Source organism: Amphibalanus amphitrite, unplaced genomic scaffold, assembly GCF_019059575.1.
Source record: "Amphibalanus amphitrite isolate SeventyFive unplaced genomic scaffold, NRLGWU_Aamphi_draft 002154F_arrow, whole genome shotgun sequence".
Taxonomy (NCBI): domain Eukaryota; kingdom Metazoa; phylum Arthropoda; class Thecostraca; order Balanomorpha; family Balanidae; genus Amphibalanus; species Amphibalanus amphitrite.
In genome coordinates this window covers 1-55,228 of record NW_024883647.1, presented here as the reverse complement: position 1 = coordinate 55,228, position 55,228 = coordinate 1, and the positions used below count along the sequence as shown (strand labels likewise).

The 55,228-nt window shown below is 47.8% G+C and overlaps 1 protein-coding gene across 2 annotated transcripts; it reads right to left on the bottom strand.

Annotated features, from left to right (window-relative positions):
* Positions 1 to 28,323: 28,323 nt before the first annotated feature.
* On the bottom strand, positions 28,324 to 40,487 carry LOC122376472 (acidic fibroblast growth factor intracellular-binding protein-like). 2 transcript variants are annotated; one of them, XM_043356352.1, is made up of 9 exons: positions 40,434 to 40,487; positions 39,008 to 39,141; positions 37,783 to 37,978; positions 35,809 to 35,928; positions 34,649 to 34,756; positions 33,181 to 33,387; positions 32,740 to 32,885; positions 29,395 to 29,509; positions 28,324 to 28,934 (listed from the first exon to the last, which is right to left on the bottom strand). In XM_043356352.1, exons 2-9 carry the CDS (start codon positions 39,093 to 39,095, stop codon positions 28,856 to 28,858), a joined length of 1,059 nt encoding a protein of 352 aa, XP_043212287.1. In that variant the 5' UTR covers positions 39,096 to 39,141; positions 40,434 to 40,487; the 3' UTR covers positions 28,324 to 28,855. The 2 variants fall into 2 exon arrangements, with proteins under 2 accessions (XP_043212287.1, XP_043212288.1); XM_043356353.1 differs by lacking the exon at positions 40,434 to 40,487 and adding an exon at positions 40,305 to 40,377.
* Between the last annotated feature and the right edge of the window lie 14,741 nt (positions 40,488 to 55,228).

Sequence of the window (55,228 nt, the reverse complement as noted above, 5' to 3'; positions counted from 1 at the left end):
CAGAATATACGGGCTATGTCGCATTATGATGAATTTGGAATCGTGTGACCTATTTTCTAGACTTTAAATCATACAAGATTAAGTTAGGTAAATCATCATCATAATTACAACACTAAACCGCTCCTCACCTCATGAACCACTTTCGTATCATTAAAAGAAATTTCAACTTGATGACGTATGGCATTGCTTCGCTAGGGTATGACAAGATTGATTACGCTACCAATATTCAATTGCGGAATTCCGATTATCTAAGGGGAAAAATCCCGCTTCGACTCGCCTTGTTTCTTCTTTTTATAATAGCCGTTTTCACGACGGGTATCCGGCGAATGCACCTAATTTGAACAAAATTGCACCACATCTCTTTTACAATAAATATCTTCGTATCATGAATTTATTTCAGTGTTTTAATCGAAAATGATGTCTGATGATTTGAAAAAATGAAGTACATAAGCGTCTGTACAGCCGAAACTGATAACTTTTAAGAAACGCACTGGGAAACTAGTTTGACCAAATATGCGCCAAATCTGCACCTAGTCTGCACCTAATGAGTACCAGATGGCCGTCGTGAAAACGGCTTTTAAAGGCACAGCTATTCAACATTGCACTGTTTCACTGCTTCATTGATCACATTTACTTACTTTCCTTGCAAGTGCTTAATCTATATTCAAATTTCATAGTCGGATGAATCTCTAGATTCTCCTTCATCGAGACACTCTTCTTTTATGGGCTCCGGAAAGTCGCTCGGCTTGCTACTTGTCGAGACAAAGTAGCGACGCAGGTGTCCTCGGTTCCCTGAACTGCACACTAGTGTTTCGAACGGGCAGCTGCGGTTGATAGCTACCTTCCAGATGCCTCTTAGTGAGGGCTTCAGTCTCGCGCTTATAAGCGGTGACATGTAAATGTCTGGTGCCTGGGGAACCCACGCGTCTGTTGCATCTTGAATGAAGTGTTATCAAATCGCGCATAAGTGTGAGCTATTAGGCATGAACATGCCGAGGAGCACATTAAACGTCTTAATGAGGTAACGATAGTGTGATTTTGTTTTCAAATTGCAATTGATGTTGTATTTTTGTGATAATGACAACTCAAGGCAACATCTCTTATTTTTATTCAACCCATATTCATAACTTAGGTACATTTTAAGTACACATTACAGTCAGTTTTACCACAATAACTCCACCGCTAAGCTGCATGAATATTGAAGTAAAATGTTGAAAGCACGAAGGATGTTGAGATTAGTCCAACTTTAGCTAGAAACACGGCCGACATTATGCGAGCCACTTTGAGCGTCGGAAGTTTCCATACCCAAAGTTCAAGATCACTCGAGCGTCCAGGAGCAGCACCGTGTCGGCATGTGGCGAGGCGGATGCAGCCATGGACCGACCGGAACGTGTCAGAATTTCCTGGCCTTAGCAAAATCTCCCGAACATTGGCGTGAATGAGCTGGATATTCCGGTGATTGCACTGTAAACGTAGGTTGTGCAGGAGCGTAAGGTTGAGAAACGCCGGCAGTCTCGCCAGAGACGGCGATCGATCACTCCAGGCAGCTAGCGGGCATTCTGTCTTTTCTCCGCCGGCCGGGCTCAGCCCCAACTGCCGCCACAAAACGGAATAAGCGGTGGAAGTGCGGCGGTATGGCCGCCGGCGCGAGGAAACGGGCCCGCGGCCAGCCGGCAAATCACGACCGCCGCCGCGCTTATGGGCTCGCCTGTATCACACGGCCAAGGCTCCAGAGTCCGCACGGCACGGACGAAAGCGCCTCACGGGGTAGGCTGTACCGCAAAGCACGGCTGCAGTCGCCTCACGAGGTAGGCTGTACCGCAAAGCACGGCTGCCGTCGCCTCATGAGGTAGGCTGTACCGCAATGCACGGCTGCAGTCGCCTTACGAGGTAGGCTGTACCGCAATGCTCGGCCGCGGCCGCCTGACACCTAGACTGTGCCGCATGGCTTCTCACAGCAACGCAGGCCGCCGTGCGGTAAGCAGGTGAGTGTTGATGAAATGAACCCCGGTAGATTCCATTTCTGCACCGCCGTGTTCTGTCGAGTCGTGCGTCCAAAGCAAACATAATCGTCTGAACTCGGCTGGCCCGGCAGCGCGGAACAAAACACGTCAACACGTCCCCGATATTATGGAGTGACGGGACGGACGGAGCGGCCGCCCAGCGTCGCGAGCGACGCAGCAGCGGTGGACGATGAATGGAGAGGTCGCACGTCGCCGGCAGCCGGGCGGGCTGCCTGCGCCACATTTGTCTCCGCGGCAGAATCCGCGGCGAAAAATGGCCTCGGCGCGCCGCATTAGAGAATGGGTTTCGAATGGGCGTCCGATCCACAGACTGGGCCCTGGCGGTGCGGTGTAGCGGCGCCTGGAGACGGTGAGAAATGACGACGCTCGCGTGTGAGTGGATCGATGATGTCGACAGATCTGGCTTGGTCAAAACCAGAAAGCTTTGCAAAGTGCAAAACGATTTGTCTGGGTAACATTGTATATAAGTAAAGTAAACTATAACAGGAAGCACCTGGGCTTTTGCATTATTTGCTCCAGTAATTCATTTACTGAGAAACAAAACATATCTAATGAATTCCTTGATTTTCAGGCGATTGAAATAATGAGAAAATATGCAGCCACTTAGAAACCAATGGTAGAGTTCAGCACTGTTGATCACAGAAAAAGGCAGTATTAAATCTGAATAACGCAAAAGTCATATCAAGGTTTTGATATTGAAATTATCACTGTTGTATCTGTCAGAAATAGGTACTTACCTCACAGTTTTTTTTTTACAGTTTTCAAGTTAACAGCACAGCTCTTTTACAGTTTTTCGCACGGCATGTAAACCGAACAGTAGGCATTATATTTTCATTCATTTTATTTCACTAAGTATCAACATAATTTAGATTAATATTAGATAAAACTTCTGTGACACAACTATAATACTATTATAGCAACCATCACACTGAAGAGAAGCGAAAAACTAGGTACCTACTGTACTTTATGAAAAAATTAGGTTATCTACTGTACTGTACTGGATACAAAAACCAATCAAATACCTTGAAAGACCACCTTTCAGCCTACCAATCCCTGATCTCTCCAGCCACACAAGCGCCCTTCAGCGCCGGTCATTCTGGACTGCGTCCACGCTCCGTCTGGTCCCGTCTGGTCCCAGCGGTGGTCCCGTCTGGTCCCAGCGGCGGTCCCGTCTGGTCCCTGCGGCGGTCACTGGACCCCGGACGGCAGTCTCCGGACAGAGACGGCACCGCTATCGCGCTCTGGAGCGTCGCTAGCCGCCCACCCAACTGGCGGTCATGCAGATTAGGGCTATTCAGTGGCACCGCCGCGGCCGCCGCTGGCGCTGGCTCATCAGATCGTCCGTCCTCCCCCCCCCCCCCCCAGCAGCAGGAACATGGCCAGGCTCGGAATTCCCCTGGAGACAAGATAGGCGCGGTGGTCACGATGTAAGAACAAAAAGGAGATATTGACGGGAAATGCTGCTCACGTGAACGCGCCAATTACGACTCTATGAATGGAACGTGCACGATCATCGGTGGGCACGATAAAAAAGGAGCTGTTAGGGAATTGGTGGGTGCCATACTCAGTTTAACTCAATAAATGTTTTGTCGAATATCCTTGTACGCTCACTGAATTCCTATTGGTATCATTTTATCTGTTTTATGTTGTATTTGTATTTTACATTCAATATGTCTCTATCGCAGTTTAACCACCTCCAGTATTAGACCAGTAAAAACATACATTATGTTTGCATTATCTTTTCTCGGGATTCAACTCTAATGTATTCAGATTCGCTTCAACATCGTGCTATTGTGTACTGAAACGCACTGTGCATTGATCGTGCTACTAATCCGCCGTTTTTAGTTTGCTTTCAGAGTCAGCAGGAGTGAGGACCCGCCAGCAGAACGATATCCATTATCCACCCCGGCAGAGTCGACCAGGGTCGTATTGGAAGTTCGGGAGGACCTGTTGAGCGCGAGGACATATCGCCCTGCGACATCAGTTGACGGTTTGTCCGCCTGCCGCGCAGCACGTACTGAATAGCAATGGACTGGCGCTCTCATCAGCAGGCGCAGCCCACGTGCCACCTGCAGCGAGGTAAAGGAACACTACACGGGGCAAAATGACAAAATCATAAATCACTCAGGTAATTCAATAAAAACACATCGGTATGATAGATGTCTAATACACATGGCTTTGGTGGATGTGGCAGCGACTTTGGTAGAAAAGTCCACACCATGGATCTACAGATGGATCCATGGAGCGATGGATAGAGTCTATGGATATATCGGCAACTATATGATGCGTGTCCCAGCCGCAACAGTTGTCAAAAAGTTGTGATGGATGAACCCAGTGCAGTAACTGATGCCATTCTTGGTATGGCCCTAGAGCTCTGTTCCCCCGCTTCTTTCCTACTCGGACGAGTCTTACTGTGATAGGTAAATACTCGCGTAGGATGGTCTTACACTAACATTCTACACATTATGAGCACTGTGATCTCCTTATCGGATTTAATTTTTCTGGAGGTCCACGATTCTGGGCTATTTTCATTTCCTTGGTATTGCACCATATTTTGCCAGGGTTTGTTCAACTTATGCCATTCAAGAGCGGGGCTAGTGTAAATGTCAGTATGATGGTAAATGTTAGCCCATATCTGTCTAGTTTCCCTCATTTCGTCAATATATGAAGGTAATGGAAGTTGCAAATGTAATCTGCCATGTACAAGGGCACTACGAAGTACGAAAGACGGACTTCTGACATGATACTTATCATTAAGCCTAAAACAAACTTCTATTTTCACAAGATTCAAGTGTAGCTCAAATATTTCCTGAATAGCAAGGGGAAGTAGGTACCCAGTTAAATGAAAGAGGTCTCAACTAAAAAATCCCACCTGAAAGCGCTGAATGCTTCCTTAAGTGAATGAATTATTGGTGGTTGTGGGACTATAAGAGAGGAGACTTTTAATTTTGACATATGTAGCTTCACGCACGTAACAACGTAGTATTTTACAACTTGGAATATACTATTCATATGCATTCTTAGGCGTAGCATATAAATAAGTTATCAAACGTTACAAAGCATTAATGTTTATGACATGGTTTTGGGCAATTCCACGACAAATCACCTATTTTTTTTCCAATTGTTCACCATGACCTCTCCGATTTTGCTCAAATTTGGCATGTAAGTTGACCTATGGGCACTACTTCGTCCCAGGAAATTTTTAGTCTCTAGGTCACAGGAGTCATGAGATATGGGTCATGCAAATTTTTAGGTTTTCCGGAACACTGAAATATAAAGTATTTTTTATCTCTGCAACGGTTCACCGGATCAAAAAAAGTTATATATGAAATAAGAAGCGCAAAGGCTGGTGCGTCTAGCAAAAATGTGAACGAAACCCCAGGGTCATTTTTTGACCCTTTGACCTCGTGACCTTTTCTTGACCCCGTGACCTTTCAAATTTGTCCTATTTTAAAAATTCTGATTTTTTCTATCAGAGATGTCTTATCCATGCTCTTAATAGTGGTATGTGATTTGGTTGGTATATCGGACCCGTTGACCTCAAACTGAGGTCAACAATGTGGTCATGACCTGACATGAAAATGACATCTGACGAGAACGTCGAGAATCATAGGCAATATGGGTGTCATATGAAAGCTTACTTCACGGAGAATACATTGGTGGTGTTTTTGAGTAGGTATGGGCCGGGTCAAGGTCACATTAGGTCAGTGACCTAACACAGCATTGTGTTCTTTGAAGGTGGCGTATTTTATTTGTTTGGTAAGCCCAGTGATCAGCACACAATAAGAAGGAAACAAAACGTCATAAAACACCGTCTGCCTTTATTCAAAAAGCACAGATAAAATGCATTCACCCATATACACACACTCGCACAAACACACACACATACATACACCTTGTTCGAGGAAGATCTTTCAAACAAACCTCAGTAACACACGTGGTGTGAAGAACGAGTCTCAGAAGACTAGGAGAGCTTGAAGGCTGCTATGGTGTGGGAGTCGAGCGGTACAAAGCGGTGAAACGTCCTGGTACCTACTACCTACCCTTCACCGTGCGGGCACTTGTGAACCGTTCTCTTTCATTTTCGTCTTCGTTCCTGCTATTTGCGTTGCCGAAACGAAGAAGAGATTCATTTTATCGGTAAGGTGGTCCTCACAGTATTACCAATACCATCGCATGCGCTTTTGCCATGCGAGGTGGCAAAAAATCCACTCACATTGAACACCGAAATCCTCGGCATGATGACATATATTTGCAAAATTGTATTTGTTCTTGTACTGGGACGCTGCTCCGTCAGAGAAGTAGTGTATTTTTTAGTCTTGGGCATTCATTTCCAATGTGGGGAATAACCACTGCCTGAAATGCCGCTTCAGCTCCCGCGTCAGCTCCCGCAACGCAAATAGCAGAAACGAAGACAAAAATGAAAGAACGCTTCACAAGTGCCCGCATGGTGAAGGGTACCAGGACGTTTCACCGCTTTGTACTGCTCGACTCCAATACCATAGCAGCCTTCAAGCTGTCCCGAGTCTTCTGAGACTCGTTCTTCACAGCGCGTGTGTCACTGGGGTTTGTTTGAAAGAACTTCCTCGAACAAGGTGTATGAATGTGTGTTTTTGCGAGTGTGTTTATATGGGTATGTGTGCATTTTATCTCTGCTTTTTGAATAAAAAAAGACGTTTTATGACGTTTTGTTTCCTTTCTATTGTATGCTGATCACTGGACTTACCAAACAAATAAAATACGCCACCTTCAAAGAACACAATGCTGTGTTAGGTCACTGACCTTATGTGACCTTGACCCGGCCCATACCTACTCAAAAACACCACCAATGTATTCTCCGTGAAGTTAGCTTTCATATGACACCCATATTGCCTATGATTCATGACGTTCTCGGCAGATGTCATTTTCATGTCAGGTCATGACCACATTGTTGACCTCAGTTTGAGGTCAACAGGTCCGATATACCAACCAAATCACATACCACTATTAAGAGCATGGATAAGACATCTCTGATAGAAAAAATCAGAATTTTTAAAATAGGACAAATTTGAAAGGTCACGGGGTCAAGAAAAGGTCACAAGGTCACAAGGTCAAAAAATGACCCTGAGGTTTCGCTCACATTTTTGCTAGACGCACCAGCCTGTGCGCTTATTATTTCATATATAACTTTTTTTGATACGGTGAACCGTTGCAGAGATAAAAAATACTTTATATTTCAATATTTCGGGAAACCTAAAAATTTGCATGACCCATATCTCATGACCCCTGCGACCTAGAGACTAAAAATTCACTGGGACGTAGTAGTGCCCATAGGTCAACTTGCATGCCAAATTTGAGCAAAATCGGAGAGGTCATGGTGAACATGCCTAGGTGATCTGTCATGGAATTGCCCTTTTAGCAGTTGGCTATCAGTCACTACAACACACTAATTGAAATCCCGTAGATGTCAAACATATCATCAACAATTCTATGCAGTATTTCGACTTCACAAGCCGGAACCACCGGCACCGCTCCACCACGTCGCCTCTCTTCTCACAAGGTGACGCCGTGCCAATTAACATCTGAAGCACCCCGGCCACCGATGAAGTGTCCCCTCTGGGCACCGTCCTTCCCCGCAATCACCCGCATCAATAGGCCGGCCGTGTCTTCAATCTCGTGCCGCCGCTCGTTCGCGTCAATTGCTGCTAATTTGATTTCGCGCCACAACAATTAGGGGGGTGTAGCGATGTCCCGTTACGGTGCAGGCTAGTTCCATATGCATGAGGCCGCCGCTTTGGTGAGGGAGGAAGAGGGATGAATGTGGGAGACGGGAGACTGTTCACACCCGGAACATGCAGATAGGTGATTGGGAGAGAGAGAGAGAGAGAGAGAGAGAGAGAGAGAGAGAGAGAGAGAGAGAGAGAGAGAGAGAGAGAGAGAGAGAGAGAGAGAGAGAGAGAGAGAGAGAGAGAGAGAGAGAGAGAGAGAGAGAGAGAGAGAGAGACTGGACGGGAAAGAGGGAGGGAGAGATACACGCAGGGACAGACAGACAGATAGACAGATAGATAGATAGAGTGGAAATGATAAATGAGATAACTGTGAGCCAACAGATAAATGAGAGCAAAGAAAAAATAAAAATAGAAATACAAAAGAAAAGGTAAGAAGCAAAAGACCATGCGTTCATCGAAAGAGAGGAAAGGAAAGGATGAAAGGGCTAGGTGATGACGGTAACTTGAACAGCAAAACGTTACAGCATCCTGGTCAGTAACTACGAATAAAGACTGTATTAATGCCTGAAAATGGAACGGCTCGAGAAATGAAAACAAACGGAACTGTTGTTTTGCAGTTAATCTCACTTGCGCCAGATTTTCTGCACTCCGCTGTTGTTTGTGGAAGCCCATCTAGTGCCATTTGATCGAAATAAATCTTTTTGCAATATGTTGCTTTGTGTAGAAGTTTTACCGTTTTTTGGCTTATTTCAAACGATGCTTAAACAGAAGGTGGTGGAGACAGGCTGCGACACGGGCCACGGGCGGCCGCCACGTTAAATCCCCAAGAGGTCTCAGAAAAAAAAACAGCCTCTTCAATGTTGCTTTTTAAAAGGTACTATAGTAATTGTGGAATCAAGTTGTGTACAGTTCTATTGAAAAACATCTGGAAAATAATGCTTTAAAAGTAAGGCATGCGCATGTGATAGCACGTTAGTCTTGGGAAAAACACTGCAGGAAGTGAGCTAGAAACGATAGAGAAGCGCATTCGCATTTATTTGTCACTAACCGGGCTGCACTAATAATGTGGTCTACGTGCGTCCTTATCTAACGCGCGCCGAATCATTAGCCCTATAATCAATTGGTTGTCAGCACAATAGCCAGTTCAGCGATCTCGAGCGGGCCTCTGGCGGTTCTGCGACCCACTGACCGAAGAGGGTTCATTTGTTAGCCTGTCTCGGCCACGACCGGCAGCCATTCTGCCGCCTGATCGTGCTTAATTAGTTCGGACCGGGTCCGTCGCAGCCGTCGGGCGTCGGCGGCGACGGTGCATCAGTGGCGCACGAGCGCACGTGCCAGTAACAGCCGGGGCACGCGCACTGTGCAGAGTATTGGGAATCAATCTAATGTAATGTAAGATATCAGCGGACATTTTCAGCTCAAATCAGAAGACAACGTGAGTGCTATGCCATGTGGCTTTTGAATGGTGCTTATGGTTAAAGTCAGCACAATAATGAAACGAGTTTGTGCGTTGCAGGATGTATATACAATTGGGTAAAATCAAAGCGTATTATGAGAGGGATCTGCCTCTGAACCTCAGGTCGTGTAACATACGTGTGCACTGAGCAGATAAGGACTTCTAGCACGCATATAGAGAAGAACTCAAATATCTTCGAATGAAGCAGTTGCTGACCAAAGGCAGAAAGAAACTCCAGCCCGAAATTGTCGGTCTGAGCACTTTCGCCATTGGGGGAGACCGAGCAATTACACTTGGCTCGCGCCGCTAAACCGAGCTGAGCCCACTGGGCTGTGCGATATGAAAAAGTCCAAATAGCCTGGCCTTCTGGCAAGAGAGCAATACACGGGAGAAAAATAAAATCGTCAACGGAACGGTAAGCTGGAAAGAGCTGATGAAATAGTGACCAACAGTGTCCGTAACATATTGGCTACTGACCAGAATCATCACTTCAGTTGACATCTGACGCTGGTTAACTCAACGTAACATTTGATTGATGCAAACAGCACTTTTCTAACATTAACATTTCTGTATGTTGAGGTGACACTACAGGAAACACTAAAGGACATGATGTGGAGTTTGCTACGAGACAGAATAGTACAATTTCGCTCGTTTATCAATGCCTCCTCTAACATTGCACCAGACAGATACAGACATTTCCGTCCGTGTATCGTTCATTCTTGATCGATCATGAAGCTGAATGCTTTGGGTATTGGGTTCCCGTCAAGAGAGTCCGGTTCGAAACAGAGATGATGAGCTGTGTTCGTAGAAGCTTTGTTTGAGCTGTAGCGTTAAGTAAATCGTTTACCCGAATTTCGTCTTGACGGTATTAGCGGGCGGACCAATAACACGTCCTGGTGGCGTTCAGTTGAAACATCGAACTATGCTCTATGTATACCAAGAAGGGATTACTTCGTAATTTCGTTTTGGCTCTGAGTACAAATATGTGTTGGATATGATGTGAATTGTAGTTGCAGATGTTCAAATAATTTGTTTCTCCAGGATGTGTCAATCTGTAAAGGGTCAGCGAGAACATTTAAGTTCTGCATCAAGACGGATTGTTATGCGAAAGTGTAGGTATTTAACATTGTAAGCATTGGGAAGAATTTATTTATATCTTTGTACGTCGTCCACTCTAGATGTTTTGAGACTGCCCTCGTATAAGCCATATTAATGGGTCTAGATAACTGTCTAGTTTATTTAGTTCAGTTTAGTTTATTCCATCAAGCATCCACAGGCACATACCCAATGACGAATGAAGTCATAATATAAAACAATGTCATTCTCATATGTCCTTACCAAGTTACCACAGTTGTTATAAACGCATGTGCGTAATTTGGTTCTTCTACGTTACGAGAGACGGCTAGGGCATCACCCTGAACACGTCAAGTCACACGTGACTTGTCACAGTGACCAGTGTACAGTATGTCTAAAAAGAATGTACCGTCGCCACTACGTGGCGCTGGTGTCGCGAGCCGGTAGTTGGCTGAATCCGCACCAGACCACACATTCCCAAGCGCTAGGTGACAGCTGCGCAGCGGCCGGTAGTAGCGTAAGCCCGAACCTTCGTGACACGACCCCGTGGGGGGGGGGGGGGAAGAGGGAGGGGAGCGGGCGGGGCAGCGCGTGCAGGGAGGGGTGCTCCGGCAAGCTGGCAGTTGTCGCGGCCAAAGGTCAAGGGGTCACACACCAAGCGAACGGACGCTGATGTGGGTTCGTGGGGATCGTGAACTTGTGTGTGGTAGGTGCGCCTTGCGATGCACGGGTGATACGCCATGGGTCTAAACCAAATGATTCGGGGGAGAGCTGAAGAAAAATACGTGGTCAACTACGGCGAATAATGGTGCTGAAAAATGGAAAGTATGGGTCAATGCAAGCCTTCATGACTATCAACTTTTCTGAGGACGCAAAGGCCAGCATTGAATAACGATATCCGGATCGAAATTAGCAATGATTTATAATTACATGCCGAAGTAATAGCGCTGCAAAACCCACCTAGTAAATTGTCAAGTCGGATTCATACCGACTTGAATTAAACTATCCTAAATCAAATTGTATATAAGATCTCTATGCTTTGACCAGCTTCGTGACCTGACGGGCTGTGACCTGACCTTGACCCGAGGTTAACACCTTAACTTGATCTCACCCGAAGAAAAAGTATACCATTCGACACGCCTGAGCTAGACAAACACGATGCTGCTAAAATCGCGGATCTGCGATCATGTTTAACGAAGTTATTTACCAAAAACCGAACCTGTGCCTTGGGCCACTTGACCTAACCTCAGAAGTCATCGGCTGATCCTAGTCCTTAAAATCGGAGACCAATCGCTGCATTTCGTAACGACGCGCACGATCGTTTCTTTCGTGAGGCTCTAGCTCATTAAGGGGCGAATCGGCAAAGGGGGTTGTTCCCTCACTTCCAACCCCCCAACGCCCCTTCGGTATTCAGAAAACCTGAAGGTCCGGTGAGGGTTAAAACGTTGCTCCTGAACGAGGAAGAAATGTAAAAGTCAAAGCTCTATAGACGTACTGTAAAAGTGGCCATAATAAATAAATTGGTTAGAGATACGATGCTTTTTAAACGACTTCCTCATATAAAATCGGGTGCTGGGACCAATCTTATAAACGCTTTAGAATGGACAGGGCGTCACTGGCTAAAGTTTGGGTGCAGAAAACGGCTATTAAATGCAAAATGGTTTCATGCATTTCAGTCAATTGTATATTGACGTCCCAGTGGCCGAGCTAAAAAAAGTTTGGTAGTGTTTTGCATCTTTTACGCCCAAAGAAACTACACCATCTATTGAAGTGGGCGGGCTTATTTGAATAGGAGGGCGCATTATGCGTCAATCGTGTGCTTTCGTTTGTTTTGGACTGTATTTTACGACATCCACTGCTGGTATCACTATTAATATTATCAAATGCCGTGAATACGACAGCATTCCATTTATAAGATTGGGCCAATGGAGTCGCGCCCTGCGAGCTCGGTTTTCCGCTCGGCCGCTACGGGCCGAGGAAGTCGGTCTTCGCCTGAGGGCAGGACGGAGGTCAGCGAGGGAGCGCGGGGTCAGCCAGGTATCGCCCAGTGCCGAGCGGATGCCGCTCCCTCCCCTCTCTTCCCCTCTTCTCCCCTCCCCACCTCGGTATAGATGGGGAGGGACCGAACTGCCAATGACATGCGAGCGGTCAAGGCCGCTCGCGCGGCAGCGACCCTGGCGGCCGGGTGCCGCAACTGGGATTCTGCCAAGTTACCGATTCGCCTCCTGTGGGAGAGCCAAACCAGGGGACATACTTTTTAGACATACTGTACAGTCCACAGCAGAAGTAATGTGCGGTTTCAGTCATGGGTATGTTCTGCTTCTTAAGCTTAGGAACGATTAACCAGACTACAATGAAACTTTGAATGTAGCTTATATGTATCGTCACCCTTGCAGCTGCAACTTTAGCTATTGACATCTTCTTTTCGATCACTCCGCATTAACCCTCGCCCGCACATGGGGGGGGGGGGGGTGGTGGTTGCCACACCCCCCCCCCCCAGGCAGTCTTTCTGCTCTGCACTCAACATATTTAGAGCTAGAAGGCTGATTTTTCGTATAGCTGCTCGTCTATCCTTTCTTGATGTCCACTGAGAATTTCAAGCTTCTGTGATTTTTGGTTTCGGAGATATGACCTTGTTTTTCAGGTCATGTCATGACCCAAATGGCCAATTCTCAACATCTTGCGTTTGCCATGGGCCTTGTGAGCTTTTGACACCCTGATTTCGGCCTTTTTTGCCAGTCTTACCTCCCACCTATCATGGAACATGTTGTTCGACGATGTACAGGGGTCAAGGTCAGGGTCAAGGTCAACCTAGGTCATCTAAGATAATTGCGTTTTAGGCAAGCTGAATTTACTTTTTGTAAAGTTTTTTGACTGCATTTTTGGTAAAAGCTTCTCAGATCATGATTTCATGTGATATGGACCCAAAAACAATCGGTGCACACATCAGTATACACACAGACACTCACAGATATACAAACACATATAATTGACCTTGACCTAACTTGACCTGAAATGACCTCAGCAGCAAAATTCTGGTCGGATAGTGTGACAAAGAGGTTCTAGCTGGCTTGGCACCAGAAAACAGCATCGTCATCGGTATTTGATAAGCAGCGCACTTGATATCCAACGGTGACCCAAAACAGCAACATTTTTTAGTTTGACCTGACCTGGAAGGTCAATGACTGACCTGAGAAGGTAAAACTGGGTATCATTGGATTCGTCTCTTCCCAAAGAATCTTTTTGGTCTTTACTGCTAAGCTCTATCTCCAACAGGAACGAAATGGCGCGGGGGGGTGGCAACCCCCCCCCCCCCCCATGTGCGTTCTAGGATGGGAAAATGGCATGTGCCGGCGAGGGTTAAACAATCGCCAGTCAAAGCCAACCGTTGAGATTGGTAAAACCCTACATTACTTTAGCGGTGGGCTATACATACATCAGAGAGTGTTATGGTAAATACTAAATAGTAAAGACAGCTCGGGTGGTCTCTATGCAATACAGTTTTGTGTTTAGCTCGGTAAAAACGCCTCTAAACATTGACTCTCTAGTGACCTGTGACGAAAGCTGTATTTATTTTTACGATCCAGAGACCAAGAGACAGACCGTTCAATGGAAGCACTCTGACACACCAGACTTGAGAAAGCCCGGCAGAGCAGTTCCACTGGAAAGCTAAAAATGATCCCGTTCTTTGACAGCAAAGGCATCATTCTTATCAACCGCGTTCTGCCACGCGACACAGGTCAGTTGAGCAAATAACCATGTCGTAAAAAGTGCCCTTGTAAGCAATTTACTTCACGGTGAGACACTTTAACACAATACTACAAGGCGAAAAAACAATACAGGTGACATGGGATGGTGGAACATCTATTCATCGCTCAAGGTATAAGCTTGAAAGAATATTCGAAAGACAAGTTTTTGTATGGTTCCTAACGCTTATTTGTGTTTAACTAAACTGTTTCTAAATTAGTCAGCAGCCTAGTCCATCCTAGTGATGTCAATTACAGAAAACCGGAATACCGATACCAAACCAAATACCAACCAAAACCGTGGGGAAATACCGAAACCGAACCAACTTTGAAAAATGAGGGGAATACCAACTTTTTACCAATTTCTTAGCCTCTTATACATAAGTAAGGGTTCATAATACCAACAAAATACCAAACACATTAGGATTGAAATACCAAATACCAAGTTGGTATCGGTTTGGTATCGGTATACCAAAAAGTTGGTATCCGATTGACATCTCTAGTCCATCCTCTCGTCCAATATAATGCCACACTGATCTGTTGGGACTGGTGTGGCGCCGGCCGGTCGACGTTGTGCAATGAACTGTCTGCAGTCGAATTAAGCCATGATGATCACTTAGCGGGCCGTCAGCGGTCGCTGCCGAGGCGGCAATGACCGGGCGCTGACCGTGGACTGACCTGCTGAGCCTGCCGAACAAGCTGGTACCCCCCCCCCCCCCCACTGAGCTGGTTGAACCAGCTGGTACCCCCCACTGAGCTGGCTGAGCCAGCTGGTGGCCTCCTACTGAGCCTGCCGAACAAGCTGGTACCCCCCCCCCCCCCCACTGAGCTGGCTGAACCAGCTGGTACCCCCACTGAACTGGCTGAACCAGCTGGTGACCTACTGAGCCTGCTGAGCCAGCTGGTACCCCCCGCTGAGTCGGCAGAACCAGCTGGTGCTTCCCTGCTGAGTTGTATGTGATGTTGTATGTGATGGTGCTTCCCTGATGAGCCGAATTTCAGGAGTCAGCAATAGTCTGCCGCGCAAGTACTATGCTTGTTGATACGCTTCAATATTGATATCTTCTGAGAAGCTTCTTGCGGTGGGACGTCGATATAAATTAGGCACAATTACACCGTACATTGACATGCTCATCTTCCCTTTATCCACGCACGGTCAGTGCTCGTGCGCGTAGTAAGCTAAGCTGAAGCCTTAGTATTGAACACTGCTAAAGGACCGGTTCTTGACTAGCAATTATTATAGATTTTAGTTGAACGTTCATCCTGAGACTAACTGAGCGTTCTTTCTAAGCCAGCCTTTTCGAACGGTCTGGATTTGCTGGAACAGGCAACACCTGACGGACTCTCAGATGAATCAATAACGAGTTGAATGAGGCCTGAAAAAGTCAAAAGTCTGTTCAGGAAGTTGTTCGGCAACGCTAAAAACCGTATTAATTGAGTTTATTGAGTCATATGCCCTCGCCTATCTACGTACTCACATTGCACATAACTTGTTTGCTTGCACACTTGATGATATCGTACTTGCATATCGCGGTATCGGACTGAATAAATGAGTTTATAAATCTGTGCTTGAAATCTCATCCATTCAATTAGTGTGTCAAAATGTTCACAACACCACTACACTACCTACACAGTTTACAGCGTATGTACAGTGTACACTTCAAATTGTCACCCAAAGCCCGGAAGCCGATGAGAGGCATTACTTTTCAATGTGTTTCCGCTCATTCTTGGTGGGTCCTAACTCTTCCTAAGTGCACCCAAGAGACCCCCGTGCCGTTGACCTTAGAGAGCACATCACCTGGATTACTCGCGCTCAATCTTGGTCCGCGGCGGCGGACACGATGGATCATCAAGAACAAATTATTGAGAACCGTGTCTCAGAATTCAGAGCCGCATAACGGATAGAGGTCAGCATTGATATGACGGTGGTCACTGTCGACTATTTCTCCGATATTTTCACGCCTATTTTGACCTGCATGTTGCAACAATGTTACGACCCCGAGAGGCCGTCATTTCACTGATTTTGCTCTCCAGCTAACTTCGTAATGTTTCCACGTTCATTCTCTGTGCTGCTGATGACTAATTTTGTCGCTTAATCACACCGGTTCACCCACCGGCGCACCCGATCGTCTGGTGGTGATGTCTGGAAAATGCGAATGGATGAAATGAAATATAGATGGTCGAACATGGCTGGGCCGACGGGCCGCCCCCGAACTGCCATCAAACCCTCGCGGCGATCCGAACGGGCGAATTAGGTGCAAACGACAGCATCGAGCGACGTCAGCTGCGCGGGAGTGGTGTCATTTCTCTCCGGATGATGGCCGGTCTTATTTCCACTGAGGGCGACTATCGGCATATGGCCCGACTTACGATGCCGGCCCGATCACCCTTGGGCCTCGTCGACTTGGCTCGTTCGACAGGGCCATCGTCATCCTGACGGCGGCACGATGACGGCTGTTACTGGGAAGGTGCTGATGGGGGGGAGGGGGCGCTGATGGATGGATATGGGAGTTGTATGTACTTACGGTATGCTAGTTTGTTTGGGCGAATGAAATATGCAATGTGTAGAGCATGGTGCCTTACATTCATTGACTCCAGTGTGCATGTGTGTAGTTAAACAGACCTGGGGGATATGCGTGTTAGTATATAAACTTTTCAAGTCTTTGAAATATTTAAATCACTTCAAGTATGCAAGCACTTTAAAGTAATTTTACCTGCATACTAAGGCATAACCAATGACAGACGGGCCCTAATGGCGTCATATTTCCGTCCAATCAGGGAGCTCAGCTCTCTTACAAGCGTTTGTTTCACTTGCAAAGTCAGTCCCGGGATTCTGGCAGCATTGGGTCGCATTTACATGGAGGAAGCCTTGGAACGCGTTCAGAATCATTGTTCGGCTGAGCACGCGACGCTTCATTGCTCGGCGCTTACCGGTGAGAATGAGTGCATTAACGGGACAAATAACGCATTTAGATGCTGACCAACCACGGCCGAGGCTGAAACAGAAATATAACCCTGCTTATGACTGTTTCTGAATAAGGAAACAAGCCCCTTTTGTTTATTAGGCATATATGAAAAAAACACAAGTGGCTGAATATTCGTGAAATGTAAGAATGCTGTCAAAATTAATTCCACAAAATACACTGACGTTTTCTTCTACAACTGGCAGCTGCCTACCTACATATATCTGATTGTGCCTTAGTGTCACACATTTTCGAGCACGCGCAACTGGGTGTCTCTCTCACCGACCAATGTGAGATTGAGGGTACCGGTGCAGGAAATGTCACTTTCCGGACCACACATTTGCTAATGAGAGATGCTAGAGATGGTCGGCCGACCGCCATTGAACGACCCATTAACCCGCGACCGCCTGGGGGGGGGGGTCGGATCCGACCCCCCCTCCGTTTTTCTTGAATAACTCATGAACCACTTTCGCTATCTACTTGAAACTTTGCATACCTTCTTCCCCATCAATTTGACGTCTCCTGTGCAATTTTTAAGAAAAAAAAATTCAAAAATTTTGGAGAAATATCGATTTTAGTGATGTAACTACATGGCGTTTTTAGTCAAAAAGTGGTAAATGTTTAAAAAATCGCCAAAAATCAAGGTTTGAAGCAAATTGCAAATTAAAGACATCAAAAGATGCAGCTCAACAAGTTCTTTAAAATGGCTATCTCGGATTTTCCATAAAATGCGTTTTTCACCCCTAAAAATTCAAAAAACTATATTTTTTGGAAAACAGCTAATAAAATCCAAAATTTTGGGAATTTCCAAAAAAGCGGAATATATGTTGTAGAGTTCTATTAGAACATTAGATGCCCCAAATTTCAACTTTCTATCTTGATTTTTGACCCCCAAATTGTAAAAAATAGCTCCAACATGCATAGGGCATGGTGACGTCATAAGCATTTTCGTGAATTAGAGGCACTTCTGAACATCGCATGTAAAAACAAATGGCACCACTAGACTCCTTGGACAAAGCTCGTCTAGAAAAGTGTATTTTTATGTCAAAAATAAAAAGTTGAAAAATTGACTTTTTTTCTTAGCCCTCGTTTAGTTATGTATGGTATAAACGATTTTTTATGCTTTCAATGCACACTTATCACCAGCACAGTGACTTGGGGTCACATACAACCATTACCATCGGATTTGGCGTGAAAAATAAGCCATAAAACATGTGTCGCACGCCCATGTAGCAGAAAGTGAAAATCGTGACCTTTCGTGACCTGACCTGACCTTGACCTGTACCTAGTATGACCCCTATACGCACATGGTACCTTCACTAGGCCTTTGAGGTCATTTTTGGTGAGTTTCGAGCAGCAGCTATCGATTCCGCTGTCCGTAAGCCGATTCATGCAAAACCCGTGAATTTGACCTTTGACCTGACCTTGACCCGAAAGTTGACCTCAATCTTAATATCTTAAGAGTGCTTTGGGAAGGTCTCGTAGAGACCTTTCGAACGCCGCCTCGCGGGGCTCGATACGACCATTGGTTCTCGAGATAACAGGGGGGGGTCGGATCCGACCCCCCCCCCAGGCTGTCGTGGGTACGGAAATAGCCCAGGCGGTGCCGGGTTAAGATGAGGCACACGAGCGTGTAAGATCGCGCCTCGAGTTAATGAAGTAGTTAATGTCGTCTGTTTGAGGGTGGTTGACTGTGCTGAGTGCTCAAACTATGACATCATTGGGTGCTGACTGAGGTAGGACACACGCGTTGAACTAATTTCAAAGACATTGACTGCACGTCTACTTAGTTGGGAAATTATCTTACTTCAGCCTACGTGATACCTTCGCTGATTTAGCAACATAATATCAATATCATAGCGAGTGATAGTACAACATTGAATATATATGTTATTAGCATGGCCTTCTGTTAATGTAGCAGCGTCAATGTAATTTTAGACTATTGCATTAACCGAAACTGTTGTCAGTATTGTATGAAAAAGTAGTACCTAACCAATTTTCATCATAACATACTTTTCACAATATTCTTTTCCGGAACACTACACACCGCGCAATACACTGAGTAGTTTTCAGTTCACCATCGCCTCTGCAAGACAGTCCAATTTCTCTGAGAAGCTCTCCAAAGCAGGCCAGACAACTCGTTTGTCCCTGGCCTCCGCACAATTAATTTCCATCGCGCGGTCGAAAAACGCCGGCCATCATCACTCATGCAATGTGTCGGCCCACTCATCTCAATAATGGCATCGGCCCTGGTCGCGCGGCACATCCATCAGTGCAGGTCGCGCCGTCGGCACCCGCGGGCCCAAAGGACTCGCCGGCAGAGGAAGCCACTCCCATCGGCTCCCTGTGCGACCCGACCCGACCCGACCGTCCAGATCCACTCCACCACCCATACCACGCCCATCCGCTCTCCACACCGTGCCCCGCCCACAGAGAACCACACACTGTTCCGTGAAACCCGTCATGTCTTCCTCCGTTCAGAAGATGACACTGCTCTCTATGGACCGGCGTGTCCTTCGCTGTCGGGGACGATGTTGTAATCCGTCCCACCCGGGGCGGTCATCAGTCTTGGAGGCGGCGGAAGGCTGCTTTGTTGCGGCGCGAGGCACCGTCACCCGGGTGGATGGGTTTCACCGGCCGCTGGGATGGGAGAGCGACGCTTTTGTTCGCTAACGAACGACGGTGTCGGCGTAGTTATGTGTGATTCACAGCGAGCTATAGTATAACATAAATCAACTCATGGCGACCGGCTCCAGCAAACTTCTACACAAATTGGGTAGTTGTCCAGAGCTGGCAGATGATTTATAGAAAGTGTTTCCTGGTCCATTTATTTTAAGCCGGGTCTTAATAAATCCAAATAAGCAGTTCAAGCTAAAGATGTTGATTTTAAAACAAAAGGAAATATAAATTGCATTACTTCATAAGCAAATATGAAATAAGATACTATACTTGCAAACAAATAAAATATATTCTGTATTCTGTATTCTGTATTCTGTATTTGCATTAACCGACTACAGGCCTTGCAGCCCATTTACAGTGGCAGTCAATTTAAACTAGGTAACACAACACAACACATGCACACAACGATGACAACACATTACATGTACGTTCCCTGAGAACGAGCAAACTCACGGATGTCCGATAAAACGGAGCACGATGATGCCAACATGTCAGCGGTGGGTGTATGTTGCAAGAAGCGGTTACATAGCACAGGGATACGGACAGTGAACCCTGACTTCACAGTGTTCACGCGACCGAAAGGTACGTGGAACAGCCCTGTCTGTCGAGAGCGTCTGTTGGGGACTGCTAGTCCGAAGATTGCCATCAGGTAAGGGCAGTCAATCCTATTGCGATACACATTGATTAGAAATGAAAGATCGGTCTGTACAAAGCGGGACTTGATCGAGCACAAACCAAAGCGGTTCAGGAGACACACGTAATCAAGACTGGAGCCGTCTCCGTCGGAGTTTGATGCCAGCCACATCAAAAAACGATGCTGCATTCGCTCGAGCCGCACAAGATGGGTCTTTGCTGCACCGCTCCAGACAACGCTGCCGTACTCAGCAATTGAGCGGACGTGAGCTTTGTAGGCGGCAAGCAGCGCAGTTCGATTGAATTTGACCCGCCGGGGACATCGAGGCAACTGTACACTGCGCATTATTAGGCCTAACATCTTGTTACATTTCCGTATGGTGGCATCAACATGCTGCGAAAACGTAAGCCTAGCGTCCAAAAGGACGCTATATAGTAACCTCGGAACGATTATCAGTTTATCACTAGATCTCACATAACTAGACATGCAGAGCCAAAACTGTATTTCTTCGTGTGAAAAGAGATTAGCGTATGCATAGATATGCATGAACGGAGGAGTGCCGCAAGCCAAGATAGTCCGGTTAGAAAAGCATCCCTTGCCCAAAAGAGCGGATCAACAGAGGACACCCTGTCATTCTCAGAAGGGACGAAATCGATGCAAAAGATACTGGATCATGTCGCTGTTTTCTCCAGCAGGGCGGGGTCAACGCAGAAGACTCCGATCCGTCCCTGTCCGATAGTGACCGAGCCGATCAGGGTATATTGGGCGCGCCTGTCTGCGTGCTGTCCGCCGGGTCCGTGCCGTCTGTCAGTCGCTGCGGCGCCCCTGGCCAGTAATTAGCACTGTATCTGCTCACTGATGGAGAACGGACCACTGTCTCCCCTATCGCGAATCTTTCCTTCTCTTTTTGTCTCTGACACTCTGTCTCTGTTCGTCTCTGGCTTGTCCCTGTCGCTGTCTGTCGATTTACGGAGTTAGACACCTGCAGGCTAGACTGCACCGCGATACACGCGTGTTCTGCGGGATAGCGTCACTGGGCGCGACTACGGAGACGGACAATACGTTGCCAATCTGTTTGGTGATGAATGCTTGACGATTGCTGTTTCGAAAATGCAATTCTGTTTTGAAACAAATGGGACGCGATGTGCTTATTTCATATTCCATCTTCTCTTTCAAATGATTTAATTTCAGTTTGAAGTGAAAAAGACGCCTTGCTTTTATTCACATCTTTACGCATGATATAGTACGATGATGAGATATCTAAACGGTGAAAACAGGCAACAGCTTGGATGAGCGAGCTGTCACCGTAAAATGAACAAAAGAAGATGCAAATTGAACTTCGATTTAAGGCCAGGAAGGCATCATATTTATGCTCCGCACTCTTACACGGAACTAAAAAGGTTCTTCAGAGAGACACGCACATTGCACGTTCGTTACACTTCAACTGGGTACTGGGTGTCCTACATATATGACTTCACTGCGGGAGGGAGGTATACAAAGGTTTATATTAGGATCTTTTTCTACAAACTGTTGGCAATGGTAGCCGGACAACCCAGTTCTCTCTCCCCTCTTTATTTCTCTCCCTCCCTCCCTCTCTCTCTCTATCTCTATCTCTATTTCTCTCTCTAGCTCTCTCTTTCCCTCTCTTTCCCTCTTGAGTCTCTCATATTATAACCATGTCAGCCGTTACACAACTCTAATCCGCGTGCACGCCTTGCCAGAATCCAGGTAAACAGAGACGAGACGATTAGGTACTACAGCACTCAATGCACTCTAATGGTCTTGCGTCCCGCACTTTGCCTGTAAATGGATGCCAATGACGGAACTTGGAACGGCCGGAGTGCTAGTTCGTCTTGCGTTTATGACCAAAGTTTCTTCCATACCGCCTCGGAGTCCCTGTGTTGGTGACTTCAAGTGAGAGCTGGGTACCCGAGCAGTGAATGGTAACGATCTCATCGCGTGCGAAACATACAACTTACGGCAAGTTTATGTCTCTGTACCGGAGCTGCTGCATGTTTACTACGCTGTTATTGGACGCCCACACCATGCTTCTAAGCATTATCTCATTTTGGTAGCATTTCAGGGTAAGGCAAGCGTGACAGATAGATCAGCTGAAAAAAAAACTTAACAATATGCTGTTTTAATGCATCTTGTAAAGGAGTGGCTGAGACTGAGTCATGAATGATAATCTCATTTTGAGGTGATATGTATTTCCCCATCTTTTTCTTTACCTGATTCTGAATCCGCATACCAGTGGTGTTCAAAAGAGACCGACATTTAAGAAGCACGTAATCCTTCCTTCTGGTGCTTCTTTACTGGTTTCTGAAGGTTCTCGGGCCCCGCTGGACCGCAGCCTAAAACCGTTGATCGTTCTGTTTATGCCGCGGGGAAAATTGGAGTTTGGCGTCTTGGCAGCCGGTCGGCCAGACTGCTGACTGGGCCGACCGCAGCGGCTGCTGGGGGTCTGATTGACCGGCCCGACAAGCGAAACAAAGTGGAAATAATGAAGCCGTTCGGCACGCCACAGCCAGAACTGGCTCTCAGATGAAACAAAAGGCGGCAGCTCCACATAGAGATTCTCGCTTAGAACGCTAAAAAGCGCGCTGTTAGATTATAGCTTTTGCTGACGCATGCTCTCAGCTAAAGGAATTTTGTTTCACCACGAGAATGAAGCCTTGGCAAGCAAATGAAAAGTCGAGTAATAACGAAATATGCTCGATGATAAGGGAGCAAACTTTCATTCACTTAACCCTCGCCGGCCGAGGGGGGGGGGGGGCGGGTGCCGCCCCCCCCATAGGGTTTTTTCGCGATAGCTCCGAACACGCTGGCGATAGAGAGCTGAAACTTGGCATACCTGACCTTTGATCCAAGCCGCATCTTTTGACACCAACCGCATTTTTGGGTCAGGTCAGGTCACTGACCTATGACGTCATAAGTGAACCTCTGCACGGTCTTCAGATGTCGCAACTTCGCAACGCCCTCACTGCCAGAGGAGATGTCACAGGGAAATGAAACTTGCAGGATCTAGTATCCATTATGAGTCCCACAACTTGTATATCTCGGATTTTTCCTAAAGGTCATATGAGGTCAGGTCATTTTCGTGACCTCACCATTATAAGTCAATGGGGAAAAATGAAAACTGCTATTCTGGCGCCGGGAACGATCTCCAACTATCTCAAGCACACAGAATCGTGATTTTATGCACTCCTTGCAAGGTAAGATGCGTCACTTTTGCAATGTTGACCTTGCGTGACGTCATTTATGACGTCATCAAGGTCATATTAGTTTTTCGTCAATAACTCTTGATCAAATTGAGCTAGCGAGTCGGAAAAGCCACCAATGGACTCAGGAAGACCTGCCGAATCGAATGATATGCGACATGACCTCTTTCGACCAACTTCGTGACCTGGGGGTGCTGACCTGACCTTGACCTGAGGTCAACACCCCAAGTTGACCTGACCCGGACAAAAAGTATACCATTCAACGCGCCTGAGCGAGACGAACACGATGCTGCCAAAATCGGCGCTCTGCGGCCGTTTTTTGCGAAGTTATTCACCAAAAACTGAACCGTACCTTGGGACACTTGACCTGACCTCAGAGGTCACCGGTTGACCTAGGACCTTAAAATCAGGTACCAATCTCTGCGTCTCGTAACGGCGCACACGCTCGTTTTTTCCGCGACGCGCTAGCTCCACCAGGGGCGAAACGGCGAGGGGGGGGGGGTCGTACCCGCCCCCCCCCCCCCTCGGCCGGCGCGTATGTAGAAAACCAATAGGTCCGGCGAGGGTTAACCCTCGCCGGCACAGGGGGGGGGGGGGGCTTGATGCAACCCTCGCGAATAACTCGCGTAAAAAGCGGCCGATCGCGACGAAACTTTCAGTACCCTCGCATTGATCAATTTTACACCTACACTGAAAAATTTCATGACCCTGACCCAAATGACCTTTGACCTGTGACCTCTTTTCCGAGACCATGTTTGGCCGTAATCGCGATTCGGCGTATGTCGGCTCGCATTAGCCGCGCGTTTGCAAGCTTTTTGTGGTTTCAAACCTTCAAACATGTGATTTGATGTTGCTCACATGCATTAGGGTGGGTGTCAAGGTCACCTGAAGGTCAGGTCAGGTCATTGACCTTTGGTGACCTCGGGTGACCTCGGTTCACTTTTTCGAGTTTTACATGTTTCTAGGCTAGTTTTTGGAGCTGAATTCGAATTCAGCAACCATTTGAACATTTACGAAGTAGTTTTGGTGCCTTCGTAACATGTTACGAAGCTGTCAGAGGCGGTTGACATGTATTACGAATACCCGTCACAACCCCTACCGGTTGACCTGAACTGACCTGACCCGACCTGGTCTAAATGCTTCAAGACATCATCTCTGATCAAAACTAACACGATATTCGTGATCAGCACCCCGGGAAACCACATAACAGCCACACTTTACGACTTTCTAACAGGACCCGATTTTCCCGGTTTTCGGGTCATTGACCTGACCTGGAAGGTCACCCGATGACCTAGGACCTTAAAATTGGGTATCATCGGCTTCCTCTCGTGACGGGCAACACGCTCGTTTTTTCCGCGAAGCTCTAGCTCGATCAGGGGCCAAACGCGAGGGGGGGTCGTACCAACCCCCCCTTGTGCCGTCGAAGGACGCAAAATGGCCTGTGCCGGCGAGGGTTAACGGCAAGCAGGTTATATCCAACGCTATACAAGCCGTGCAGTTGACAGTTTTGTCGATATCAGGCTCTCCCAGCCCCATCTTTCCGCTCCGCCCCTCTCGGTCAGCTCTTCTGCCGCTTCCGCCACCCTCTCGGACCTCTGTAAGTAAATATCGGAGCCGATCCACTGCCACAGCTCCTCCGGCGCTCCCACAAAACGCCGCCCGTTCCGTCCGACCAGTCGCCGAGTGCCTCCTTTCGTACGCGATGCGCCTCGGTACACCTTCCATATGCTCGCGCTCCCCAAAAGAGAGGCTGCCGCTTCCGAAGGGCCGTCAATATGTGCGGTGTCTATAAGGAGGAGTTTTTGTCGTGGCTGCAAGATGGACGTATGGAGGTCTGGAATGTATGCAATATGGAGCGTATGGAAGCATATCCGGACTTGCAGGTAGAGGCCCGCCGAGAGCCAGCAGCATTTTATACAGGTATATGGAAATGCAAAATGTCTAGGTACATGAATTATAATGAAAAGGTACAATAAAATCGTAACCAACAGAAGGCGACATCGATTGAAGCCGTAGTGAAAGACACCGACCCGTCAGGTTTCCAAGCATCGACCTACATTAGCTAGGTAGTCCCGATGCGATCGAAGACACCTTAGAGGCTGACACACTGCGTGCTTCCAGCTGACACAGCATGATATCTGAGCTCGACACACAGCATGACATCTGAGCTCGACATACTGTGACAGCTGAGCTCGACACAATCTGACAGCTGCGCCCGACACCGGCCGCGATGATGACTGGCCCGGCTGACGAGCGGCGCTGCTAATGTCTCGGAGCGCTCCGTCGTCACCGGGCCAGACGCCATTGTCTCTGATTGCGTCCGAAAATGCACTCGAGCTGACGACGCCTGATGAACTGGGCCGGCGACCATTGACGACAGGCGAGGCAGGGTGATCCCGTCCCATGGGGTGAGACGAGAGAGGGCGAACACCACGGTGTCAACAGCGGGATTCAATCAGTTTCACGGGCGGTAGGTCGTGCATATTCTTTTGATGCGAAGCGCGCCAGACGACCGGAATCGCATCGCCGTGCTACAAGGGAGGGAGTCTATGGGTGAATGGGGTCAACCGGGTTGTTTGCATTTCAAATTGTGCGCGACGTGGCATATTCGGAAACTGAAAGCCGAAAAAATATTGACGGTCCGAAGAATGCTTCGATACAGGGTACCCAAAACACAAAAAAAGGACATTGAGTAATATCAACGCCAAATGTTCATTCACATTCAGTAGACATCCAAAACAACAATAATTACTATGTACGAATGTCTCGCCCGGTCCCAGTTCAGTTTAGGTATCAGTTTTCGCGACACACCAAGATAAAGGCGTACAATTGCGGGGGGGGGGGGGGGCGGCGGTTCTCGACCGGTCCGAGGCGCAGACACTGTCCAGGATAGAACCTGCTCCCCTCATAAGCGTTTCCTAACGCTTGGAACTCGTTACATTTTTTACCCTTCTATCTAACCGTGCTGTTACTAACAGTGTTGACCACTTCGGTACAATAGACACCATGTACCTAACTACCTATTTACATTTGGCTAATTGTTTTGCAAAGGGTGTGGGGCGACCTCCAATGCAACGCAATCGTATTTGTCTCAAAGCATCGCACTACCATGAAACATCTGACCTTTGACCTTTGACATCTGACATTGACCTTTGCTACAAGCGACCAAAATGAATTCAACGCGGTGCTATCGGAGGCCCACCCAGTCCCATATCAACGTCGTTTGATCCCGGTCATTTGTACATCTTAAGGTTCCGGGGCTTCACAAGAAACTTCCTTCAGGGCATTGTTTCAACGACCACGTGTTTTCAGGTTTTGACATTAATTAGCTAAATTGGATTAACCCGCGCCCCGCTGGGCTATTCAGCCATACGCGCCCTGCTGGGGGGGGGGGGGCAGATTCTGCCCCCCCCTGTCTAACTTCCGAACCGATGGTCGTAGAAAGACGGGGAAAACGGCAATCGAAAGCTCTCAACAAGGCGGATCTTAAGAGCCCAAATTTTTTTGCTTTAGTAGGTCAGAGGTCAGGTCAAGGTCAGGTCAAGGGTACAAAATACAAGCTTCTACAGTATCGGCCTTGCACCGTAGTTGCCGAAGAATGGACTGAGACTGATTGCCCAAAACGTGTTCTTAGACTACCAAGACAATATTCATTGCACACAATGTCATTCAAAGGTCAAGGTCAAGGTCAGGTCAGGTCAGGTCAGGTCACCAAAAACAAAATATAGAAAAGGGCATGTGCGACACATGTTTTATGGGTCATTTTACTCATGGAATTCAATAGGCACACTCAATAAGTGATATGGACCACCTCTGGATGAATTTCAGGTCGAGGTCAGGTCAAGGTCAGGTCAAGTGAGGTCAAATTTTGAAGTTGGTTGTTAAGGCCTAAAAAGGTGTCTATTCGATGCAGTTTTTCACGGCGAATCGAATGGTGCTATTTTAGTTTCCGTACGACGTCTAGAACTTCCAAAAAAAAATCATTTTTCAAAAATTTTGTGTGTCGTGACGTCATAAAATTTTGAATAACTCCCACATTTTTGAACCGATTCTTCTAAAAATTGGTATGTAGGTGCACATAGACCACTTCTTTGACATATATTCCGGTTTTTTCGATAAACTCAAAATTTTGGATTTTATAAATATTTTCCCAAAAAAGTCAGTTTTTTTGAAAAAATTTTGGCCAAAATCCAAAATTTTCAAAAAACCGAGATAGCCATTTGATAGACAAAGTAGAATCACGTATAACCTTTTTTGTTACGTCGTGATTCCTTTAAAAATGAAGATGTTAGCGGCGTTTGAAATTTTGCCGTTTTTGAGGCGAAAATGGCGAACATGACGTCACTAAAACGTCAATTTCTCAAAAATTTTCCGACGGATTTTGCTCAAATTTTCAGGGAACGTGTCAAATTGATGTATGATAAGGTACTGAAAGTTTGACGTCGCTGGCGTAACGCGTTTAGAAGTTATTGGCGAAAAACGGGAGGGGGGGCAGATTCTGCCCCCCCCCCCAGCGGGCCGCGGGTTAAAACAAACTCTTACCGGATCCCGGCTAAGAATAGTGGTAAGATAATACCTGTCCCGAGGCTATACTGGAGAACGTCAGCCTGCTGAGTTACGCAATCTGGCGTCATTAGCTGGACAACTGACGAGATAGAACAGCTATTCCTAGCTAGAACAAGACATGCATGGGTCTCGAAACATATTTGCGAAAACATTTTAACGACAAAGTCTCCTCCGGACATATTGACCTGGCAGACTGGTCGCAGTCGGACGCAAGCGGCGTTACCGCTGCTACAACATTAAGATTACAGACCGTTGAGCACTATACTTGAAGTGTATTGCACATTTGGAATAGATGTATACGACGACATACGTTTGCGTTGTGTAATTTCAGGCAGTGGGCAGGCATCTCTAAGGGTTAGAGAGTACAACTTACATGATCGACGCTACACACTATGCGAACATGAGCCATGAACAGGTTTCACACTGCTATGTACAAAACGGCGTTTATCGACAATTACAACACGGCAAAATCCTCTTTGCCGTATATCTGTAAAATGAAATACTGGCGACCCCCAGCAAACTTCCCAACTGTAATATTACCTGCGTACATGATAGCATCATGAGCCACGTCTTCGACACGCCATAGGGAAGCTAAATGTCATGTGACCTGCATCTCCAATCACGGCAAATATCCGCCTTCAGCACGCTCCCACGCGGCGGCCGGGCGTGGGTAGTTCACACGTCTGTCACCAGAGGCGCCACCGGTCGGGCCGGCTGTCGCCCGGGGCGGTCCGTGACCCCTGGCGGGTCACCGGGGCAGCGCGCGGCCCCGGGGCAGCCGTCGTCAGCTGGCGAACAGCTGCAGGATGCAGGGCCCCACGGCGCGCAGGTAGCGGCGCCACAGAATCGGTAGGTCCGTCTCCCTGCCCACCGAAAAAGGAAATCAATCAATGGCCGTCCCGTCACCCAGTGAGAAATCTGTGTGTATGCCAACATGCTAGTTATAATAAATACAATTCAAGTTAAGTTTTTATTTCTTAGCAAAGCGGCGAAAAAGAAATGAGCCATTAGAGCTAGATGTAACTGAAGTGATAACCAGCTTAACACCTGACCAAAAACACACGGGCCAACCGTACCATAACAAGCTCCAGTAAGCCGAAGTTTTATCTTCATTCCTAAAACTCCACCACCATTATATCACAAATGATCCTTTAGGCGCACCAAACCGGACGTGAAATAGCCACATCAGTCGTGGTGCCCTATCGGCTTTAGCAGCGGCCGGGCGGCTCTCGGCCGACCCGGCGGGACGCGCTGCCCAGCGTCCCCCGCTGTGACCCCATGTCCCCAGCGGGCGATACGGACCCGGCCGCGCCCGTGACCTGCCTGCGGAAGGTCTCAATCTCGGAGGCGTCGAAGTTGATGGCGGCGATGAAGGACTCCATGTCCGACTGTGTCCAGCGCGCGCACTTACACGGCTCGACTATCTTCTCCTGGAGGTCTGCCGGGCAGAGATGACGGGCGTCAGAGCGGATAGCGCATGTGGGTGGGAAGGGGGAATTGGGTTGAGTGGAACGAGGCCCAGCCTAGCGGTGAGACATGGCAAAGCACAGCGCTGAGACATGGCGATAATTTTATTACTGAACAAAACACGCAGAATATGTTTTGTAGGGAAATAAGCTGCACGGCTTATGTTGTAGCAAACTATCCATTACACCGCCTTGTATTTTAACAATCGTTTCTAACTCGATCTTAGTTGCACTTCAGCGGATAATAAAAATTGCAAAAGGAAAGGACACTACATTGGTAGCAAACAGACGGGTATTTGCACCGGCGGGCTTATGTAACCAAACTCTCTGCCCACGTCTCTCATGATCCGGAAGCAGAGAGCTCGTAAAAGGTCACGGACCATGTAAAACCCACCCACGCGTCACGGTCTGGCGACGTGACGCGGCGTCACAAACGTGACGCGACAGCAGCCGGTGTCGGGTACAATTGTGGCGCAGCGCCGCGCCAACAAGCGCCGGCAGCGCTGCAAAGTGACGCCACCCCGCGGAAACATCTCTTCTGGGAACGACCCGCCCGGGGCACCCGTCAGCCGACTGAGAATATAGCAACAGCTGTAAAACGCCGCCAGTTCGTGCGTATGACAAAGACAAGAACAGGATCCGCTGAAAAACACCAGCTGCCCTGTGAACGCGAGATAAACATGTTTGGAGAGCGGCTGATGATTAAATGAGATGTCCTGACGCCAAACAAATCCCACTCTTCTCTGGAGTGTTTGATTACACTTAGATCCAGATGGGTTCCCTGCGGAGGCGGGCGTTCATTTACCAGAATCGGCAATTTAATTGTGCTACAGACGACTGCTCTGACGTTCCATGCCAACACTAAACAGGACAGCAATCAGAGGAAAAGTTGTACAGATTTGATCTGGACGGCGAGTGATTGGGACGTTTATTAGAAGTGATCGCAGCGCTCCACTGTCAGAGGAGACTCCAATATCGTCAAGGCCACAGCATTCTAGAGCCCAATTCGGGCGTCTGAAAAGAAAGCCACCAAGGCACGTGGTACGGGTGTGGTTTGGTTTGGTGGCGCAGATTTCAGTCTTGTTGGGCAACAATACAATAGTTTGCTCGTTGCCAGACATCTCCGGTCACAATACACTGTCGTACACGAATGAAACACGAATGAAGTTATTTTTTTCTTTTTGACAGCGACCACGTAGAGTAAAGCAGTCTGTTTTTCTTCTACTTTATTACACGATTTTGCACATCAATGATTTATGTACCTTTTATAGTCTTTAGGCCAGTGGTCGGCAGGCCCTCCGGGGTCGTGCCCCCTTTTCGGGCGCCAGGCAGGGCCATTACCCCCACCCTACCAGACACCATTGCATACACAACCGAGCTCACTGAAATGTCATACCTTTCCGTGACTCTTTGGGTATTTCGGGTATTATTATGGAAAAACGTCGAATCACGACACAATTTTACCCTCGAGCCGATCATTTTTTTTATCTGCCATAAAGCATGTCATACATTGACAGAAATAACTGTGGACTTGTTAGGCAGTTGTTTCTTGAGATCATGGAAGGTCATAAAATTTCAATTCTAGAAGGTACAGCGGGTGCTGATCTACTACACAATTGTCATTGACCCTTTGAAAGTCTTAATTCACCCAATGGCAGAGGAAGTTAACCGTCACCCGTATTGGTGTTTTGCCAGCCGCTAATTTATGGGGGGGGGGAGAAATTCGTTGGACCCCTATTTGTCGTTCGGCCCCTGATCAAGCATGAGCTTCGCGTAAAAAACGAGCGTGTTGCCCGTGACGAGAGGAAGCTGATGATACGCGATTTTAAGGTCCTAGGTCATTGATTGACCTTCCAGGTCGGCTCAATGACCCAAAAAGTCGGAAAATCGAGACCTGTCAGAACTTCGTAAAGTGAGGATGTTGTGGAGTTTGTCGGGGTACTGATCACGAATTTTATCTAAGTTTTGATCACAGATGTCTTCGTGCATTTAGGCCAGGTCGGGTCAGGTCAGGTCAACCAATAGGCGTCCTGTCGGGTATTTATAGTAGGCATCAACAACCACTGACAGCTTCTTAACATGTTGCGAAGGCACCAAAATTACTTGGTATATGCTCAAATGGTTGCGAAATTCTAGCTACATTGTATAAAATTGATAAACCTGTAATGAAAATGTCATCGCGATCGGCCGCTTTTTGCGCGAGTTATTCGCGAAAACCCGAGGAAAAGGGGGGTCCCCTATAAGTGCGAAGGTTAAAATTGGGTAGCAGCGTCTTCCTATCGTCACGGTTAGCACGTTCATTTTTGTACCGCAAAGCTCCAGTTCAGATTTCAGAGGCCGAGAGGCTGGGGTCCGACCGGCCCCTCCCCGTTTACGTTAGCTGTTATGAAAACGCCAATAGAGGGGCGACGGTTAGCGTTCGATCTTTGAACCATGAGACCAAACAGGCGTGATGTCTGTCCCATCAAGGGAGACATTAATTCTAAGATAAGGCTTTCTCAGAGGCCCCCATTACCCCCCGCCGAGGGGCTCCATTACCCCTAAAGGGGGCATGCCCCACCATTTGCCGACCCCTGCTTTAGGCGAAATATCATATTTGTTCATGAAAACGACACCAAATATTACTTAATTCGGATTTCACGGCAATTCAGATTGATTGAAGATTGAAGACCCCATATACATTTTCATTTAAACCGGCCACGCAAATGATAAGTCCAACTGACATTGTCGGCAAGGTCATGCACGTATCACGAAGGACGGCAAAAAGGTATTGTCAGCCATTCGTTATAAGGACATATTTTGTGGCGTATATCTTTAAACACGAAAAGTTAACAGAGATTGCATCCGTAGCCGTTACTGTAATATAGCCAATTCCAATAATGTGAAAGCATGTGAATTGTGAGGGTATGAGAATAGGAAGAAAGGTATTCCAGCTTTGCAAACGAAAAACTTTTGCTCTCTGCACTTTGCGATATCAAGCTGTGGACTACTTTGTTTCACTCGCCACACAACGACAATTCACATAGCAACTGACTTTACGTACTCACCAGCTCAAACTTCACCAAGAATGCGATATTCAAACGCACAAAACAACACATTATCACCCCTCCAGCCAGTAAACATGCCACCAAAAAACGTCACGTAACTTTGTTACCACGCGTGCCCGCGAACGCTTGACATGTGTAACTAGCACGTGACTCACCAATGAAGAGATCTTTCAGCTCCCTGCTGCGGTAGAGGCCCGTGGCGATGTTGACCAGCGAGCGAAACAGGGAGCGAAAGTTCTGAGTCAGGTCACCGGCGGCGTCCGTAGACAGGCGACCGCCCTCCAGCTTCCTCAGGGTCACTCTGTGGGGATGGGGAGGGGTTACGGAGACATCGCAGGTAATGGATAAAAAGTTATAGAGTGACATGATCTCAAAACAATGCTTCACATAAAAAGATATGGCGAAGATATTCGGTCAAAGCAAACTTGTTGAACGTCTTGGCTTGCACCGCAAAATAGCGGAATGATAAAATCGCTCAAAAGCATTGTGCAATGCTAAAACATCAGAAAGAAACGAACTTCAAATATTTAGCGCTACCAGAGAAATTAAAGTTTACCCATCCCCTCTCACCCGTAGTCATGGGCCATATCACTCACGTTTTGGCCTCCTTCTCCCTCTCCAGGATGGCCTTGATCTCACGCAGGTCCTGGAAGAACTCCTTGTCCAGCTCGCACTCCTCGTCAGCCCAGTGACGCAGCAGACCGTCCGCGCACACGAAGAAGTCGTTGAACGTCAAGTGAGCCAGCTTCCGCTTGTGAGTCTCGAAGCGGACCCAGTCCAGGAAGAGGATGGCAGCGTAACGTCTGTGAGAACAGCGACAGTCGAAAGCAATTGTTAGTAAGAACCGGTGGCTATGCTTCGCAACCGAAAGCGTTTGGCAAATGAAAAGTCATGTGAAGGGTGTTGTCTTTCATAACTTACAGGTTACCAACAATGTCGTATGAGCATTTCTTTGCAGACTAGCGTGCCCACTCCTCACCTTCACTGCCAAGCTACCAACGGCGTATTGTTACAGCGTCTGTATCGTTCAGTTGCACATCATACTTTTACGGTAGAAGTATCACATGTCATGTCGTATCCAGACATTCGTGTATCACTCGATCGCGATTCGGTGACAGCGAAAGATCGACCCCCACAGGCTCCGGTAAGTGGTCGGTCTGACTTCGCGTGCCATTTCCACTGTTGTGCGGAGGCCATTCACAACCCACATGACCCTTCCACAGAGACGGAGTGACGCCGCTCAAAGCCCGCTCGACCGGAAACTTGGCCCGCCGGCCGAAAAGCTCCGTCGTCAGCGGCCAGAAACGTGACATAGCGGCCAGCCGAGAGAGGGGCGCGATTTCATCTAACCAGCAGAGGTCGGCGCGAGGCGGCACTGAAGGCGCTGACGGCGCAGATTTCGCCGCCGAATGTCAGTCAATATGAGAATCAATCATGGACGGCTGAGATTGGCTGCCGACAGTGCATCCGGCGCGATCAGAGGCTGGCCGAGGGTCAGGGAGCGCAGCCTCAGTCCGGGAGGTGATGAGAACGGAGCGAGGTAAGGTGGTAAAAGTGGGGGAGGTGGGAACATGACCTATACACGATTCGCGAAGTGGCACCTAATAGGAACCCAAGATGGGTTGGCACGCAAACGGCCGAAGGGGTGGAGGGAAAACTATTGGTACCTATATGAATGACCGGCGATTTTTAGTCCTACTATGGGACAGGCAGTAAACGGGCTGAACTATTTCATGCGCATTTAACAACAACCCAATGACAAGGTGCCAACCTGGTCGCAAAACGCAGAATCTTAACCGTCTCCGTTGACCGTCTTTATGCTGTGGCTCTCATACAGTAGAAACTGACCACACGGCATACTTCTTCCATGAGTTCTATAGTATAAACTATAAGGTCCAGTGAAGTGAACACAATCGATTCAGACCTCAACCACATGGCCATGACCAGATGTGGATAACCATGTCGCCTGAGAACACATTGAACATTTCTATATACAGTATCCGAAATACCCAAATAATTACCACAGTGTATTTACCACCCATCGACCCGCGGTGCGATCCTCACCTGGCCAGCGGGTCGGGCAGCAGGAACTGCTGACGGATGTTGTCCAGCACATTACCGGTCATCTCGTCCACCTGCTTGTAGATGCGCCGCACGTTGTCAAACTGACGCCTGAAACGCGACAGAAATCGACATTCAGTGACGGGGAGATGGATGGTGATTGACTTGAAGCACATAAAACATGTATTTGTATCTGTCAGAGCGCTCCATACGTCGCCTAAACCAGCGGCTGGCGGAATTTTCCGACCGCCTCCACGGGCTGGGCGGCCGCCGACGCGCAATGAACTAACTCACCCGCCCACCGCCATGTGGGCGGTCCTGTCACCATCGCCACGGCCGCAGCCGACGTAGCGACGAAAACGACGAACTCGGCGACGACGGCGGTGGTGACACGTCAGCCTACAGAGGTCCCCGAGGACCCGTGCGGTGCCTCCCGCCGCACGCGACAGCAGCAGTCGCCAGGGTATGTACGCCCGTCCCGAGACCGATTTGAGTCGGTGGGCGGCGGGCCGGGGCGGTGAAGCGGTACGAGCGGCCACTGGCGCCGCCGGCGACGGCGATGAAGGGAGCGTTAGACCGACGGAGGCGGTGATGACGACGAACATGTGTCACCAGAGATGACGCCAAGGAGGTGTATTTGTTCCCGCTACTGGCGGACGAGGCGCCGAGCAAGGTGGAGGAAATTAGACGGCAGGAAGGTAAATGGGACCCTAAATTTTGCGGTAATGGCTGGCTGCGGTGGAATAGAGATCAAAACACGATGAAAGCACTCAGGGACGATAAGCAATGTAATTCGGACGCACTTCCTTACCCAGACTAACAGGCCAATTAGAAGCTTCCTCACTTAGAGGCGCGACCCACCAACATGTAATTCAAAACAAAATGTTCCGTAGCTTTAGAGTCCAGATATTGGACACGAATCTAGTTGTTTTGCGACACGACTATCAAGTTCGCTTTATCAGCGGCACATGAAATGCCAAAACATCATACACTTGGCTGTCAGAACAACCACAACCCGACAGCTATCAGCCTACTTTCGTTAAAAAAATTGTGGTTAGCAAAATAAATTAACATCACGAGCCAACACTCCCACAACCCACCTCCATCAGCCAATCATTCCAAAAGTGACTTGTCTGCTGGAAAACACCATCCAGCTAACTCACCTGCACGAGCGAACCAGCACGCCCGTCTTCTCACATACGTCATCCAGCTCTTTGCGAAGCTTCGATGACGGTTTCTTTCCAATCAGCTCCCTCATAACGGCATCGTCAAAGTCGTAGTACCTGGTGACATGATAGGGGACAAACGTAATTCATGAAATATTTATGTTACTGCAAGCGATATGATGGTTAAGTAAAGTGCTGTACGCTGCGTTTCACAGGATCACAATCACGGGTACGTTAATTAGGTGTGTACAAAAGGACACGAAGCTCCATTATGCAGGCGTATCAGTCCCGTGGCATTGCATAAAGTTCAAGCCCTCCCGATAGCAGTAACACCCAGCGATAAGGCACTTAAGGTCCAAAACAAAGGGTTCCGCGCCCCGATTCGCGATTCAGTTTGATGAACAATTCATCAGAGGACGATCATATTCCCAGCTCAATTTTACGCAAACAGCAAAACAATCTCGAATGAGCCATCGAGAATGGCGATCCGCTGTCAGCAAACTGCTCGTAAGGCGACCATTTCCATTTCTCGCACCGACGGCAGTCGTCGAGGCCACCTCATGAGCTCAAACAAGTGTCCCCAGGGATAACGCACCATCGTGAAATGAAATGACGGTCAAGAGAGTGTTTTCCAATGAGCCATGCCCATTACATTCGACAGCTATTCAGTTTACGTTCCAGGCAATATTCGCAACGGCCGGCCGTTCGTTTTCTGTGCGGCTCGTAAGGAGCCCGTTAATGTTGCCGTAGTGAGCCCAGCCGGCCGCCTCCTTCCCACCCATCAGCCACGCCCGGCAACGCGTCACGCTAAACGCGCCATTTTTCTCGGCGTCACAATAAACCGCGCGAGATGAAACCGCTCGATCCTGCTGACATGGGGTCAAGGTCTCGACGGAAGCGGGTCCCGGCCCCGCCCCGGCCAGTGGAGAGCATTGATCCGTGTCGCAACTCAGGGTAGGAGCGACAAGTAATTGGGGACGAGCAAGGGGAGAGCACTTATATGCAAATCTGCCTGATAGTGTATTCAATGTAGTCAATGGATTTGAATGCATTACGTATACTTCAGCTGGCCCTGTTCAAATAACCACTGTGTACTGTATGCTGTATAACTAGGCAAACAAATAGCTTATGTTAAAAGAACACAGCCGATAGAAAACATTCAAATATCACGTCACAAATTACAGGAAACACTACTTACAAATTATGAAATGCTCTAATACTGCATTTTTTTTCTAAAAAGGCTAAAGAAAACCAGTCCTGAATGCCATAAAAATAGGTACCACAATCCTAAACGTGAGTAAATTCGTCCGGGCAGGCATATAAAATGTGTGCTTCACTACATTCTAGGTCGCAAAAGTCGGCAACGCTTTGTTGGGAAATAAATTTAAAACAACAATTATAAAACATTGGTTGCTAGGTTGTGCCCATCCAGTCCATCAAGACTACTATAGTCATGAGATGAAAGGGTAGGAAGAAATGGCAAAAGTCGACCACCGACCGGGGTTCCAAAATGGCCGAGCCCGTCCCTCGGTTCAGGCAGCCGCCGCCCGGCCACTCATACGGTCACGTACTCGTAAGGGTGTGCTCCTACTGGAGTTAATCCTCCACCGGCTGTCGGGTGAGGCGACGGTCAGTCCGGACGAAGGAAGTGTCCGGAAAAGCAAAGGTCGGTTTTGAGAAGAGAGATAGGAGAATAAAATTGCCCAACACAGTCATCTGCAGTTTTGAGCAAAGGATAAAAACATTTTATTTTGGCCTAACTACATAATCCCTTCCCAAACATCGCACATTTCGTCCGAGCAGCCGACGACCCACGGTAGTCGGACACTGTCAGTGTCTAGCGAACTACACTGGAACGCCACCTATGGAGTTCGCAAGGAAGCTGCTGTTCACCAGTTATCCGCCTGGCGTGCCTCACCCTCCCCACCAGCGCCCTCTCAGTCGTCCGCCCACCCCACTCCGGTCTCTCACTTTTCGATGATGTCCGTCTGATCGTTAGGACTGATCTGCAGGACGCGCTGCTCGACGAACAGAGTTGGCACCTCCAGCAGGCGCTCCAGCGTGCTGAAGCTGCGGTAGTGGTCCAGCACGTCTCCGTGCAGCATGTCCATGGTGGCGCCGGCCATCAGGGAGCCGCGCTGCTGGAGAATGGACGCCGCGCTCGGACCTGCGGCGGCACGGCCGGGAACGGGGTGAGAACAAGTGAATGTAGAAGAGAGTGGGTGAGAGAGAGAGAGAGAGAGAGAGAGAGAGAGAGAGAGAGAGAGAGAGAGAGAGAGAGAGAGAGAGAGAGAGGAGAGAGGAGAGAGAGAGAGAGAGAGAGAGAGAGAGAGAGAGAGGAGAGAGAGAGAGAGAGAGAGAGAGAGAGAGAGAGAGAGAGTGGGTGAGAGAGAGTGGGTGAGAGAGAGTGGGTGAAAGAGAGTGGGTGAGAGAGAGAGAGTGGGTGAGAGAGAGAGGGTGAGAGAGAGAGAGGGTGAGAGAGAGTGGATGAGAGAGAGTGGATGAGAGAGAGTGAGTTTATGAGCGTGGGATTTTTTTTTTTTATAAATTTAGCTCGAATGTTTGAATGGATGGATTGACAGAGCCGGAGCCCACGCTAAGCAGAGCTTGTTACGTAGAGCCCGACCCCTACCGTCCCATCGCGCATTTCCGGGTTACAGGAGAATTTAGATGCCAAAGTTTAACGTGCCCTTCAAACCCGGACACGGCCTGTCCCACTCCACTGACTTCAACTGGCTGCGGCTGATCCCACCAACCGCAGACCATCCCCATCAGGAGTCTCAAATATCGAGCGCCGGAGCGTCTCGAACCCGGGCTCTCACTACCGGGAGTCCGATGCTCTACCAACTGAGCTACGGGACAGGCTACGGGACAACTACGGGAATGTAACAACAAACATGAGAGCCCATATGTGAGAGTGGGAACTGGGAGTGGGAAAAGTGTGCAATCCAAAGGTTACATCAATTAGCTTTGCAAATGAGAACCAGAAGATAATGGCTAATACAACTGGAAGATAGCCAACAGGGCATGCCTTTGCCTACCTCATGAGTCAAATTTTACCTGAAAAGTTTCAACATGTGCTTACTGCTTATTTAGAAAAAGTTGGTGAATTGAACAATTGTCACTTCAACATAGACAGTTAACCATAAAAAAGGCGATCAAGACCCCTATGTTTGATCTTCTGGCAGGTACTTACATTCATGTCCATCCAGCCAGAGTTTGAAGATCTCCCAATCAATGATGAAAACATTGCCAACAAATATATCCAGTTCAGGGATCAGCATGTCTTCAGATAGGTCATGAAGTTTTGAATGTCAGGTATGAACTAGGCTGAAAAAGTGAAGCCATCGTCAATATATTACCAAACTTCTGACATGCACATGCACCTGCCTCTTTAAGGTTGATATACTGTGGAGGAATACCTACCTATATAATGTTATTTATTCATATCCAAAACATACCTACAAAACTTACAGAGAGCAGCACAGTGAGTTCCCCTTTTTGCAGTTTGCACCCTTTAGAAACTGAAGAAATTCACAAAACAAAAGGATGCATAGCAAGAACTCATCCCTCTTAGGTTGAAAAGTGAGACAACACATAAATACTTACAATACTTTTTACACAAAATATGTATAACTTACACCCAACAACATAATGAGTCAAGCAAATAAAGGTAGGTAAGGTTAGGTCAGGTTAGATTATTACTTTTTGTAGTGTGTCTACATTCTGTCATGCATGGAAAGCCACACAAATGTTCTTGGAATCTGCAAATTGAATTGAAATCCTTTATTCCTCAATAAGACTTAACAAGATCATGGCCACCAACTTAATAAAATCTGGCAATGAAGTACCTAAATACTTAGAAGTTTTAGTACAGTGATGTGTAGTCCACTCTGAACCTGAACAATACAAACCACCTGACAGTGGCCAAGTCTGTTAATTTCTGGCTTATCATTAGCGAAACTTAAACCAAACTGAAAGTCAACCTTCTCCAAGCAATGAGACATTGGTTGCCAGTGCTGACACTTGACAGCCCAACCTGCAAACCATGGCAATTTTGACAAGCTCTTGTCAGAGGGGCACTTGGCACTTGGCAGTAACCTATGGTGCGGATTACTGATTTCATGAGATACAACAAAAAGGTGTCAATGCATTCCTTCAATTTAGGTACCTCAACCTATCCTCTTTTCCCAAATTGCTGCATTTGTGTTGTGAGAATGGAATATGTGAAATCAACTTGTCCTAGCTAACTTTAAATAAAAAAGTATTGCAGGGCAAAAATCTGGACATAGGCGGCGGAATGGGGAGGGCACCGGGGCACCGGCGTGCCCCCTTTGATTGACATTTCAACATTAGCCCTATTAGCGTCGCATGGTAAGAATGGGACCAAAAGTCGGCAGTGCCTCCCTTGATTGAAGGTGTTCCGCCGCTACTGAATCTGGAAATACGCATTAAAAGTTGCATTTTTGGCAATTTGCATGAGAAATACCTACAGGCTACTGCATCATGACGACTGAGACAAGTTCCTCTTTATACCTAACATGAGAAAATTATAATTGAAATTTGTAAACAAGCTTAGCACTGAGGACACCCTCAGGGATATATCTTATATCATCAGCTACCTGGCGTTTTTTTATACAGCCAAACTCTGTGAAGCAATGCAGCCAATAATAGCATGTCAAAAGCAATGCATTTAAAACAACCTGTTCAGTAACCCAGCTTTGACAACAATGTGTTTTGCAACAATTGCTGGTTGCTGGGCACCTACCTTGCGTTGCTAGGCAACCTGAAGATCACAGGCAAGCTGGCTCAGGCTGTAGTTTCGGGTACTTTATTCTTCAGAACAGGAACACATGACTTTGGAAGAAAAAGATTCATCGCAGCTGCGCGACTTTTGCTTCACGACTATGCTTCCAAATTAGCTCCATATTTAGGGGAATAGCTTCACGTGTGTTGATATTAGTGGTATTAGCACGGTCTGGGCCTGTCGACGGTCTGGGTTGGATCTGGGTGGGTATTAGAATGGCAAAATGCAAGGGCAGTGGAGGCGGTAAGGTGTGAACAGTTAACAGGCAAGTGCAGTGAAGCACAATAGAGCGTGAATCTCTCTCTCTCTCTCTCTCTCTCTCTCTCTCTCTCTCTCTCTCTCTCTCTCTCTCTCTTCTCTCTCTTCTCTCTCTTCTCTCTCTTCTCTCTCTTCTCTTCTCTCTCTTCTCTCTCTCTCTCTCTCTCTCTCTCTCTCTCTCTCTCTCTCTCTCTCTCTCTCTCTCTCTCTCTCTCTCTCTCTCTCTCTCTCTCTCTCTCTCTTCTCTCTCTCTCTCTCTCTCTCTCTCTCTCTCTCTCTCTCTCTCTCTCTCTCTCTCTCTCTCTCTCTCTCTCTCTTTTAATCGTCAGGCGAGAGCCCTTTCCATAGCATGGACGGCGAAGAGGGCTGGTTGGTACGACCCCGTAGCAATTGGCTCCTATGGCACTTATATAGGTAAATGTCTATTTACTTTATGCCAATTTCCCTGTGAAAGCTCCTCTGGCAGTGAGGGCGTTGCGAAGTTGCGACATCTGAAGACCGTGCAATGGTTCACTTATGACGTCATAGGTCAGTGACCTGACCTGACCCGAAAATGCGGTTGGTGTCAATAGATCCGGCTTGAATCAAAGATCAGGTATGCCAAGTTTCAGCTCTCTATCGCCAGCGTGTTCGGAGCTATCGCGAAAAAAAAACCTATGGGGGGGGCGGCACTCGCCCCCCTCGGTCGGCAAGGGAACCCTCGCCGAACCTATTGGTTTTCTACACACGCGCCGGCCGAGGGGGGGGGCGGGTACGACCCCCCTCGCCGTTTCGCCCCTGGTGGAGCTAGCGCGTCGCGGAAAAACGAGCGTGTGCGCCGTTACGAGACCGGAGACGCAGAGATTGGTACCCGAAGCTCCTAGGTAAACCAGTGACCCCTGAGGTCAGGTCATGGTGCCCCAAGGTAGGGCTAATTTTTTTGGTGAATAAATTCGCAAAAAACGGCCGCAGAGACGCGATTTTGGCAGCATCATGTTCGCCTTGCTCAGGCGCGTCGAATGATATACTTTTTGTTTGGGTCAGGTCAACCTAGGGTGTTGACCTCAGGTCACGGTCAGGTCAGCGCCCCCAGGTCACGAAGTTGGTCTAAAGAGGTCACATGGTGTGTCAAAAGTGGAAATAGCCGCCCGGCTTTAGTTCGCCAGCCTTGTCAATAGATGGCAGTACCACAATATGGGCAGCGGATCGTGCAATTGACGTCAAATTTTCGTTATCTGCTAAGAATTGAATGGCGGATCTTTTCATGCAAGAATCATGTAAATCGGTTCACAACTTTTCTAGCAACAGAGATATGAAGTCAAACACACTGCCAGAGCGGCGCGGCGGCGCGGCGGCCGGCGGCGCCCGTTACGCGCCGCCTGGGAGACTGGCGGCGCTGAACGGTTCCGACTTGGCACTGCACTTAAACCTGTTAACTGCTTGGAATAGTTATTATAGCAAAATTTTCATTCAAGTGAGGAATGACCAAGGGCAGGAAGTTTGTATGCTTGTGTGCGTACTGTGTAAGCCAAGAAACTGCATTAGCAGATACTCGCTAATATTAGATCCAGCCAAGTCCAAACGCATTCCAGGGGATATGTTTCTGATGGGTCAACAATATTTATCGTTCGAGGGCGGATACAGCTTTAACAATACAAAAAATATTTTTGCACAGCTCTATTCCTTGAATAATTCTCTTCAGCGCCTCATTCCTAGTTAAGCGAATTAGCCCACCCTGGTTGAATAAATAAGGCGATTTCGCCACAAGGTCGCGAAAAACCGACCGAAAACGGCCGCGCTCAACGTTAATTTGGGCATGCAGACTAGAGCACTTCATGGGCCGGATAAATCCGTTATCCATGGATAAATCCGTGGACCGGATAGGATTGGATCCCAAATTTGGAAAAATAGAACGGATCTGGGCGGGCCGGATTTGGGAATTGAATGTTGAACACGGATCAGAACGGATAAAATTGTAGCATTCAATATTCATGTTAAGAATTAGGTAACTTAACTTGTTAGGCACTGCAGCAGAAGTATTAATTGATTTACATGAGATTTATAAGCATACCTTTGTGAGCCATGATAGTCTGTAAGGTATATGGCAGCACCAACCAAATTTTAAATATAGATGGTCACAACATAAAATCTGCAGACTCAGCCATGTTCCTAACCGAGGAAGCGAGAACAACCGCCATGGCATCATATCCACCATGGCTCGCTGGTTCCTGAATAAGATACGAATCATGTAAAAAAATGTGTTAATAACTCACTTGTCCTGAGAACAGTCCCCATATAATATGTATAAAAACGATAATGCGTTCTCGAATTTTTCAATCTTCCAGACAGCAACAAACACTGCGCAAGGTTAGAAACACATGCGCAATAACAGATGCTTTTAACCAGCTGAATAAAACGCTGCAAAAAAAAGTTTTAAACTTGGCGCAATGCCTCGCGGATGATTTTTTTTAGAAATAAAAACGATCCAAGACGATATTAAATTCTGATGTTATCAACATTTTCAGTGTAAATGACGCCAAAAAAAACATTTTCTGATCAGAAATTCAACTTAAAGGGTAAACGAATCAATATTACGTCATCAGCTCGCCTATTTCATAAAGAGAGAGCGGATCTTAAAAAAATCAATCCTTGCTTGCTTTTTTGCGCCACTATCGTCAATTTTGTCTGTGTATTGTGTTGTGTCGTCTTGTTGATACGACAAAATGCCGGTTTAACTTATCTTCCTTTCATTTTAGGACCAAAGTCAGGCTCAAGGCTATTTAATACCTACCTTTTCAGCTGGGTTTTCAGTGTCAAATTCTTTGTAGAGTGTGTCAGACCACATTCCAAGGCTAGTTTCCAAACAATGTGTTTTGAGGTGTTTTGATTCTGGCTCTGCCTTTTCCCATATAGAATGTTGCCAATGTCATGAAACTTTATTTATTCATTGTATTATACTTATTATTACCTACCATTTGACTTACTAACTGATTGTGGTTTTGCTATATGAATAAGTACTCTTCCTTTTATAGACCACAGTAGATTCTTAACAATTCTAATGATAGCCAACCTTGTGAAATGCTGAGGTCCATGTCAATGTGTTACCTCTATCCTTAGCAATGCAGCTTTTACCACAAAATGTATTTTGCAGTGGCTAAGATTGCTGTCATTACAATTTGATAGCTTCCTAGTGTCCAACATTTGGATCTTATGGCGATATGCTGATAGTCTCACAACCGGTTTGTAATGAAACGGATTATTATGGATATTTTTTGGATGTATGGCTGAGATACGGGCCATGGGCGGGCCGGATTTTGAAATTCAAAGAAACACGGATAATGGGCGGATCTGGATATGACTTGCCGGATATGGGCCGGGCCGGATCCTGAAAAGCCTATCCGTGAAGTGCTCTAATGCAGACTCTTAACCCGCGCCGGGCCGGTGCTCTGAAATTCCGCGCCGGGCCGCGGGGGGGTGTTTGAACACCCCCCCTTCTAACTCGGCTCCTGGGCCACGTAGCGACACGCGGTAAGCGGCAATCGAAAGAACGTCAAAAATAAGGACGAAAACACTTCGGTCATTTTTTGGGTCAGGTCAAAGGTCAGGTCACCAGAGGTCACCAAAGGTAAAATGTTGACTATTTCAACATTTTGGAAACTGCCAACGGCTATCTCGGGAACCAATAGAGCTACAGCGCCGCAAAAAAGCGCATTCGATAGCCCTTTTACAGACCTTTCTGAGTAATGTTCTCAGATTTGACCTCAGGTCAACGGTTTAGCCTCCAGAGGGCAAAAACTCCAAAAATAGCCGTTTTTACGAAAAACGTTTTTTCGGCAATAACTTTTGACTCAAAAGAGCTATGACATTACTTTTGCCAGCATCGTGTTCCTCTCGTCGAGACGCGTCGAATGAACTATAATTTGACCTTGAAAGGTCAACTTGAAAATTTGACCTCAGGTCAAGGTCATGACCTGACCGGAAAAGGTCATGTTGCATATCAGTCGATCCGCAACGTCGAGCCGAACACATCTAAGGCGTTTTCAGCGCTCTAGCACGCCTCTATCAGAAGTTATCATCGAAAAACTGTTAGATTCTGCTCGTGACCTGAGATGACCTCGGGGACATAACGAGGGGTCACAGTTGCCATTTTCTGTTTCAGTGTGTCTATTTTACCTACATCTCGATGTTTGAGAGTGTCTAGAATAGCGTTCGTGCAAAACAGGCGCTTTTCAATTTTCTCCCATTGACTTATAATTATGGAGAGGCCGCAAAATTGACCTGACCTTAGGTCACCGATATCCAAATTCCGAGATATACATTTTATAGATAGTGTTGCTCTAATCAATCGCTGAAAGTTTCAAGGCAATCGTTCAGTCGGTGTAGCTATGACGAGCATTCTTATTTTTTCTGAGGTGAGGTCACTTGGCGTGACCTGGTGACCTGACCTAAGGTGACCTGGGTCTGAAATTTTCACAACATGTGCGGAAAAGATGCACGAACAGGTGTGCCAAAAACGGCGGCGCTTCGCGCCGCCGTTTTTGAGATATCTGCGAAAAACCGCAAGGGGGGTGTTCAAACACCCCCCCCCGGCCCGGCGCGGGTTAAAAACTCGCCTTGGGCGGGTAGGGTTTCCCAGGTATTGGCTCCAAAACACCGTATTCGGCTCCCGAATACGTCCAAGTGACCCGCCTCGTTCCTAGTTAAGCTCTAATTAGATCAAGTGACTCATAAGGAGCGAAAAAGCGACAAAAAGCATGAATTTCCCTATGGCGGCGGGCTGCCGGGTTGCCAGACGGCGCACCGGCTATTTCCACTTTTGACACACCATGTGTTGCATATCATTCGATTTGGCAGGTCTTCCTGAGTCCGTTGGTGGCTTTCCTGACTCGCTAGCTTAATTTGACCGGGAGTTATTGACGAAAAACTAATATGACCTTGATGACGCCATAAATGACGTCACGCAAGGTCAACATTGCAAAAGTGACGCATCTAACGTTGCAAGGAGTGCATAAAATCACGATTCTGTGTGCTTGAGATAGTTGGAGATCGTTTCCGGCCCCAGAATAGCAGTTTTCATTTTTTCCCCATTCACGAGGTTTGAGGCTGGGCGTTTTTAGTAAGCAATTGCCAATTACCAAAGGTCTATTGATGTAGGTAGGTCATACGTCAGATTTTGCATGACCCCGGTGCCTTCAGCTGCACTTAGCTGATAAGCAAAGTTCAAAAGCACGGCCTGTATTCTATGCAGTGGTCGATAAAACTTCCAACGTGCCAACGCTCGTTGGAGCAAGATATTAGCAATGCTTGGAAGAGCTGGAGACAGTCCGCCCGTCTACATGGATGCTTCCTTACGCCTAAAATACAGCATTGACTTATGACTTTCTAATCGTCCGGTGCTGTTATCGGCTGCTCGGTACCGCGTGTATGTTCCCGCATTCACTCCTGGTCACCCTTCGGTCACCCCTCGCTGGGTCGGGCCAGTCGGCTATTTTTATCCTCTTTCCGGCTAGGCCACCCGCTAAGCTCCCGCCGTGCCGCGCCGTCTGCGAGGGACCTGACCCTTCTGCCGGCAGAGGTTTCTCCAGGTGTCTCCAAGGAGCCATCGTAGCGCTAAGGGTGTGCTCCGCATACACATGCATTGATTTTCGTCCTTACTAGCAGGGCCGCTGGCACGCGTTGGCAGCGCCCCGCGGGCATTTTTTCGCTTAGGGTCATTTTGTGGTAAGGAGGATCAGAAAATCGCCCTTCCAACTTTCTCCAGGCCTGGGTGTTTTATCGAGCGCGCCTGAAAACGCACAGTGGACCGGAATCACACTTCGATTGCGTTACTTCGTATAAGGTAATACGATCAAAAGTGCGCTCTTTTCTCAATCAATAAGGACAAGTGCGTTAAAAGACACTTATAAAGTTTTAAGTTAAAAGCTTTAAAATGCTAAATTTAAACATTTCTACGCTGATGATAATCGTTAGTTGTTTCAGACTTTGGCATGAAAACGTAGGCATTCAGATCCACCGTGTGACCGGTCACCGTATGCAGTAGTGTGATGGTGTGAGTTGGGGAGTCAAGGCCGTGTGGGGAGAAGGTGAGGAGATGCCGGTGTGCCGACGCAGCAATTGGCAGTGATTAGACAGTTGTGCATGCATTGTTCATCTAGCATAGCATTTGCTTGGGCGAATTTATAGGCATGGCGCCTGTTTATCCGTCTAATTCAAAGGAAAGGTGTGAGTACCAACACTGGTCGTACTTTTCATAGTCATAGTCCAGGTCCTGAAATGACTGGCACCTGAAATTTTCAGGATATATCGCAAGAGGCTCATTCCCAGACGTTGTGCCAAATTTTGCGGCGCTACGCGACACCACTTTTTACGCTATTCGCGAAAAAAAAAACTTAGGGAGGCTGCATCCCCCCTCCCGCCAGGCGAGGGCTAAGTTGGAGACAGTGATGGGACTAAGATGTTCGTTGGAGCAACTCCAAGCATTTTATCGACCTCTGATTCTATGGTCGGTGAAGAGTTCTAATAATCCTGGGTTAACAGTATGAAGTACTTCGAATATTTACAACAGCGCCGAAATATATTTGTTCTGCGTACTGCAGCTGTTGGCGCCGCCAGAAAGCGCTGTTATCCATCAACACATCTCGCCGCAGCGTCTGCTGAAACGTATGATATTGCTTCGGTGAACCACCTCGCCGTGTGACCTTTAGCTTAAACACCCGCCGCCGCGCTGACGACCGAGTCTAATCTACACTCTCCAACCGCGCCGGGCCGGGGCTGCGTCGCCCCAGCTCGTGAACTCATGAGAACGCGTCTCAGCCACGAGCTGTAGTGGCAGTGGAGTTGCGGCAACTCTGCGCTGCACTCTGCAGAGATAGGAGCTGCGGCAGATCTACACTGGTGATCGGAAGAGCCGGCGGCTCTGCGCTGGTGACCAGGGCTGCGGAGTCGATGGATTTTCGGCGACTCCGACTCCGACTCCGACTCCGGCTTTCAAAAACCAGCTCCGACTCCGACTCCGACTCCGGGCAGAATTGTCGACTCCGACCGACTCCAACTCCCGACTCCGACTCCGCAGACCTAGCAGGGCTGCGGAGTCGACAGATTTTCGGTGACTCCGACTCCGACTCCGGCTCGGGTTTCTAAAATCGACTCCGACTCCGACTCCGATTCCGGTCACAACTGTCGACTCCGACCGACTCCGACTCCGACTCCGACTCCGACTCCGCAGCCCTGCTGGTGACTGTAGCTGCAGCGACAGCTTACTGCAGCGCCCGTAGCTGCGACAGCCCGTGCTCCAGCCCCGGTGTGTGTACAGCACACAGACGCCGTGTTTGCAGAGGGGTCCTCCCTGTCTGCAGTCAGCGACTCTCAGTAGCGGCCTGCCGGTGTGACACGAGGAGGGCTCGTTGACGCCAGTCCGGAGGGGATCGGTGCTCGGCCACTCAGGCCGACATGCGAGCCGACTACAGGGACCGCCACTAGAGCGGCCGCTGGGACGCTGAAAATACGCATTGAACGTCCAACATCTAGCGCATAAAGGGTGAACGGACATTGAGGGTGGCTACAGGACTTGTGAGAAGACGTCTTTAGAATGCACTATTCAATAGTTCGTATTGTTTATAACGTATGTTCGAAATTTGAATGCATTGTTGGGTGCTCGGAAGAGTATGTTCTCGTTACCAGTGACGCATTCCCCCATTTTCGCTCGTCGCCCCAAAGTCATCAGACACCCGCGGTGACCGCAAACACCATCGGTAACTCTGCAATTAGCGGCTGCCGTCGATCTCGGCCGGTCATTTGCGGCATTGACACACCGAGTCGCCCGTGCATTCACACAGTGGCCGGTCGTGTGTGCACGGTGTGTGCACGGTCCACCGCAAACAGAGCACCATTCGTGATCGTCGGACCCGACGCGCGGTCAAAGCGCCGCGCTCTGTCCGTCGATCGGCGCTGTTTGCATGGTGCCGACACCCTCCGCGCCCCGACGGACCCCGCATGGCGAGACGGCCGCCGCTGATGGACTGGATAGAGGCAGTCGATGCGAGTCGACAAACCGCGGACTGTGTGCGGGTGGGGGTTTCCGACGAAATGCTGTGGTAAGGTGACATATTGTGTACACTGTACATGGGAGGGGTGGATAGGGCTGAAGCATGGATGCATGAACAGGAGCTATACATAATATCAAATCCTAATGGAAAGTCAGTACCAAACAGCTCTAAGGCTTCAGCAAAACAGAAGAAATTGATGAATTGATAGTTCAGCTGATTCAGCTAAGCTCAGAAGCTGGGAAATCGCAGCACCGTGACAGCTTCTTCTTACCGCCTACAAGCTAGAAATAACGGCAATAAATCGCAGGGGAATTCTACAGAACGACTCATACGATCTATAGCCATTATCTATGGTCGGAATTTATACATTTTTCCAGATGTCCGTGCATATGTCGGATAAGAAATGTTCAGAACCAGCCGACCGTTCTGGCATGAAATTACCGGCGATGCGTTATGATGTTGATGGTCACATACATTATGATAAATGTGTTCGGTCACGGTGTTTGGAAGAGAACGGTTATAATGACATTTTTGTAATTTTTATCGATATTTTCTTCCAGCTAATTGGGTTCAACAGAAGGACAATTTGCCATATTGAAGGAAACATTAGTGTGTCGTTTTTGTTCTCCTTGGCGGGAATGTTGGTTCCCGCGAGAAGCCCGAGCCTTTGTCAATTTCAACTTGTGAGCATTATGCCGAACTCCATTGCGGCAGCATGGAGTCTCATTGCGCTTTGCGTGTTTACATACATACATACTCGTAGTTACCTACACTTACCACCCCGTCTTTGTCGGCTGCCGGGTCAGGTGTATGTAGCTCGTGCTCGTGGGGCTGTGGTCCACGCTACCTTGATTGCCAGTCGGCCTAGCGCACCTCCTAAACTGTAGTTCTGACGGACGTCATCAGAAATTGATGGCACACAATCGAGTCAGGCACTGCGTGGGCTCACTGGATCGGCAGAACGGTCGAAGTGGGCCTTATCATCGCAGGTCGCATGCTCCGGATGAAGGTCAATTGTAACTCAGAGTGATTGTTGTGAAATAGAGACAGGTGCGACTGAGTGATGGATGATTTTTTTTTGCGCTTCGTAGCGGTCCAATGATTGCTTTCCATTTAACGAGTAGTTTTTACGTGTATATTTCACGTTAGCTATCACTCCAAAGTCCAAATCATTGTTAATTTCTGTATTTCCGAAAAAATAGTAAGTCTTCAAAAAATGAGTAAAAAGAGTAATAAATGCCTTCGAAATACCTACCAATGTCCACACCTAGTTATATCTGATGAACACCAATGCTAGATAATTGAAGCTAAGTTCAGAAAATTAATGTCAATTTTAAAGCAATGTGTTATTTTGGATAGCTGATATCGAAAACAAAATGTGTCATGATCCATTCAGAAGGTTGGACACAGGCATAGCAAGGAAACGTAAACATCATTTTTTATGTTCAGAATGCACGATCATTGTATGTAGTACGGTACACAGACGCATGGATGATCAGATTGAAACCATAGCTACCTCTGTTCAGACGACTAGACACCACATTTCCTCAACCTCTCCAAAACAGTCGAATCAAGTCATCGACAAGGCTAATGTCTCAGTGTCCCCAAACGACTGTACGGAAAAACGTGGCGCCGCTAGACGCGCCTTTTCGTCACGACGTTGTTTTCTACCCGCTGTCAGGTGCCTCCTGTTACTTTACCATAAACAAAATTAGCTTATTTTGATCAACGCTGTTATATGTCAAACGGTAGGTGACAGGTGCACATGCTTCATGTTATGTGAATGGGTTACAAGTCATATAGTATAAGCATGTGAAATGTTTGGTTCAAAGCGCAATCATTTATCTAACTACATGCTATTTAGATATCACAATTATTTTCATCAGTCATCACAAAGCCGGCTTGCTGAAGAGCATAAGTTCTAGCTTCATTTAACTCGATGTGTTCTAAGCATTGAAGCGTAGGTGCAGGTACGTTTATATGTAGATAAGTGAAAGTCGGAGTTAGATCCTTGCTTATGCTGGTAAATTGAAGCCTATCCAAAGCAAGTAGCGATTAAAATGCATTGGAACCTACCTGCACACCCAGTTCCTACAGCTATAAACAGCCCAGCAATGTTAGATTAGCTGTAGCAGCAATCATTGAATTGCTATATGATCAATATTTATCAAAAAGTCTTCGAAGAGAGGCCACCATCACCTTAGAAGATGCAATTTTCAAAGATGAAAGAGATGGTTCGAAGCAATTTAACATCAGCCGCTTTTCTGAGCCGGCGAATTAATAGTTTTAATCAAGTTTCGATGGGTTTATCTTGTGGGATAAGGATGAAATTACGATACAATTATCCTGTCACTCACGCTGTACTTGTGACCCCGAAAACAAAATTCTCCGTAGGCCTCGCCTTAGCCATATGACCGAGGCAAGCAAGTCATGGCCCGACTTAGATTGATCAGGCACAGATATTGGATATTTCACAGTCGATGGGCTGGCGACCTGCCCAACGAGGTCCACTAGTGACCGGTCAGTCCATATCAGTAGCCGATAGTTTGGCTGCCTGTTGGAGATTTTATCGGGCGGACAAGGGAAAAATTGCTTCATCAAAAGTCCCTTCAATGAAATATCTGCAGAGTGGCAAAAAAAGAGAGACAACTGCTGATGCGAGTTCCTCAGTCACATTAAGGTAGTATTATGAAATGTCTATTCGAAATCAGATGTGACACAGATGTCGTTTCAAAACAAAAGCAAAAAGCATACCCTGTACTCGAAAACAGTTGTGCACAATTATTCACTCATGGCCTTCCTTAGATTGTAATCAGCTTCTGAATATGGCTCGTGGTAGGCTGCGGATTTTACTGATCATAGCCAAAGCCCCTGGTTGATATTTAGTACGTTGGTGTTATTTCAATCATGTAATTATTTGCATGTTTTGCATGTACTCTTTCTTTATCCTGCCCGCCTCCTGCCTGGTGGTAAGTGCACACCGGGAAGTGATAGGCTCTGGCTTTGGCACCGATGAATATCCGTCAGGCCTCGGTCAGGTGTTGGTCAGGGATCGGTCACGACATCGGTCACGGCGGTGTTGGCAGATATAGACGGATTCCTCTGGCCGCCAGCAACAGCCGACACCCCGTGCCGCGCCCGGCTCCCTCTGTTGGTCCAGATATCTGATCGGTGAGAGTGGACATGGTGGAGTGCTCATAGCGGATTTGGCTAATGGGTCCTAACAGGTCGCTACCAAATGCAAATAAAGGTATGGATTTGGAATGTTTAGATGAATGGCGAATATGTGATACCTACAACCGATGCCTTTGGTATGGGATGATAAGAACGATGTGTTCAAACGCTGACTGTACTTGAATAAAGAAATGTTTCTTCTTTTGGCCCAAGCCCCGTCCGGTCGGGGGACAAATTGTTTCCATCATGGGGAGCGACATGGGCTGGGCCGGCGGCGAGGATCGTCTGATTTATGACATTCTGGGACCGTAAATCCTGCTCTGCAATCGTGCCGATGGGGACGGACAAATGATTGCCATTGGTCGGCGAGGTGCCGCTGGTCGAGACCCAAGGCAAGACGGGTCAGGAAAGAACAGTGGAGGCGTAGAGAGCGTACAAGGCTAGGGAACGCTGTGGAGCGACAGAAAATGGCACTGAATAAGTCGTCACGCGCGGCGATCCGCGCCGACTGCCGACGCCACCTGCAGGAGCGGCTGGCTCAAGCGCGGCCCGGCGGCATGTGGAGGGTGCTCAAACCCATCATTGGCTCGAAGAAGGGCTCTGCAACGATCACGGGAGTGACGGCAGAGGCACTGAACAACTTTTACGTGTCAGTGGCGCCCCGGATGGCGGCGACGGTTCCCGCCCCGACCGCACCCGTCCATACACGCCTACTCAGAGTTAACACCGGACGTCTCAAAGTTCAGCCCATCTCCATGGAAACGTTGTGGGTGATTGTTCAGGCCATGACGCCATCATCTTTTGAGAGTAGTGACGGACTCAGTTCGAAAATAATTCAAACATTTTTTCTAGGTTTTGGTCATATCCTCCTGGATTTAGTCAACGCCAGTTTAACATCTGGCCGCGTGCCAGCGGCGTGGAAGCACGCAATTATCACCCCCATTCCAAAAGGGAAGTCGGCTGTTTCCGACCCTGCCCAAACGCGCCCAATATCCATGCTCCCAGCCATCACGAAGATAACCGAGAGAGTGGTGCAGCTGCAACTCACCGACTATCTGGAGTCCCACCACCTGCTCAGCGACGCCCAGCACGGCTATCGGAGGCACTACTCGTGTGAGACGGCGCTGCACGTGGTGTCTGATGACATACTTCGTGCCATGGACTGTGGAGAAATTACGCTCTGGGCTATGGTTGACTTATCCAAATGTTTTGACATGGTACCGCATGATAGGCTAATCGAAAAGTTAGAATTGTATGGCATTGATCATTTCTGGCTCTCTGACTATTTGAAAGGTCACACTCAACAGGTTCAGGTTTCTAACAGTGAAGGAACTGTCACCAGATCGACTGTGAAAGAAAACTCCGTTGGGGTGTATCAGGGAGGTTCCATGAGCTGCATACTGTGGTCAATTTTTGCTAACGATTTGCACTTACACATACCCGACACAGTGCGAATCGTTCAATTTGCCGACGACACTCAGATCTGGACGACCGGTAAAAAACAGGATCTACCGCTGCTAATTAGCAGGATTGAAAGTGCTCTCCACTGTATGTTTAACTGGTTTTGTGACCACGGGATGAAAGTTAACGCTGAAAAAACAGAGTTCATGATTTTTGGTTCACGTCAAATGCTCAGAGATGTCCCCTGCGATATCAAAGTAAATTTCGTTGGCTCCACCGTTACCTGCTCAAACCAGGCGCGAAATTTAGGTGTGATTTTTGACAGGAACATGACCTACCAGCCCCATGTAGACCAGCTCGTTCCGAAATGCACCGGTATATTGATTGCCTTGAACCAAGCGAAGCATGTTATCCCCACTGGCACCCTGAGAACACTGATCACTGCGCTTGTCTTTTCGATCGTCCGGTATTGCATATCTGTATACGGTAGCTGCAACAAATCCCAGATTCATAGAGTTCAGAAGTTGGTCAACTTTGCTGCCCGTGTATTGAGTGGACGGCGTAAACACCAGCACGTCTCAGATGTCATCAACGATGTTGGCTGGCTAACCGCGCGCGAGTTGTATCTGTACCACCGCATCATCGCTGTGCACCGACTCGTGACGCTACAGTTGCCCGCGCCGCTGGTTCGTACCATCGGCCGGCCCGCTGGTCAGCGGCACCGGCACCAGACGCGGGGTGCCGACCGCCTCACTTTGCCGCGTATTTGTACCGAGGCGGGCCGCAGGCGACTCTGCTACAGTGGTGTGACGGCGTACAATGACGTGCTTGCGTCGCGGGGCACTGTCAGCAGAGGGAGCGTCATTACCTATCTGTACAGGGCGCGGTGATAGGCAATCTTTTGTGATCGAACCGGCGGATTGCGGCATAACTTATTTACTGGTGTGTACATGTGCTTATGTTTGTGCGAATCAAAACTACTTCCATTGTCCATTGAGCCATCTGACGTGCGAGTATGAAAAGCCCCAGTGTACTGTGGATTATTCGTGAATACACATCTGTATCTGTATCTGTATCTAAAACGGCTGTTGTTGAATGCAATGATATACGGGCTGTGGACCGACGAACGTAATCTGCGCAATGTAGTGTGTATGTATTGTCGACAACAGAATGATGTTCCACTCCTCAGAAGCTATCAGTTGACCGGAGGGCTAAGTTGTGCCGTTTATCACGCAATTAAGCGTGTCGATTGTGAGCATTGGGACAAAGCTATAATTCGTGAACTCAGCCCGTTTGATGCGCCACAGCCTACCACTCCAGGCAAATAATTGCCTGTGAAAAGTGGAACATCATTCTGTAGTCGACTATACATGTATGCTGTGGAGTGTGGGGTTAACCTAAAGAAAAGATTCACTCCCCCCAGAGAAACCGGGTTAGCGGAGTGCTCAATTCACTGAGTCGTCGACCGTCCGGAACTAGTTCTGAGGATCATCAAGCAAGGTTTCGTTACGGAACGGTGCTTTGCAGTTCTGCTCAACCTTGAGCTTTTTTGCGTTGATTCACCTATTCCAGGCCCAGCTCGCCTAATGTGTCAAAACTTTAAACTTCACACATGCTCACGCATGTTGATGTTGTGCAACTAAGAACAGAGTACTGTATTAACCCGCGCCTCGTAGGGCTATCGGCAGACCCTACCACCCGTAGGGGGGGGGGCGTTTCCCCCTAAGATCTCGGAAATTTACCGGCCGATTTT

Coding starts and splice junctions, on each gene's coding strand:
- LOC122376472 (XM_043356352.1), bottom strand. CDS start 39,095: ATGCTGATCCCTGAACTGGATATATTTGTTGGCAATGTTTTCATCATT. Junction 35,929..37,782: donor CAGACGGACATCATCGAAAA/GTGAGAGACCGG, acceptor TCATGTCACCAG/GTACTACGACTTTGACGATG. Junction 29,510..32,739: donor GCTGAAAGATCTCTTCATTG/GTGAGTCACGTG, acceptor TCTGCCCGGCAG/ACCTCCAGGAGAAGATAGTC.